The 72,089-nt window shown below is 37.3% G+C and overlaps 1 protein-coding gene across 1 annotated transcript; it reads left to right on the top strand.

Moving 5' to 3' along the window:
* The first annotated feature begins 21,405 nt into the window (after positions 1-21,405).
* On the top strand, positions 21,406-59,307 carry LOC113106586 (ubiquitin carboxyl-terminal hydrolase 36-like). The gene is made up of 12 exons (XM_026268669.1): positions 21,406-21,520; positions 46,384-46,707; positions 46,793-47,104; positions 47,190-47,258; positions 48,402-48,488; positions 48,601-48,645; positions 55,440-55,526; positions 55,639-55,683; positions 57,626-57,706; positions 57,984-58,012; positions 58,257-58,325; positions 58,487-59,307. Exons 1-12 carry the CDS (start codon positions 21,460-21,462, stop codon positions 58,586-58,588), a joined length of 1,311 nt encoding a protein of 436 aa, XP_026124454.1. The 5' UTR covers positions 21,406-21,459; the 3' UTR covers positions 58,589-59,307.
* The last annotated feature ends 12,782 nt before the right edge of the window (positions 59,308-72,089 follow it).

Genomic DNA, 72,089 nt, shown 5'->3' with positions numbered 1-72,089 from the left:
GCAGGAAGTCTGTGTAAGTTTTACCTTTTTATTAAACTGCTGTTATAAATTGCACAGCATTTGTTGTTTCTTAAACTTTTGCACTGTCCAAATACCCACACTTGCCTTCTTTGCACTCGACCAATCGATTATTTATTTGACGTATTTCCTATGTTTAGGCCAAGTGTTCGAGTGAGCATGGTGACCACAAGTGTGTGTCAGACTTTTCATCACCTGATGACAGTGGTTCCCAATCCTGATCGTGGAGAACCCCAACACTGCACGGTTTTGGTGTCTCTCTTATCTAACACACACACTTTTGAGGTCTTGGAGTCTTCACTGATGAGCTGATGAGTTGAATCAGGTGTGTTTGATCAGGGTGACATCTCAAATGTGCAGTGTTGGGCTTCTCCAGGACCAGGATTGGGAGCCACTGCCTTATAGGACACACTTAAGTGTTTACAGAGATTTTTAGTTTTTTTTTTTTTTTGGATTATTATTCAACTTGCATTTTAAAATAAACTCTAATTCTCTTTTCATTAGTCCCTATTACAGAGGACAATTTAACTTTTGGGGCTTCTAATTAAGTGAAAAAAAGCAGTTGCAAATGATGTACAAAATAAATATACTTTTCTGTACACCAAGAAAACATGCAACACTTTGTTTTACTACGAAATTATTCTCAGTATCTAATTATTATTATTATTATTATTATTAATATTTCACATACATTGGAAAGGTTTCTGTGAGCAGATCAATTACACTACTGATAACATTCCTTTAAGCATGTAATATTTTTTTTTTATATAATTCATATGAATATAGCTTGCTATTATTGACTAGCTTTTAATAATAGATGCATTTAACATATAATTATACAGCATCTTTACAGAGGCTGCTTTTATGGTCTAAAAGAAAGTAGCATGTAATAATATTTCCTTCCTTTCTGTCTTTCAGGATTGTTTGCAGATAATGCTGTTCTTCTCGATCATGCACAAGGACTCACCTATTTAACTCCTTATCTCCCCAACACACACAGAAATGCTCCGTTGATCAGTGTTTAGACTTTGCAGTGCAATTTTGTTTTAGTTCTAAGCTTATAATGAATACATTGTGACCTTCCAGCAACCCATATATTGTATACAGAACCAGTGATCAAAACAATGGTTGAAAATAGTATTTTCATATTGATAAAGCATTGTGTTCTCTTTTTCAAGCTTCATACGGTAAACTTTACTTCTGGTGCTTTTGTCATAAAAAAAACAAACATCAGTTCTCTTCAGGAGTTTTCGTAAAGGACGTATTCATGCACAGCCATCCTCTAGTTCCAGTCATGAAGTGAATGATGTTATTGTCAATTTTATTTCTGCATTTTTATGTAGCAGGTGTTTGTTTTCCTGAACGTTATCTTTCTTCCATTGTTCGGACAATCATTGTTTATTTGATGCTGTGCTGATGGAGTTTTATAGATGATATTGCACACTTGACATGCATGTCTTCATGGTTTTTATTTTCTAAGTTTGAAACAGTGTGTTGTATCACAGTTTGGTCAATTAAATTCTCCAGTGTTCCTTGAAAGAATATCTGTATTTAATTTTTTTTTTCTTTTTTTTTAATAAAAGTATTTGCAAAGTATTTTTATTCTTCATAGTGGCAAAAACAAGCTTATTGTAGGAGGGTGCAGTGCAGTTATATGGGCACTTTGTCTTTGAATCAGTTTTTTGAACTCTGTTTTTATTGCTAGAGTTCAATTGGTAAAGAATGGCAAATCACAGAAAAACAAAAGTGAATAATTTTTATAACTTTAAAACAAAACATAACATACTATGTAAATGTTAGAAGCTAATCATTTGATTAGAAAATGTACCTGTCTTTGAAAAAAAAAAAGATTTAATGAGAGGAATCGGTTCGTTAGAACTGCAAATGCTGACCATGTGCTCATCAATATTGCCCAATTTTTGTCAAGCTGAAAACAATAATTAGAGCATTTGCATTATTATCGGAGGAAGGTGTAGACGTTAATAAAACACAATCTAATAGGTAGCAAATGTTATTGATTGTTAACCAATCTATCCCTTCAGCCAAAAAACGAAAGACATCGGTCATAAATGGATAAGGAAGCGTGACGCCGCTGCTCAGCTTTGATATCATTGGCTGTCAATGTCCCTTGTCACCGCAGGGTTGTCTGTGGTTGGACTATCCTTTAACCCATATTAAACAGCGCATCGTGTTACAAAAGTACGTTTTGCTACTATTATCACATTAGTAATATATTAAGTCAACAATTAAGGGTTGCTATGTTGAGAAAAATAACCTCTTTAGCGAGATCCTAATCCTAACCCTAAGCATAACTTCAACAAACTACACAAAACAGCCCCTAGTTTCGCCTTTCCATATATAGAACGAGGGAGGCTTGTGGGTAATGTAGTTTAAATAGTTTTATTGACGAAATGAAATAAATAATATATTTAATGGGAAACTGGATATATAAATAGTTTCATTGTGTAAACCTCTATGATATAATTGAAAGACAGAGTGAAATTTGGTATTTTAGAGTGAGCAATATTTAAAATGGCTTTATGAAACATTTCCATTTATTTCTGAAAACTGTGCCCGACATTATTTTATCAGCATAGCATAAGTAATAATCCTTCCGGTTTTCTCTTTGATTCGTTAATTGGACTCTGATTTACAGCCATTTCAAATGTACAGTTTTTGGCGCTTCCGGGGGGTGCTACTGGGCCCCTGGGGGTAGAAGGGCAGTAAAACCTACATATATGTATTCTCCACATCATGGACAACAAACTGAGCTGAGTCACATTTATATCTGACAGTTTTCACAGACCAACCTTTTTTTATTCTTAGGTCATGAGCAGTAAAGCTTTTGACAGGACATTGTGAGGCCATCTGATGAAACATGGCAAAATTAGAAAGAAATAATTTAATAATAAAAATTCTAGATTATTTATTTTATTTCTGAAGTTAACACTTATAAATATAATGGATAAACCTGCAACAACTTGCCATTATCTATTCCCCACTGTTAAGCAGTAATCAAGGACAATGTATACACATTGAGATACTTCACTATTACACAAGGACAAATTAATTTATATATATATATATATATTACTAAAAACTAATTAGCAACAATCAGTGTAAAAATATCCTCCTCACCCCCGTATCTTGCTCCTCATGTGCTGGACATCAGTAATGTGCATGCTCTTGGTTTTAATGCAGTACAAGATCCACGTTGATCATTCCAGCTACATTCTCAGTTATCCCTCAAGTGTTTGTAACTATAAAGCAAATGGCTTTTCAAAATAATTCATCTAGTAAATCCCTTTATATATATATATATATATATATATATATAGAGAGAGAGAGAGAGAGAGAGAGAGAGAGAGAGAGAGAGAGAGATATTTGTGATTAAATATATACAATAATAACTTTCTGGTGTATTGTTTCTTCCAGATGTCATTGTTTAAGTCCTGTGAGAGATCAACACACACATACCAGAGGACTTGTGTTTGTTTGAGAATAAGATGGCCGTCTTCATTCCTCATCCTGAGCAAATCATTTCCTTGGTCTTCCTTCTCTTCTGAAAAACAAGATAATCTCTATTTACTCTGTGCGCAATTAATATTGCTCATTAAACATATAATAAAGTTAATTTAAAATAAGATTCAGACCAGAGCATTTGATGAGTAAATGTTGATTCAAAAATATTTTAAACAAATGTACCTGGGAAGAGCTGATCATGGCAAGATTCGCTGAGACTCAGTAATAGCTCTTTTAGTTTTTAGGAAGGTTTGTGAGGGTTGGCTCACCAAAAACTTCTGAAAAAGAAGAACAGCATTATCTGCACACAATCCTGTAAGACAGAAAGAAAGAAAAATATTACTACATTACATGCATCTTATACATTACTGTGTGTATGTGTGTGGGTGTAATCATACAGCCTCTGTAAAGATGCTGTATAATTAAATGTTAAATTCATCCATTAATAAAAGCAAGTCATTGATAACAAGCTATATTCATATTAATTATTTTAAAAATTATTACAAGCTAACAGGAGTGTTATCAGTAGTGCGCAAGTCTTAATAAAGCGCAGTGCCCTTAATGCACGCTAAACCCACACTATCTCCAATACTGCTCCGGAGCTCTATACCAGGCTTAATGTATCCCATCATTAATCATTTTTTGGAATAAATTGTGAAACTTTTTGTTGAAATCTCACAAAGGGTCACGGAAACCTCACAATGTATGTGAAATAATAATAATAATAATAATAATAATAATAATAATAATAATAATAATAATAATAATAATAATAATTAGATATTGAAAATAATTTTTTCACTTAATTTATTTTAAAATGCAAAGTTGAATAATAATCAAAATAAAATAAAAACTAAAAATCTCTGTAAACACTTAAGTGTGTCCTATAAGGCAGTGGCTTCCAATCCTGGTCATGGAGAAGCCCAACACTGCACATTTGAGATGTTTCCCTGTTTAAACACACCTGATTCAACTCATCAGCTCATCAGTGAAGACTCCAAGACCTCAAAAGTGTGTTTGTCAGATAAGAGAGACACCAAAACCGTGCAGTGCTGGGGTTCTCCACGATCAGGATTGGGAACCACTGTCATCAGGTGATGAAAAGTCCGACACACACTTGTGGTCACCATGCTCACTCGAACACTTGGCCTAAACATAGGAAATACGTCAAATAAATAATCGATTGGTCAAGTGCAAAGAAGGCAAGTGTGGGTATTTGGACAGTGCAAAAGTTTAAGAAACAACAAATGCTGTGCAATTTATAACAGCAGTTTGATAAAAAGGTAAAACTTACACAGACTTACTGCTGCAAATGTCTGCCTCCGCAGCTTTCTGTCTTCTCCATTTCTGAAGGAATACCTCTCCACAAACACCACAGGGATGACTGCTTCCTTTACATATTTTCAGCTAAAAAAATACATGACAATAAAAATGAGAAAGGGGGAGGGGGGTAGAATAAAATAGAAATATGAACAGAATTTTAATAATGTTTTGTGAGCAAAATATTTAAAATATAAACTGATATGAATTAACTGCAGGAAGGGAAAAATGTGTCCTTTTATTTATTTACTTTTTTTGGATTTACATAAAAAAGGTATCAAAAGCATGGTACAGTAAATGTGTGACATCTGTCATATAAAAGCACATCAAAAACGACCATTACAGTTGTACAACCGTAGTTATTTTGATGATTATTGTATTGTTGTATTGATTATTAATATACCATAGTAAAACTACAGTTACTGTGGTAAAAACATGGTATATGTCCCGTTCCTGGGTTTTAACTTCAAATTTGATTTGTTTACTATTGTACTTGTCGTGGTTAGCATGATTTTTCTACAAATTTACATCTTTGAACCTGAAATGAATAAATTGAAAGTCTATGGCACTTCACGTGACCGAAAGAGTTTAATCACACTATAGCAGGTGTGTTCATTTAGTTAAACGCAATGAAACTCAAAGACAGCCTCGGATGACTGATATAATACAGTGAGTTAACAATACAGCGCTAATCTGATTAATAAAGAAGACAGAATACATTTCATAACAGGCATTAAAAGAGCGTAATTATATCTACTCACCGAGCCTGTGGCACATGGAAACTGATGGCAAGTATCGCGATGTGTGCTGAATGAGACTTCTTGAATGTGATTTCATAGTGATGAAATATGAATAAGCGATAAGCGAGAATGGGTTGTAAGAAAACGGTTAAACTGCTTACTTGCACGTGCCTTGGAGCGTTGTTAAACTCACCTTTTTATGCCGCTTTCCCTGCAGTTGAGCGTTGCTTTGGTCAAACTCACCGCTGAATGCTGTTTTACCTGCAGTTGAGTGTTGTTAAATTCACCACTGATGAACGTGCTAAGCCTTTGCACAGAGACCACTTTGATATCAGATTGCGAGAATATTTAAACCTCAAAAACAAGTTGGAGGGCCAGATAAAAACGATCTCTGTCATATATAATTTTTTTGTAGCCTATTATTTATTTTTATTTATTCAGTGTCGTTGGGATGTGCTGAACCAAGACGTCAAATTTAAACGCTGCTGAGTTCTATAGAAGTCTATCGGACTAACCTGCACGTTGAAAAATAACGCCAAAGGTATACCCAGTGCGTCAAAAAAGTGACGCCAGATCCCTTGACCATGTGACAGACATTTGACTAGTAGTGAGTGAGACTGTGTTGGGATGCTTTTATAATCTCTGAGGGAAGGAAATCCAGTGAGATTAAAGTTATTTTAATTTGGTTGACCAGATCACCCAGATCCTTTAAAGAAACATGTTGAAAACCATAAAAGCATACCCAGATAGCAATTACATTTGGCCCTGATCCGTTTTAAGCCCCTTGCCTCCGTTTCAAGCCCCTTGCCTCCGTTTCTATCTTAGAGACGTTTTCTGATTGTGAACCAGATCCGTGCCAGATAGAGGTTTCAGCTTAAACATTCTAACTGCCATCAGTTCAGTATTTATATCATTTTACAGATCTGGCCCAGATCACTTTTCCCATAGGTAACCGAAAGACATTAGCTGTGTCTGATACTGATTTGGTTCAGATCTGCAATATGAATCTGAGCCGATTCTGTTTTCACATAGGCTACACTGGTGTGGCCCGAATCTGTGATCTATATCTGAGCCGACTGCATTTAAAAAAGGGCTAAAAACTGCTCTGGCCCATATCTGCAAAACGGATTTGAGCCAACACTGTTTTGACCATAGACTGTCAGAGACTACCTGAGGTGGACCACATCTGAAATACTTTTCTCAAACTGTGTGAAGAACTCCGTGGAATAAACATTTTCAAGCTGTCTGCGTATTATTATTATTATTTTTATTATTTTTTTTATCTAGAGCATGAGATAAATGCATTGTCTTTAAGCTGAGCAATATTATCAGTGTTTAAAAACTATACAGCCACATTTTGTGATGCTATAAGGTCCGTTACAGCACTGGTCCGTTTGAGCTCCATTTTAAGTCCGTTTTACGACAGCGCCAAAAGTGCCAAGTGAACGTTGGGTCTCGCTTGACTGTCGTCTTGCAGATACAGTCCACATCCGTACTACGGACTTCATTCAGAAGCGCCAAAAAATATCATCAAACCAAGCTGTCAACAGAGATTTATCTGACCAGCTAGGCTACCACACGTAAGTTTTTATGTGTCTTTGTGTTTATTATGTACATCTATTTTTATGCGTTTATTCTAATTTACTGTCTATTACTTAAACGTGCAAGTGAAATGCTGTTTGCTTGGTAGATAGCAGTTACAGGCTGTTATTTGTGCACCAGTCTGTGTTATGTTAAAGCCGCATCTGCTATAGCGCTATGAGTGTAGCACAGAATAGACCAATTATAGGATAACCGAATCAACTTTTTAACATCATAGCATATATTTGCGATAATGTGCTGAATTTTAAAAGTTAGTCTTAGCGATGTCCAGACGAGTAAAAAACTTTTTGCGCATTTTAATATGCTCGCCTAGTGCGCACCTAGCCTAAGTGTCGGTTACGTTCAATAAAAAAAAAACACACATGGCTTGTTTCTCAAGTCCAAATTTCAGTTTTGAACTGGTTTGAAATGGATTGAATCATTATTTAAAATAATCTTGGAGATTTCTGAATTGCCTAAATCATAAATGCAGCCGGTTGAAGCCTGCAGCAATGTTTTTCTTTTGTTATGGCAGTATATACTCTGTATATATTTTTTTGAGAATGTTGCACTCCTGTTGCTGTGATTCTGCACGAAACTTCATGCCAATAAATAAGAAATATTGCTGACTTGTGCGTTTCCAGCGCTCTCTTTACGTTTGTCCGTTATTCGATGTTGAAAAAGGAAACGTCTTTTTTTTTAGACATGGAAAATCGATTCTGAACACTTTTTTTTCACAAAAGTGACAGCCCTAGTAGTAGGGAGATGAGTGAAGTAGCCTACTTTTACTCGCTAAGAAGTACGAGGATAAATGACATACAAAAGAGGATGACAATCGATCCTTCCCGCACAGATTTCCATTGATTCAATTCTTTCAGTTTTGACGTCTTCGTAAAACATCATACACCAACAATAAATGCCTTCTGTTTATTCTTCTTATTCTTTTTATTACAAGGCCTAATTGGGGCTATGTCTTAACCTCAATGGTTAGATATAGTTCATTTGTCCTATTCAGTTTTACATGACCAGTTGTTTTTATTATTAGGCTATTATTTTATTACAGTTCCATCCACTAATGCACAAATCGTTATAGAATTAGGCCGAGAAGGATGGACATATCTTAATTTTGAACAAATGCAATATCCAGCACTGATCCAAATGTCTCATTCATCCTAATCAGTAATGCTGTTTTCCAGGTGCTGAAGCTCAGCTGAAATATGGAGGCATGCTATAAGGTGGTTTCGGCGGACAGGAGAGGAGGGCGCAAGGAGAGACTGGCACCTCAGCAGCAGCAACAGCCAGAGCTGCCACAGCACCTATAGTGAATTTGTTTAAGTGCATGTTTTTTTTCTTCCACGTTGTGTTTATAGCCTGTGTGTTTTTTTTTTTTTTTATCCATTAATTAGGTGTATGTTGTTTGACTATGTTTTGTGTTAATTGTTGACTTTGTTCATGACTTTGTTGTTCGTTTTTTTTTATAATTAAAATATGAATTCGTGGTCATTAATTCTGTGTTTGTTAACTTTGTTCATGTTGTTTTAGTATGACAAAAATGCCGAAAATAAGGCAAAAGGTCAATCCAGTGGTGATTTAAGCGGATTCGTAACACATCCGGCACAGTTCCGGTAGGCGGAATCGTTTCACGCACCCGTTACGTATCTGTAACGGGATGATCAGGCGGTGCTGGAACGGCGCTGGCACATATCCGCAACAACCCCTAAAAACAGACCAGAAACGGCTTCGGCCCGATGTGCGTTTGGACTCAGTAACGAGTCCGTGAGCCGGATGCGTGCCAGACCCGGCTCTATCGTTTTGCGGTTGCGGCCCTGTTCCGTTACAGCGTCCAGTGGCTATCTGGGTACTGTAGTAGCCAATGAATTGAAAGTCAGATCTGGGAACTGTAAAGTGAATGAAGAATGGGTGGCTATCACTTTGTAAAAAAAAAAAAGTTCAGCCGAGGGTTCCCCATGAAATCGGCAACTCGGATTAATTATTGAATTAATCATGGTAAATGAAATCTTAGGCCTAAGAAGATGTGTGGTCAGACCCAGAGGAAGACTCAGCAGCATTTAAGATAGATGACATAACATTCACTAAACTGAGAAGCAGTAAGTGAGTTTATAAAACGGGAGTAGTAGCAGCCAATAGGTGTAGTTAACACAGCAGAGCTTTCAGCAAGGACATTAAAAACAATTGGCTTGTGATCAGAGAAGGATGCATTTTCTATATTAACATTATCAATACATGTCCCATATGACAATATAAGGTCGAGAGTATGACCAAGGACATGTGTTGCTTGATTTATGTGTTAATATATATGTGGTCAGCAGAGAAACTCAATTTTGTGGCCAGAAATAGCACACTTACACTGATCATCTATTTATTTTAAATAACTAATTATACTTATTTTCGCCAGCAACCAGAAACCAACAGTTGCAACTTGCAAGCACGATGTCAGACACTGTAAAATTCTCTGGTCCCCTCCCTGCTAACCGTGGTGATGAGATGCACAGTAGATTGTCATCACTCAATAAGAATAACATAGGTTTCATAGACAATTGGACGAGCTTTTGGGGCAGACCTGACCTGTTGAAAAGAGATGGTCTTCATCCCTCCTGGGGTGGCGCCACTCTTCTCTCTAGAAATATGGCAAATAGTCTTAGTGTTTATACTTGACTAACTGGGGCCCAGGTCAGGAAGCAGACAGACTGGCTAAACCGACCGTCTGCTAGCTGCCTCCCGTCACAGAGGTCAGTTAATTCTCAGCACATAGAGACTCTTTCACCTAGATATCACACTATAGAGACTGTGTCTGTTCCCCAAACTAGAAAATACAAAAAACGTCCAAACCAAGTTAAGATTAACAATTCAATTGAGGTTCAACAAATAAAAAACAGAATCAATATGGATAAACAAATGATAAAGTTTGGCTTATTGAATATCAGGGGCCTGTACCATGATGGTAGCTGAACAAATTCAGAGTTACAGGATTAGTTTTGAGTTGACAAAACCAAACCTCTACAGTCTGGCTTTGTTGGTACCATGATGCTGATCATCAACTTTCTTTGTCAACTCAGGCTTTGATCCTGAGTTTGTGGAGTGCGTGCACCTGAATATGTGACATCACTGGTGAACAGCCAATCATGGCCTTGCAATACAAAGCAAGTTTGATTTACTTCTCATGAGAGACCCAGCGAGATTCAAAACTAAATGTTAAAGGTTTTGCTAAAGGTTAACAGATTGATGAATATGACAAATTTAAACATCATATGAAATATGGAGGCCAAATAAAATAAATTATCTTGCTTTATCAATGCAGTCACAAGTGAAACTCGTTAACTTAGTTTGCACATTTGAAAATATATAGTGATAGAGACTCGAACATGTAAGTTTACGAGCATAAATCGTAAAAAAGACTCAGTAATTATCATTTTTGTTGTTGTTGTTGTTGGGTTTTTTTAGCATTAGTGACCTTTAATTTGGAGCAAGATAAACTGGAGTGACTGTGTCAGACATGTGTCACTTCTCTCACATCTGATTGGTCCAGCTTCAGTTTGAGATCTCTAACCCAGTACATAACCTGCCCCAGAGCAGGTTAGCTGTGGAGTGTAAATTACTATGGCAATAAATGCAGCTAAAACCCAAGCCACTTGCATGGTACATAAAACCCTGGATTGGTGCAAACTAAACTGAAACTTACCTGGCTAGCCAAATAATCCCATTTCATGGTACAGGCCCCAGATCCCTTTCTACAAAAACACTTTTTGTAAATAATATGATCACTGATCATAATATAGATGTACTCTGAGAGAAACCTGGCTAAAACCTGATGATTACATTATTTTAAATGAATCCACCCCCCAATATTACTGTTATAAACATGAGCCACGTCTAAAAGGCAAAGATGGAGGTGTTGCTTAAATTTATAACAACGTTTTCAGGATTTCTCAGAGAGCAGGCTTCAAGTATAACTCGTTTGAAGTAATGGTGCTTCATTTAACATTATCCAGAGAAACAAATTTTAATGATAAATCCCCTGTTATGTTTGTACTGGCTACTGTATACAGGCCAGCAGGGCACGATACAGACTTTATTAAAGAGTTTGGTGATTTTACATCCGAGTTAGTTCTGGCTGCAGATAAAGTTTTAATAGTTGGTGATTTTAATATCCATGTTGATAATGAAAAAGATGCATTGGGATTAGGGCTGGGATAAACGATTATTTTTTAAATGAATAATCTAGCGATTATTTTTTCGATGCATCAATTAATCTAACGCTTGATTATTTCAGACCAATTCGATTTCGATTATCTCCCCATTAATTGACTACTAACAATTTATACCTGTTGATTTACATATATGAATGTAAAAAAAAAACATGAATTCCTTAACATTGCAATATATGTTTATTGCTCTTAAAATTACAAAATAAAAGACTGACTAAGAATGCATTACTTAGCACTTGTATAGAGATAGCATTCAATAAAACCTTGAAGCCTTGAAAACACATAGCTTACTGAAACAAACATACTGAACACATAGGGCCTAGCGTACTGAAAAAAAAGTTATTTCAGATGAAAATAACAATAACTTGATGTCTAGCATTCAATAAAAAAGGTCACCCAAAATACTTGTTTAGAGCAATTGAAAGAATACAGTAACCAATGTAAACTTGAGTGCTTTAAGCTAATACAGACAGTGCTTTTCCAAAAAAAAATAAATAAAAAAATAACAGTGGGAGCCAGCAGCCTGTCTTGGAGAAAAAAAAAAAAATCTCTGAATGCTCCATGTGAAACTTTGGCATTCCGCCCTTTTTCTATTGTGTCTAATGATTTTGGTTAATATGAACGAGGGAGAGAGAGAGCAAGAAGCGCTCGTGTTGTTTGAAGACTGTGAGTGCGCGAGCGCGCGTGAAACTTTGGTGTTTCGCCCTTTTTCTATCGTGTTTAATGATTTTGATTAATATGCACAAGGGGGAGAGAGAGAGCAAGAAGCGCTCGTGTTGTTTGAAGACTGTGAGTGCGTGCGCACAACTGGGGCTCTCTCTCGTACGTGCCCTGTCAGGCGCAGCAGTCATTCTATTCTACATCACTCATCGATCAAATAAGGCTTTGACAGCTGCCAAAAAAAGATCAATGCAGAAAAACCCCTGGATTGGTTTTATAATGTTGGACAGAATGTTGATCCGGCCATCGCGTATATTCAGCGCACATAAGGTAAACGTTTTGCAAACGTTTTTTCGAGAAATAAAAACTGGTCGACGAACGTATTTTTTTGCGCCGACGTCATCGATGACCTCGACGCGTTGTCCCAGCCCTAATTGGGATCAGCATTTATAGACATTCTGAACTCTATTGATGTTAGACAACATGTTTCAGGACCTACTCATTGTCAAAATCATACTCTAGATTTAATACTGTCACATGGAATTGATGTTGATAGTGTTGAAATTATTCAGAAAAGTGATGATATCTCAGATCATTATTTAGTTCTGTGCAAACTTCATATAGCCAAAATTGTAAATTCTACTTCTTGTTACAAGTACGGAAGAAACATCACTTCTACCACAAAAGACTGCTTTTTAAGTTATCTTCCTGATGTATCCAAATTCCTTAGCATATCCAAAACCTCAGAACAACTTGATGATGTAACAGAAAACTATGGACTCTCTCTTTTTTAGCAGTTTAAATAAAGTTGCTCGTTTACGCTTAAGGAAGGTTAAGGAAAAATTTTGACACCATGGTATAATGAGCATACTCGCACCCTAAATAGAGCAGCCTGAAAAATGGAGCGTAGCTGGAGGAAAACAAAACAAGAGGTATTTCGTATTGCTTGGCAGGAAAATAACCTATCCTACAGAAAAGCATTAAAAACTGCTAGATCCGATTACTTTTCTTCTCTTTTAGAAGAAAACAAACATAACCCCAGGTTTTTATTCAATACAGTGGCTAAATTAACGAAAAATAAAGCCTCAACAAGTGTTGACATTTCCCAACACCACAGCAATAATGACTTTATTAACTACTTTACTTCTAAAATCGATACTATTAGAGATAAAATTGCAACCATTCAGCCGCCAGCTAGAGTATCACATCAGATATAGACCCCATGAGGAACAGTTCCACTCATTCTCTACTATAGGAGAGGAACAATTGTATAAACTTGTAAATCTAAACCAACAACATGCATGTTAGACCCTATACCATCTAAGCTCCTAAAAGAGGTGCTTCCAGAAGTCATAGAACCTCTTCTGACTATTATTAATTCCTCATTGTCATTAGGGTATGTTTCCCAAAACCTTCAAACTGGCTGTTATTAAGCCTCTCATTAAAAAACCACAACTTGACCCCAAAGAACTAGCTAATTATAGACCAATCTCGAATCTCCCTTTTCTGTCCAAGATAATAGAAAAGGTGGTATCCTCACAATCATATTCCTTCTTAGAGAAAAATGGTATATGTGAGGATGTCCAGTCAGGATTTAGACCGTATCATAGTACTGAAACTGCTCTCCTTAGATTTACAAATGATCTGCTCTTATCATCTGTGTATCTCTCTATTTGTTTTATTGGATCTTAGTGCTGCGTTTGACACAATTGACCACAACATTCTTTTGCATAGACTTGAACACTTTGTTGGCATCAATGGAAGTGCATTAGCATGGTTTAAATCGTACTTATATCGTGGGGTGGGGTTAGCGCAGTGGGGTGGGGTAAGCGCAGTGGATAAGACACACGTCTGTGGTGTGGGAGACCCGGGTTTGAATCCACTGTGAGACATCAATGTGTCCCTGAGCAAGACACTTAACCCCTAGTTGCTCCAGAGGCGTGCGACCTCTGACATTTATAGCAATTGTAAGTCGCTTTGGATAAAAGCATCAGCTAAATGAATAAATGTAAATGTAAACTTATATGACCGCCATCAGTTCGTAGCAGTGAATGAATATGTACCATATCGATCACAAGTGCAGTATGGAGTACCTCAAGGCTCAGTACCAGGGCCACTACTCTCCACGCTTAATATGTTAACCTTGGGAGATATCATCAGGAAACATGGTGTTAGCTTTCACTGTTATGCTGATGATATTCAGCTCTGTATTTCTTCGTGGCCCGGTGAAACACACCAATTTGAAAAACTAATGGAATGCATAGTCGATATAAAAAACTGGATTACGAGTAATTTCTTACTGCTAAATTCTGAAAAAAAAACAGAGGTGTTAATTATAGGACCTAAAAACTCCGCTTGTAATAACCTAGAACACTGTCTAAGACTTGAACCATCATCAGCTATGAACCTAGGTGTGCTATTTGATCGCAATCTTTCCTTAGAAAGCCACTTTTCCAGCATTTGTAAAACTGCATTTTTCCATCTCAAAGATATATCTAAATTACGGCCTATGCTCTCAATGTCAAATGCAGAAATGTTAATCCATGCATTTATGACCTCAAGGTTAGATTATTGTAATGCTTTATTGGGTGGTTGTTCTGCACGCTTAGTAAGCAAACTACAGCTAGTCCAAAATGCAGCAGCAAGAGTTCTTACTAAACGCAGGAAGTATGACCATATTAGCCAGGTCCTGTCAATGCTGCACTGGCTCCCTATCAAACATCGTATAGGTTTTAAAATATTGCTTATTATTTATACAGCCCTGAATGGTTTAGCACCTCACCTCAGCTCCTTTTGCATTATAATCCTCTACATCCGCTACGTTCTCAAAACTCAGGCAATTTGATAATACCTACAATATCAAATTCGACTGCGGGCGGCAGATCCCTTTCCTATTTGGCGCCTAAACTCTGGAATAACCTACCTAACACTGTTAATTGTAAATCCCGTGGCAAAACATAGAAACAAAATAGAGACATCATTAGCATAGCTGCTGATCCAACGAAGTAAAATTAGTTTAACCCAAGCTAATGAATAAAAATGCACCTTTGATCAGTTGCAACTACACTAACAATTTAAAAGATACATTATTCGTGTGCTTGGCGAAAGAGATGTGTTTTTAATCTAGATTTAAACAGAGAGAGTGTGTCTGAACCCCGAACATTATCAGGAAGGCTATTCCAGAGTTTGGGAGCCAAATGTAAGAAAGCTCTACCTCCTTTAGTGGACTTTGCTATCCTAGGAACTACCAAAAGTCCAGCGTTTTGTGACCTTAGAGTGAGTGATGGGTTGAAGCGTGGTAGAAGGCTAGTTAGGTATGCAGGAGCTAAACCATTTAGGGCCTCATAGGTAAGTAATGATAATTTGTAACTGATACGGAACTTAATAGGTAGCCAGTGCAAAGACTGTAAAATTGGGGTAATATGATCATATTTTCTTGACCTCGTAAGGACTCTAGCTGCTGCATTTTGGACTACCTGTAGCTTGTTTATTGACGAAGCAGGACAACCACCTAGAAGTGCATTACAATAGTCCAGTCTAGAGGTCATAAATGCATGAACTAGCTTTTCTGCATCAGAAACAGATAACGTTTCGTAGCTTGGCAATGTTTCTAAGATGGAAGAATGCAGTTTTTGTAACATTGGAAATATGATTTTCAAAAGACAAATTACAGTCTAATATAACACCCAGATTTCTGACGGTAGAGGAAGTAACAGTACATCCGTCTAGTTGCAGATTGTAATCTACAAGATTCTCTGTAGTGTTTTTCGGTCCAATAATTAATATCTCTGTCTTATCCAAATTTAATTTAATTATTTGTAATCCAATCTTTTACATTTTTAACACACTCTGTTAACTTAGATAATTGGGAAGTTTCATCTGGTCTTGTTGAGATATATAGCTGAGTATCATCAGCTAATTACGTATTTTCTAATAATATTACCAAGGGGCAACATGTATATTGAAAATAGAAGGGGACCTAGGACGAATCCTTGATCCACTCCATATTTTACTGGTGATAAATGAGATGACACCCCATTTAAGTAAACAAAATGGTAGTGATCGGACAAGTAGGATCTAAACCATCATAGAGCTTGCCCTTTAATACCTGTATAGTTTTGTAATCGATCTATGAGTATATCATGATCTACGGTGTCGAAACGCAGCACTAAGATCAAGTAAGACTAGAAATGAGATGCAGCCTTGATCTGACGCAAAGAGCAGGTCATTTGTAATTTTAACAAGTGCAGTTTCTGTGCTATGGTGGGGCCTAAAACCTGACTGAAATTCTTCATACAGATCATTTTTTATGCAGGAAGGTGCTCAATTGAGCAGACACAATTTTTTCTAAAATTTTAGACATAAATGGAAGATTTGAAATAGGCCTATAATTTGCCAGTACACTAGGATCTAGTTTTGGGTTACTTAATAAGAGGCTTGATAACCGACAGCGTGAATGGTTTAGGGACCTAAAGATAACGACGAGTTAATGATATTGAGAAGCGGTTCTTCGGCTACATGTAACAGCTCTTTCAGTAATTTAGTGGGTACAGGATCTAATAAACATGTTGTTGGTTTAGATACAGTGATACGTTTATTTAGCTCTTCCTGTCCTATATATGTAAAGCACTGCAGTTTATCTTTGGGTGCGATGGATGAGACTGAAGTGTTAGATGCTGTAGAATCTACATTCGCTATTGTATTTCTAATGTTATCTATTTTATCAGTGTCATTACAAGTCATTACTATTTAACGTTGGTGGAATATTTGAATCAGGTTGCGTCTGGTCATTTGTTAACTTATATAAATATATATTGTAAGCTAAATAAAAACCTTGGATTGTTTTGGTTATTTTCAAAGAGTTTGTGTATATGCTCTGCCCTAGTAGTTTTTAGAGCCTGTCTATAGCTGGACATACTCTTTTTCCATGCAATTCTAAAAACTTCTAAGTTAGTTTTTCTCCATTTGCGTTCAGGACTACGAGTTACTTTCTTGAGAGAGTGAGTATTACTGTTATACCATGGTACAGTACGTTTTTCTCTAACCTTTTTCAATTTGATGGGGGCAACAGCTTCTAATGTATTAGAGAAAATAGTGCCCATGTTGTCAGTAATTTCGTCTAATTCGTGTGTATTTTTGGGTACAAATAGCAGTTGAGATAGATCAGGCAGGTTATTTGCGAATCTTTCTTTGGTGGCTGGAACAATAGTTCTGCCCAGAAGGTATTGCTGAGACATATAGTTAATATCAGTTATACGCAGCATGCACGATACAAGGAAATGGTCTGTAATATCGTCACTTTGAGGTACAATATCTATAGCAGTAAGATCGATTCCATGCGATATAATTAAATCTAGTGTATGATTAAAACGATGAGTGGGCCCGGTGACATTTTGCTTGACTCCAAAAGAGTTTATTAGGTCAGTAAACGCAAGTCCTAATGCATCATTTGCATTATCAACGTGAATATTAAAATCTCCCATGATTAGCGCCTTATCAACTGTAACTAGAAGGTCTGAGAGGAAATCTGCAAATTCTTTTAGGAATTCTGTATACGGCCCTGGTGGTCTATACACCGTAGCCAGAGCAAGAGATACATTAGATTTCTTTTGCATGTCTGACAGTATAACAATTAGCATCAATTTAGATCAAAATAATAATTTGGTTTTAGCCAGGTTTCAGTCAAGCAGAGTACATCAAAACTATTATATGTGATAATTTTATTTACAATAAATGTTTTTGGTGTGAGTGATCTAATATTTATGAGCCCAAACTTAAAACATTTTTTTTGTTCATTTACTTTACATTTTTCTGTTTTAATTGTGATATGATTTTTTTCTAGATTCTACATTATATTTATATTTTGACCTCACTATCCGGGGAACAGACACAGTCTTAATAGTTTTTACAGTGCAAGTACTTTTATCATTTAAGCGGGTGGAACAAAACTCATCATAATGGTTATTTGAGAATTGACTTACTAGTCACATGGAGCGAAGTGTCCTGGAGATGTTGTCAGAGAGAAGCTCCGCTCCGATTTTGCTGGGGTGTAATCCATCAGCGCGAAACAGCCTAGGACGCTCCCAGAAAAGATTCCAGTTATTAACAAATAGCAGTTTCTGTTCTTTACACCATGACAACAACCATTCATTTAAAGCAAAAAGTCTACTGAACCTTTCGTGTCCTCGTCGATACGTGGGCAGTGGTCCTGACATGACGATCGTCGCCGCGGGCGTCGTGCTGCGAACCGTCTCGATCAGGCTCCTGAAGTCCCTCTTCAGCGTCTCCGTCTGCCGCAGCGTGGTGCCGTTAACCCCGGCGTGAAGCACGACCGCTCTGGGGCTCTCGCCGTCCTTCAGGATCGCGGGTATCTGCGCAGAAACATCGAGAACACGAGCACCAGGCAAACAATGAGTGTGCACTTTACCTTCGGCTAACGTAGCACTTACGTGTCGGACGATGGAGTCTCCGATGATCACAGCATCGCGTCCTGTCTCGCGGAGGGGAGTGAAGCGGTTCCGGATAGAGATCTCGAAGGCAGGAGGGGGAGAAGTCGTCGCCCGGGACCCGGCTCGCGTCCTCCGCTGTGGATGCACCCAGGGTCCGTGGTGTCCCGGCGCCATTAAAGCAAGTAACAGTGAGTACAGCAGTGGTAATGTGTGTGAATAGAGTATTAGCAATGTAAGCGCAGTTAGCAGCAACCACGTTTGCTGATGCTAACGGGCTAAAAGCTAATAGCGGACCCGGGAGATCAAAATAAAACTAGTGATAGCGAGGCGCTCTGATTGTTTTTGTTGTAGAATACAATAGAGGATATATTCACACGTTATATAAACGGAAACGATGATGTATAAAATAGATTTTTAAGTTAAAAATAGTAAATGAAAAGAATATAGTGACGGAGCTCAAACGCAGTACAGCCACCAACTTTTCTCAGAGGAGAACTGGCCCCCTAACTGATCCTGGTTTCTCCCAAGGTTTTTGTTCTCCATTCTGTCTCCGATGGAGTTTCGGTTCCTTGCCGCTGTCGCCTCTGGCTTGCTTAGTTGGGGTCACTTCATCTACAGCGATATCGTTGACTTTTTAAATAGTTGACACTATTTAAACTGAACAGAGATGACATCACTGAATTCAATGATGAACTGCCTTTAACTGTCATTTTGCATTATTGACACACTGTTTTCCTAATGAATGTTGTTCAGTTGCTTTGACGCAATGTATTTTGTTTAAAGCGCTATATAAATAAAGGTGACTTTACTTGACTTGACATGGTTGTATATGAGTGCTTTGTGAGAATTTTGCAACGTAAGTTACACATATCCCGGAGGCTGTCTTCCAGATTTTTGTGTTCATGCATTTAAAAATAGTTGTTGAATATGGTGAATCTGAACTTAAAAACCTTCCTATATAAAATGCAAAAGCAAAAGCAAAAGCACTGATGTCAGTTTATGTGTGTTTGTGAGTGATTTCACTGGTTTTATTCACATTCTGTTGTTCTTCTAGAATCAGTCTCTAAATATACAACAGATTCCCTGTTGAGATGTTAGAACAGCTGATCATAACTTTGACTTCATGCCATGTCTCTTGTACATCAACACTAATCCACCAATTCAGAATTCTTTCATCATGTAAATGAGATATCAAGTCTCCAAACTATCCAAAACAATCATGTCACTTATGATTTTATGTATCTGTCGTAGTAGTTGTTTTTATATCTTTGATTTCAAAGACAGTGATATACAGTAGATGTTCTGTTGTTGTTTTCATCTGAATCTAAATGTGTCTCTCTATATATTCTCTCCGTCAGTGATCGTGATTGTTGCTGCTTCCGCGTTAGCTGTTCTGGTTACTGCTGTTATTCTTTGGTTCGCAAAAAAAGACCTGGTGAGTATTTAGAGTTTACAGGCATTACATCAGACAAGAGTTTAAAAATATATGACTTTATGTATTTAGACAGGCACAGTTTCAGTTTCATTACGGAAATTTGCTAAGATGTGATGTTAAATATATGGTGTGATCAAATTTTTGGCTTGAGTGAACAATAATTTACAAACTAACAAAGAAATAATATGTGGCGAGTGGGGCAGGGCCGAGAGGCGTGGGAACGAGGAGTGAGGCCAGGTGTAGTGATTGAAGATGAGCTGCACCTGCGCCCCGCCGCCGGTATCGAGTCCCACGTAGGAAATGGAAGGATATAAAACTGGAGCGACTATAGTGAAGGACGAGAGAGGACCAGGCCTGGACAATATTTTATGTTTTGCTTTTTATTTTGTGCGCACCAGTCGTCCGCGAGGGGCTGGTGCGCTGTTTTGTGTTTATTTTGAATATTAAAGTGATTTTTGATTGTGTGCCGGTTCCCGTCTCCTTCTTCTCGATGAATATGGAGATTTGAATATCATTACATAATAATAATTAAAAAGAAAACACTTCCCTGTTTTTCTGTTGATGCCCACAATGGAAATCCAACTTCTCTTAACAGTTTGTACAAACACAACATGGTGTTATATAGCTCCAAAAGCAGTAATTTGGCTCGTAATCATAGAGGAACCACTTTTAGTGCTATTTAGCACCTATTTTTACAGGTGCTATATAGAACTTTATCAAATGGTGCTATGTAGAACCATAAGAGGTGACATATAGCACTTTATTGATTCAACAAAAATTATGCCCAACAGTAGTTATTTGGCTTTTTATCATAAGGGAAATTATTTTGGTACTATATGGCATATATTATTAAAAATAAGACGCTTAATTAGCATATTTGTCAAAATGTGTTATACAGGACCATTAAAGGTGTCATATATGACTACCATAGATGAGCCAATAAGCTTCTAAATGACACTTTTACTTAAAGGTGCTATACAACTTCTCAAAACAAAATGCTACACAGAAGATTCATCCTTCGGAGGCAGCCAAACATCCACCCTCTGTTTATCCACACCGACGTTCCCCGGGATAATACAGTAAAAAAATAAAGAAAGAAAAACTTAATTTAACTGAAGTATTTGCATCAATACTGTGTTCCCCCGTGTGTGGGGTAAAAGGCCCCTCATTACCACCTCATACATTTATAAGATTTTAAAATAAAATAAGCAACTTGAATTATTTATTTTCACATAAAATGTGTTGCTCCATTAATGTCTAGTACAAATTTGCATTGTATAATCTGCAATTATACATTTTTGTTTTGTGGTTTTTAGCCCGAATGTACCCTATATTATATATACTTACATACTATATTTTAGAAACATCTTCATCAGTGTAGTGTGAGTGAAATATAGGTGAATGGTCAGTTGGTGATCAGAGGAAGTTACCACCCACAGGATGAGATGATGATGTTAAAAGAAGAGCTTTAATTATAGAGTGAAGAGAAAGACTGTCAGAAACAGAAAATGGCTGATAAGCGTCACATGTGTCTGCTGGGACGGATCATTCTCTGTGCACTTCTCACAGGTAGAGACATCTGTTTATGATCTATAAGATAAAATATGTACAGTATTGTTCAAAATAATAGCAGTACAATGTGACTAACCAGAATAATCAAGGTTTTTAGTATATTTTTTATTGCTACGTGGCAAACAAGTTACCAGTAGGTTCAGTAGATTGTCAGAAAACAAACAAGACCCAGCATTCATGATATGCACGCTCTTAAGGCTGTGCAATTGTGCAATTAGTTGAAAGGGGTGTGTTCAAAAAAATAGCAGTGTCTACCTTTGACTGTACAAACTCAAAACTATTTTGTACAAACATTTTTTTTTTCTGGGATTTAGCAATCCTGTGAATCACTAAACTAATATTTAGTTGTATGACCACAGTTTTTTAAAACTGCTTGACATCTGTGTGGCATGGAGTCAACCAACTTGTGGCACCTCTCAGCTGTTATTCCACTCCATGATTCTTTAACAACATTCCACAATTCATTCACATTTCTTGGTTTTGCTTCAGAAACAGCATTTTTGATATCACCCCACAAGTTCTCAATTGGATTAAGGTCTGGAGATTGGGCTGGCCACTCCATAACATTAATTTTGTTGGTTTGGAACCAAGACTTTGCCCGTTTACTAGTGTGTTTTGGGTCATTGTCTTGTTGAAACAACCATTTCAAGGGCATGTCCTCTTCAGCATAGGGCAACATGACCTCTTCAAGTATTTTAACATCTGCAAACTGATCCATGATCCCTGGTATGCGATAAATAGGCCCAACACCATAGTAGGAGAAACATGCCCATATCATGATGCTTGCACCTCCATGCTTCACTGTCTTCACTGTGTACTGTGGCTTGAATTCAGAGTTTGGGGGTCGTCTCACAAACTGCCTGTGGCCCTTGGACTCAAAAAGAACAATTTTACTCTCATCAGTCCACAAAATGTTCCTCCATTTCTCTTTAGGCCAGTTGATGTGTTCTTTGGCAAATTGTAACCTCTTCTGCACATGCCTTTTTTTTAACAGAGGGACTTTGCGGGGGATTCTTGAAAATAGATTAGCTTTACACAGACGTCTTCTAACTGTCACAGTACTTACAGGTAACTCCAGACTGTCTTTGATCATCCTGGAGGTGATCATTGGCTGAGCCTTTGCCATTCTGGTTATTCTTCTATCCATTTTGATGGTTGTCTTCCGTTTTCTTCCACGTCTCTCTGGTTTTGCTCTCCATTTTAAGGCATTGGAGATCATTTTAGCTGAACAGCCTATCATTTTTTGCACCTCTTTATAGGTTTTCCCCTCTCTAATCAACTTTTTAATCAAAGTACGCTGTTCTTCTGAACAATGTCTTGAACGACCCATTTTCCTCAGCTTTCAAATGCATGTTCAACAAGTGTTGGCTTCATCCTTAAATAGGGGCCACCTGATTCACACCTGTTTCTTCACAAAATTGATGACCTCAGTGATTGAATGCCACACTGCTATTTTTTTGAACACACCCCTTTCAACTAATTCAACTAATTGCCCAATTGCACAGCCTTAAGAGCGTGCATATCATGAATGCTGGGTCTCATTTGTTTTCTGAGAATCTACTGAACCTACTGGTAACTTGTTTGCCACGTAGCAATAAAAAAATATACGAAAAACCTTGATTATTCTGGTTAGTCACATTGTACTGCTATTATTTTGAACAATACTGTATGTGTGATGTGGATAACCATCTGTCCAAACATTTTTTTTTCATTGAGCTGTTATTCACTATTCTACACTATTCTAATCTATTCTTAAAAAAAAAAACCTAACTACCTTTCTAATCTTTTTGTATTCTATTTTTATTTTTATACAATTATATTAAATAAATCTAAACACTAGCTTGCTCTTTTCCCTTTGTATTCTATCAGTGTTTTGTTTATTTATTATATTATTTAAAAGCCTAAATGAATAACTGTAAATGTAAAGTGTTATCTCAGGGTCATGTGGAGTGAATACTGTTTTATTATCTAATGTATGTTTAGAATTGTGCATACACTGCTGACACGCTCTTACAAAGCTCTGATTATGTTAAAAGTATTATACAGTGAACTCTGCTGTATTCCAGAAATCAGGTTATGTGACATGTCTGGGTTAGATTATGAACATGTAAACAGATAATTCAATGTTTGGATCCTAAACTGAAATATCTTTCAGAGTATGTATTTTCAGAGTATGTAGCGATAGCAACCCATTCTCTGCACATTACTGGCTCTGGAGAAGGTTTTGTTCTGGGATGAGTTTACTTTAGATGCATTCAGCACATGTGTCTCCTGTTCATGAGGGCCCAGGTCATGTGATCGATGTCGCACATTATATAGCTTTATATATATTTTATATACAATATATTTTAATTATAAAGTGCAGTAACATAAAGCAACGATTATTTGATTTTACTCTAATTTATTTCATTCTCATATCAAACAGTATGAATCATTATACATTACAATTATTACATTTTCTGTAATTTCCAGAATAAAAAAAAATAAAAACATCTTACATCTCACCCTATAATAAATGTGGACGCTAAATGGAAAAACAAACAAACAAACAAACAATATTTGTGAAATTAAGTGACATTCAGCCAAGTATGGTGACCCATACTCAGAATTCGTGCTCTGCATTTAACCCATCGAAAATGCATACACACAGAGCAGTTAACACACACACACCCGGAGCAGTGTGCAGCCATTTATGCTGCAGCACCCGGAGAGCAGTTGGGGGGGTCGGTGCCTTGCTCTATGTCGTGGTATTGCCTGCCTGAGATTCGAACCCACAACCTTAGTTTTAGGAGTCAAACTCTCTAACCAATAAGCCACGACTTTTCAATATTTACTGTCATTTTTACCATTATGGGCCAGTTTTGCAGGGGCCTGTACCATGAAGCTAGATTAACTGGCTGGCCAGGTACATTTCAGTTTAGTTTGCACCAATCCTGGGTTTTAAATACCACACAAGTGGCTTGGTTCTAGCTGTATTCATTGCCATAACAACTTTCACTCCACAGCTAACTTGCTCCAGGGTTAAGTTCTGGGTCAGAAATCTCAAACTAAAGTTGGACCAAACAGATGTGATAGAAGTGACATGTCTGACACAAAGTCACTCCAGTTTATCTTGCTCCAAATTAAAGGTCACTAAGACTAAAAAAAAGGAAGTCTGGCTTTATTGATAATTACTGAGTCATTTAATGATTTATATAAAATATAAAACCCTGGACAAATCATTCACTCTTGTTCAACGCGAATGCTGTATATGAGCAGTAATTTATTCTTAAAGTGAATAAATTGTAATGAAAAATAAATCAAATTAAATAGCTAAAGTAAATCGTAAGTGGAAGTGCATTTGTCGATTCTGTCAAAAGCATACAGTACATCAGCAATTACACATGTTTAGGGGAATATGGCATTATTAATATACCATGTACGTTAGTATGTGCTAGAAATGGGTAAACCACTATCAGTGAGTCTGTCCATGGGGTGGGGGCACTTCCGCACAAGGCAGTGTCCCACATTGTCCCTCAGAAACATACCCATTGTCCTCCCTTGGGCTTATTAGCAGGTGGTCACCCTAGCGCTCAGTCAGATGGTAATCATGCAGATACTTTCACATTCAACATAAAACATACACACACACACATATATGAAAACTGTTGAAAAATAAAACAAATAAAGAAAAAGGTGATCGCTAAATTCCACCTCTATCAGCTGACATGTGCGTCAGATCGCGCATCACGAGCTGTCACGAAAGATCACTTTTAATCTTCCGCTTTTAATCACAAACTAAGCAACATCATCAATTGACATTTCTAACAATAATGAACAAACTTGGTAATGTAACTAGGAAGTGAACATTATCCTTTGTATTATAATAGAAATACACTTATTAGCATGATAAATGTCAGATACAAATGCATTTCACTTCACTTTCAATATCACTTTCAGTTTCACTTTCATCTATGACGCAATTTAAAATGCGTTCGATTTATAGAGCTTGGGAAACTACGTCAATGCGCATTGCATTCTGGATACTCGTGGTCATTTTTAAGGACACGCTTATCAGTAAAAGTGAAAGTGAAAGTGACATGACATACAGATCAAGTGTAAGATTACATATAAAGAAAAACTCAACAAGGAAGCAAAGACGCGGTATTTAGAAAAAAAAACAAGACAATCAAAACTCAATCTGCACGAACACAAAGAGTGGTCGGATGATCTTAAAGAGCTGCCACTCGTAACCAATGTCTTTTCTTGTTTGTAGTGTCAGAGCGTACACCTCTGATCAGTTTAAAAATGATACATCTCTCGAGTCTCACCTGCAATTTACAAATGGATGGGTGCAGAACCTACACATTTTCTACGTCAATGAGCGAGTTACACGGCCCCTTTACTTTTTAATATGCGTTATTGTAAACTGTACAAATTAACCTCAGTGTGTTATGATGCACAAATAAAGAGATACAGAATTGATCAATTTTGCCGTTTATTACTGTAACAGGTGGTATGCAATATGCATAACACTGATAACGCAGGAGATGTGGTTCATGCATAAGTAACATTTAATGTAACTTTAAGTCTGTCAAATCGATTAATCACATCCAAAAAAAGTTGTTTATATAACGTACATTTCTATATATATATATATATATATATATATATATATATATATATATATATATATATATATAAAAATGCACATACATACGTGTGTATATATCAGACCAAAGGGAAAATCCTTCTTTTCCTTCTTACTGCTGCTAACCAAGCTATGTGACGCCACTTTGTTAACTCGGAGACCTGAGATCAAGGTACGGTTTTCCAGCGGGAAAGCTGAAAAATCGCACTCCATTCAAATTATTTTTCCATGCCGGTCATGAGTACGAGTATGGCAGTTAATTACACAACAAGGTTTTACCATTGTAACTTATTTTTTAGCTGAAGAGAGATGTATAAACTCACCCGTAATCATTTACACACAGGAAAACATTAACAACCGTCGAATAAACAATCCAGCCAGCCTCATTTGTAACCTGCTGCTAAGTCAAAATGTCTGCTCCTAACTGAGCTATGCATGCTACGTGTCATTAGGGGGCGTGGTTAGAGCTTTCTCACAGCGGGTGATTTACTAACTATCGCTCAAATTAAAGAACACAGACACAACATATCATTTGCATATCGACCAACACAGTATACCAGTGCAGCGCAAATTAGCGTAGTCACAAATACAGAATGAAGAAATAAAGAAACTGCAGTAGATTGAAAAGAACCAAACGCCTACAAATATTGAGAGTGATGAGTTGCCGTCATAGCACAGAGCCCCTCCCCTTGATATCACAGTCTCCGCCATGTTGGCAGGACACTGGCGGCGAAATATACATGTGTTGTTAACTCTGTAGTAGAGGAGGTTTTTGCAATTCCGCACAGTTTTACCATGCCTGGAAGTTACTGCTGCGTTAAAAACTGCTCCAGTACCTCACACGATACATATGGAAAACATAGGAACAATGGAATAATTTTTTTAGGTTACACCAAGTGCAAAACAGAGATATTTGGAGAAGCTCTCAGGCATCCAAAATATTGACCCATACCAGCTCCCTGCAGCGGAATGGCACAGAGACCTGGACCATACCTCCACGCACATATATACAAATAAACTTGAATATGGACGTTGTGAATTATCTTGTTTTTGGTGTAAGTTACTATACAATTCAGGAGTTTAAAAGCCACAAGTCTTTGGAAAGATATGAGGCTTTCTGCTGTGTCTGGGTCCATCTACAAGCCTCCAGGTGGTGAAAACAGTGTTGTACTGGCCGAAGTAAATTTATTCACATGCGTTTTAGCGTGTTGTAATTACAAATTGCATTTAGCAGACACTGCATTGACCAAAATGACAAAGTAACTTAAATAACTGCCACTGTTTCGTAAAGACTAGATTGTAACGAGATGTTCAATGTACACAATAGTTTCCAACATGTTTTGATGCCGGCTATAGCTGTGTATGTTTAGTTATAATTTGATTTTAGGCCAATGACACATACTGTACCAGGTTTTTGTGCTGGATGCTACAAATTGGACAAACCAGTTCTGGGTTGGCTAGGGTAGTTAAATGTGTGATTGCAAGATGTAAATGTCCTGGTTAGATTAAAGCCATTAACAGCGTGAATGCAAGGTGACTTACATCGTAAACAAAATAATTTACAATGTCCATATGTGTGCATGGAGGTAAATGGTCCAGTTCTCTGTGCCGCCGCAGGGAGCTCGTATGGGTCGATATTTTGGATGCCTGAGAGCTTCTCCAAATACAGTTTTGCGCTTGGTGTGAGCTTGTTCCTGTAAGGGCCCTCTTCCTTTCACCTTATCTTTTTGCATTGCTTTACTTTCTTCATTTCTTTCTCGTATTCGTAAATCCGTCTCTGTTCCGCTGACATAATAAATGCGCAAAAAATAAAGAGCTCTGAAATGTTTAGTCGCGCCTCTGTGAAGTTCTAAAGGCGTTGCCCCTGGAAACCAATAGCGTGTCCAACCATCATGGCCGACCTCTCCCAAATCGACATGTGACTCCTCACTCTCAATTAGGGATTTAAGAAGTTTTGATAGAGCTTAGATTGTGTGACTCCTAGTTTAGAGTTCACTTTTTATGTCCTGATGCAAATTAAAAAGAACATGTTCAGACTCTCTATATCATACGTTCAGATAATGTGTTCTTCTCTCATTTCAATTAAATTAAAGCGTGTGGAAAATTCCTCTCCCTTCTTCCACTCGCTCCCTGTTCTCTGCGACAGTAATTGCAAAAGCGCAAAACAGGTTAAGCCATGCTTTCTTTGGGCGTTAAATAATGGAGCAAATGTCAGTAATTTGACAAGCGCAAAAGTTAGTAAAACGCGTTGTGTGATTAATTTGAATAGGCTCCTTCCAAAAAAATTGCATGTGAGAGGTAGGCTAAACTGCTATATTTCCACCACTAATTGTTCACGCATGTCTTTAGCAAATCCTGACATAACTGTCAGTTTGTGCTCAGGGCCAAAGGGTGGGCTGACAGAGATCCTGAGTGGGCTTCTCCTTTTTTCGGGTCTGGGTAAAAATCAAGATGTTTATTCTGTAGCTGCGTTATTAACTACAGACTGTTATAACTTTTTATTTACACCAAACAAGACCATAATCATATCTAGAACATTACCTTATTGTTTTGACAAAAATATTAAGACCATATCACTATGGTAACGCTAAAGGAAATACATACATAATAAGATTGAAGCTCAGAGTGAATTCAGCGCGCCTTACATTTATGGGGCGCCATTTGTAAAGCGTCTCTTTTTTGTCACATTTAGCTTCAAACAATGTTTAAAAAACAGACATTAATTTTTTACGGTCACTTTTAAGCACATTTACAACAATATTTGTCAACTTAGAGATATTTTAAATAGTTAAATATAAATATTAAATGTTAAACCTAAAAGTTAAATGTTAAATCTAAATGCTAAATCTTAATGTTAAATCTAAATATAAATCTAATTGTTAAATCTAAATCTAAAAGGTTAAATATAAATGTTAAATACAAATGTTAAATCTAAATCTAAATGTTAAATCTAAATGTTAAATCTAAATCTAAATGTTAAATCTAAATGTTAAACCTAAATATAAATGTTTCGGGTGAAACTAAATATTTAGCTAATATGCAAAATCCATGTCCAAGAGTCAATTTCCTCAGATGAGATGGTTTTTATTTGTTACTTATTTGACACGATGCACACTGACCTCATCAAGCTTTCATTTTGGCACTTCCGGTTATTGGCATTTTGAATTTACATATTAGCTAAATATTTAGTTTCAACCAAAACATTTAGGTTCAACATTTAGATTTACATTTAAAATTTAGATTTAACATTTAGATTTAGATTTAACATTTAGATTTTACATTTAGATTTAGGAATTTTGGAATTGCTTCTGGCTTTGCTACAGTTCGGACGTTCTAGCTAACTGCTATGTGCTTTGCTTCTTATTTCTGTACTTTTCTCTGATTTTTCCAAGATTTTTACATCAGCAGATCAGCACAGTGCTCAAACAACATATTTTTGGCATAAACGCTAAAACTAAAAACTCTTTGGGACTGGAATAATGCTACAAAATGAAGACTTTGCCCCCACTGCCAGCAGCTTACATTCCAGAGACGGGAAAACAACTGCCTAGGTTCAAACAGAAGAGAGAGAAAATGCCTCCTGTTGGATCTACTTGTTGCATGAACTGCTACAAACTTCTACAAAGGATCGTGATTCTTGAAACAAAGTTACTTGCTGGACTTCAAAAACAGATGGAACACTTAGCAGACCACCATCATGGACCCTCTCAGCATACAGCCTTTAAGTCCCATGAATCTTCTGAATCTTAACAGTTTATACCAAGTGTAGAGGAACTTGCTGGAACTGATCGCCACACTAATCGATGGCACAAACAGGGAACGAGACCCGAAGGAACATGAGACATCAGATTGTCACGGTTTTCTCGTATTGCTGCTATAGCTTCCTCTACCCCAGATTCGACTATGACAAGGCTTGTGAATACTGGCATTTTACCACCCCCTATACATCTGGAAAACAGATTTGAAGCATTAATAAATGTGGGTGAGGAATCCCTAAATGTGATTAAACATCTGTTTGATCAGCCAGCAGCTAACAGCGCTACTAACAGGCGCTCGAGGTCAAGCCCAGGACTCTGACAGTGGGTGATTCTATTAATAATTATGCTGTCTTCCTCAAGCAACGGTCTCTGATGTGAACAAGGAACTTCAGAACAATCTGATGAAGCATAAGACTGCAAATCGAATCGTCATCCATGTGGGAAAGAATGATATTCGGAAAGAGCAGTCAGAACTCCATAAGAAGGACTTCAGTGAACTCTTTGAAACACTTGGAAGACTCAAAGTTCAGTTGTTCATCAGTGGACCATTCCTAGCAAGGGGAACAAATATGTTTTCACAGTTGCTTGGGCTGAACACATGGCTACTGTAATATAAAAGGAGTGAAATTCATTGACAACTTCAATCTTTTCTGGGGCCATAGAATAAACCGGATGGCCTCCACCCAAACAAACTTGGTGCTAGAGTGTTTAAGGACAATATCTACTTTTCCCTCTGTCATCCTTCAGCAGAGTGTGTCAATCCATTCAGCACACACACACACCAGGTCCGAGTCATCATGTGGTTGACATATCCCACAAGGACACTGATAACACCATGCAGCCAAAACAAGCACTGCTGATAGACACTATCCCTGCTGAGCCCTGCCCACAGAGCTCCTCACAGACTGACTGTGATGTATCAAAACATCTACAAGATTCAGCACCCAGGGATGACTTTCAGGAAAACAGCCAGGGAAGCCAAGACAACATATCACAGCAACCGGAAACACCAGAGACACAGACCATCTCACCAGACACATTATCCCTCTCTCCAGCATCTCCACTTCTTTGCTTTTCACAGAAAATGGAGGAATTGGTTTATGCCGGGACTAAACTCTCTCACTCATTTGCTGCAAGCCCACAGATATCAACAAAAAATAGCTGGCCCCCCAACCACCAAAGCCTGTGGGCCCTGCTCCTGTGAGAGCTCTCCAACTGCTGCCACAACGCCTGAAGGTGAACCAAAAAAACTGATAGCAGCTCTCAGTGATATGTGTCGGGTCCCCGCTATAACAGCAACATTTACAAAAGCCTACAGAACAAGTGGGAACCCAGTGTGCCTGTAGCTTTCTCTATTTCAGTTTTATCACGTGATAGAAAGTCTAAGGCCATCTCAAGCCGAAGGGCAGACTCATCTAATCTGTGGCATATTATGCATCAAACTACGATGGATGTAAAGACACAAAGCACAGCCACCAAGTTAGCATCTTTAAACATTCGCTCACTAAAAAATAAATAATTTCTAATCAACTTTATAACTACAAACAATCTGAATTTTATGTCTCTAAACGAAATATGGCTTGAAGACAGCTGCAATGCAACAGTCCTTAATGAAGCAGCCCCTCCTAACTTCACTTACATGAGTGTCTGCGGGAATGTTAGGAGAGGTGGAGGTGTAGCTGCTCTATTTAAATATGTTTATCAATGCAAGCATTTGGCCAGTACTTGTCTTTTGAATATCTAGGGATTGTGATGAAATGTGCTCCACGCATTCTGTTTATTATTATTTACAGACCTCCAAAATACTCTTCAGCCTTTATTGAAGAGGTCACAGAAATGCTATAAATGATTTCCTCAGAGTTTGACTGTTTTGCGATTTGCTATTGCTATTGCATAATTTTGCTATATTCACATAGACAATGCAGAAAAAAACTACAAAAGAAATGATAACGTTGATGACTAAAGTCAGACAGAAAATCATACGGTGTTGGTGACATCTGACAGTGTTGACAAATTTGGCATTTCTTTCACAAAACTAATAGAGTTGATGAAGCAGCCGCTTTGTTTTCTCTGTTAATGCTGACAAAACCTGCTTCAGGAGAAAAAAATAATCTAAATATTTCTAATATTATTATCAAAAACTGGAAGATGGTGTTGACATATCATGGTTGTGACACAGGAAATATTAACATTAAGATTCAATTCAATTCAAGTTTATTTGTATAGTGCTCTTTACAATACGAATCGTTACAAAGCAAGTTTACAGAAAATTATGTTTCTACAATATATATTTAGTAGTAGCTTATGGTGGTGACTGTCAGTTTGTGCACTTTTGACAGGATTTTTTGAAAAAATTAATACAAGAAGTAGTCAGCTAGACGATGAACATTATTAATATTATTAATTAATAATGGCTATATGATGCAGTCACACTTGTAGCAATAATTGTTAGTTATATTTGTTGATTCAGGGTTAGCATCATCTGAGGTCCTCTGAGGGTCAGCATCATCTCTTCTCAGGTGATCTGGATCCAGACTGGAGCTTGTGTAAATCATCCCGTGGCAAAACATTGAAACAAAATAGAGACATCATTAGCATAGCTGCTGATCCAACAAACTAAATTTAGTTTAACCCAACCTAAATAATAAAAATGCACATTTGATCAGATGCAACTACACTCACAATTTAAAAGATACATTACTCGAATGTTTGGCGAAAGAGAAGCGTTTTTAAGTGTGTCTAAACCCCAAACATTATCAGGAAGGCTATTCCAGAGTTTGGGAGCCAAATGTGAAAAAACTCTACCTCCTTTAGTGGACTTTGCTATCCAAGGAACTACCAAAAGTCCAGCGTTTTGTGACCTTAGGGTGCGTGATGGGTTGTAGCCTGGTAGAAGGCTAGTTAGGTACGCAGGAGCTAAACCATTTAGGGCCTTATAGGTAAGTAATGATAATTTGTAACTGATACGGAACTTAATAGGTAGCCAGTGCAGAGACTGTAAAATTGGGGTAATATGATCATATTTTCTTGACCTGGTAAGGACTCTAGCTGCTGCATTTTGGACTACCTGTAGCTTGTTTATTGACGAAGCAGGACAACCACCTAGAAGTGCATTACAATAGTCTAGAGGTCATAAATGCATGAATTGGCTTTTCTGCATCAGAAACAGATAACATGTTTTGTAGCTTGGCAATGTTTATTAGATGGAAGAATGGAGTTTTTGTAACATTGGAAATATGATTTTCAAAAGACAAATTGCTGTCTAATATGACACCCAGATTTCTGACTGTAGAGGAAGTAACAGTACATCCGTCTAGTTGCAAATTGTAATCTACAAGATTCTGTGTAGTGTTTTTTGGTCCAATAATTAATATCTCTGTCTTATCCGAATTTAATTGGAGAAAATTATTTGTCATCCAATCTTTTACATTTTTAACACACTCTGTTAGCTTAGATAATTGGGAAGTTTCATCTGGTCTCGTTGAGATATATAGCTGAGTATCATCAGCATAACAGTGGAAGCTAATTCCGTATTTTCTAATAATATTACCAAGGGGCAACATGTATATTGAAAATAGAAGAGGACCTAGGACGGATCCTTGTGGCACTCCATATTTTACTGATGATAAATGAGATGACTCCCCATTTAAGTAAACAAAATGGTAGCGATCAGACAGGTAGGATCTAAACCATCTTAGAGCCTGCCCTTGAATACCTGTATAGTTTTGTAATCGATCTATGAGTATGTCATGATCTATGGTGTCGAACGCAGCACTAAGATCAAGTAAGACTAGAAATGAGATGCAGCCTTGATCTGACGCAAGGAGCAGGTCATTTGTAATTTTAAAAAGTGCAGTTTCTGTGCTATGGTGGGGCCTGAAACCTGACTGAAATTTTTCATACAGATCATTTTTATGCAGGAAGGTGCTCAATTGAGCAGACACAAGTTTTTCTAAAATTTTTGACATAAATGGAAGATTTGAAATAGGCCTATAATTTGCCAGTACACTAGCATCTACTTTTGGTTTCTTAATAAGAGGCTTAATAACCGCCAGCTTGAATGGTTTTGGGACGTGACCTAAAGATAACGATGAGTTAATGATATTGAGAAGCGGTTCTTCGGCTACAGGTAACAACTCTTTCAGTCGTTTAGTGGGTACAGGATCTAATAAACATGTTGTTGGTTTAGATACAGTGATAAGTTTATTTAGCTCTTCCTGTCCTATGGTTGTAAAGCACTGCAGTTTCTCTTTGGGTGCGATGGATGAAACTGAAGTGTTAAACGCTGTAGAATTTACATTTGCTATTGTATTTGTAATGTTTTCTATTTTATCAGTGAAGAAATTCATAAAGTCATTACTATTTAACGTCGGTGGAATATTTGAATCAGGTGGCATCTGGTAATTTGTTAATTTACCCACTGTGCTAAATAAAAACCTTGGAGTTTTTGGTTATTTTCTATGAGTTTCCATGCAATTCTAAAAACTTCTAAGTTAGTTTTTCTACATTTGCGTTCAAGACTACGAGTTTCTTTCTTGAGAGAGTGAGTATTACTTTTATACCATGGTACAGTACGTTTTTCTCTAACCTTTTTCAATTTGATGGGGGCAACAGTTTCTAATGTATTAGAGAAAATAGTACCCATGTTGTCAGTCATTTCGTGTAATTCATGTGTATTTTTGGGTACAAATAGCAGTTGAGATAGATCAGGCAGGTTATTTGCGAATCTGTCTTTGGTGACTGGAACAATAGTTCTGCCCAGACAGTAATGCTGAGACATATAGTTAATATCAGTTATACGCAGCATGCACGATACAAGGAAATGGTCTGTAATATCATCAAATTGAGGTACGATATATATAGCAGTAAGATCGATTCCATGCGATATAATTCAATCTAGTGTATGATTAAAACGATAAGTGGGCCCGGTGGCATTTAGCTTGACTCCAAAAGAGTTTATTAGGTCAGTAAAAGCAAGTCCTAATGTATCATTTGTATTATCAATGTGAATATTAAAATCTCCCATGATTAGGGCTTTATCAACTGTAACCAGAAGGTCTGAGATGAAATCTGCAAATTCCTTTAGGAATTCTGTATATGGCCCTGGTGGTCTATACAAAGTAGCCGGAGCAAGAGATACATTAGATTTCTTTTGCATTGTTTTGCAGGATTAAAAGGGTTACTCGAGAATGAGTCAGTCTGTTGTTCGTTATCTGGCTCGGCTCGGTGTTCATCTCTCTCTTCACAGCAGTTCAGTCAGTGTACTGTTTGTGTAAATGAATTACTCCGGGATATTGGTTTGTTTGAACTCAGAGGGAGTGTCAGCTACATTAAAAAAAGTTAACAGCTTAAGTTATTTGTGGATTAATGCGTATTGAAGATGCGAACCGCTTAAAACTATTCAGTTTGATCTGGTGAACTGGTTCAAAAAGATCCGGTTACATCGAATGATTCGTTCGGGAACCGGATATCACAAACTGCTTTGTTTTGAACTCTCTCACAACAGACCCGGAAGAAGACAATGATCAATAAATGCATAGTTTTTGCTATTTTTGGAACAAAATGTATTTGCTATGCTTCAACAAATTCTAACTGACCCTCTGATGTCACATGGACTACTTTGATAATGTTTTTCTTACCTTTCTGGACATGGACAGTATACCGTACACACAGCTTCAATGGGGGGACTGAGAGCTCTCGGACTAAATCTAAAATATCTTAAAAAGTGTCCCAAAGATAAACGGATGTCTTACGGGTTTGGAACAACATGAGGGTGAGTTATGAATAATATAATTATGATTTTTCGATTAACTAACCCCTTTAAAATATTCTAAAACTATAAACTATTCAGAGCCTGACACTGGCTACGTTTACATGCACACTTTTTGGTTTAATCGGACTGAATTCAATATGATTGATGAATCTGAAGCCGCATTTCCACTGCACACGACATTTGGACCCAACTGTCGCACTGATTTTTGGACGATTTCCCTCCTTCCGACAATCCTAGCTGTGTCCCGATTATCTTGATGGTTCTACAAATTATTTTATCAGATTTTGCCTTGGTGTGGGGTGTGTTAAGAGTGTCTGAACCTGATCGGAAGAACGTTGTAGCCGACCCTATCGCGAATCGTAAATATTATACATGTTTAATATTTACGATCAGACATCCTGATGTGTTGGGGGGAACCCCAAGTACAAACAAAGCGCACGCTCTCGAGATTATCACCTGAAACGAAACAATATCCAATCAGAAAGCGAGATGATGGAAGACAGAAGCAGGCATGACACAGCAGAAAGTGAAATTGATGTGTACAGCAGAGATTGAGGATCAGCTTGTTGATTTGTGGCAACAGCATGAATGTTTATACAACGTATCAGTAATAAAATAATTCCAAACACTATCATTAAAATTTCTTCCTAAAATGTCTTCGCCTAACGAGATTTTACAAGAATTCCTGTGTTCACAGTCGAGACTCTGGTTGAAAATCTGTTTGTGTGGTGTGTTCCATGATATGACAAAGACAGCATAGGAGCAAAATGGTTAAATATAGGAGCAAAACAGTTAAATCTAGGATTTTTTTTATCCACGTTTGTGGTCTATCACATTTTGAGAATTTTACACATTTTGAAAATCCACCTAGCCTTATCTCCAAATGACTACAGCCCTATTGACTCCCTCTGCCAATGTATTGATGAAATTAATAGTTGGATGTGCCAGAACTTTCATCAGTTAAACAAAACAAGGAAAAAACAGAAGTCATTGCATTTGGAAACAAAGATGAAGTGCTCAAGGTGAATGCACACCTTGACTCTTGGGGTCAAACAAGTAAAAATAAAGCCAGGAATCTTGGTGTGATTCTGGAGACAGACCTTAGTTTCAGTAGTCATGTCAAAGCAGTAACTAAATCAGCATACTATCATTTAAAAAACATTGCAAGAATTAGATGTTTTGTTTCAAGTCAAGACTTGGAGAAACTAGTTCACCAGCAGGGTGGACTATTGTGATGGGCTCCTCACTGGCCTTCCCAAAAAGACCATCAGACAGCTGCAGCTCATCCAGAACGCTGCTGCCAGGATTCTGACTAGAACCAGAAAAACTGAGCATATCACACCAGTCCTCAGGTCCTTACACTGGCTTCTAGTTACATTTAGGATTGTTTCTAAAGTACTTTTATATATAAGTAAATAAATGACCTAGGACCAAATTATATTTCAGATATGCTCACTGAATATGAGCCTAACAGAGCACTCAGATCACTAGGATCGAGTCAGTTAGAAATACCAAGGGTTCACACAAAACAAGGGGAGTCCTCCTTTAGTTACTATGTCGCTCGCAGTTGGAATCAGCTTCCAGAAGAGATCAGATGGGCTAAAACACTAGTCACATTTAAATCTAGACTTAAAATTAATCTGTTTAGCTGTGCATTTATTGAATGAGCACTGTGCAATGCACGAACTGATTGCACTATATTTTCACTGTTTTTATTTTCATTTTATGTGAAATCATCTTCTAACTGTTTTAAATTCATTTTAAATAAGTCACATTTTTTATAATTTTAAAAGTTTTAAAATTGCTTGTTTTATTCTTGTTACTTTGTGTACGAAATGTGCTATATAAATAAACTTGCCTTGCCTTTCCTTGGTGTGTACCCAGCATTAGCCGCCTTTCCACTCTATCCGACAAACGACAAGCGTCAGACCGGAAGTCATCCATTTCAAATGGAAAGTACTGCGGGAGCTGTGTGGAGTTCCGATCATATGCGTATGCAGAAATTTACAATCCGATTTGAGCGTTGGATGTGTTCAAATATTTGAACTTCTGTGACTAGACCATATTCGACTGCCCGACCGGAAGTGATGTATTCTAACCAAAACTATCACTGCATGGTCAAAATTACCTATATGTGGTTTACAACATTATTCTTTAAACACTATTTCTGTGAAATTGTGCTTTAGAATAGTTATGGCAGAAATAATTATTTCATAATTCTAAGATCTTATAATTCTAAAATTTTATTTAAATTGATTAGCCCCATAAACCCCTGCCCTAATAGTGAACGTGAAAAGTGAAAGTGACATATACATGACATTGAGTTTCTGACTGTTATATTGCGCATAATAACCACTCTCCTACATGGTTTCTTTATTTGTTTTTAAAAGCAGAATTATTATATAAACCTTTATGGATAAATAAACATATTAACCGCTGTGTTGTGCTGCTTCTATTTATCACGAAGAAAAAAAAGCCCCTCCCCGTGCCTGTGGATGAGTATACAAAACATGGCGGTCCTGCTCCACTTCACAGTTGCCGAGTGAAATTAGAGTTTTATAATGACAGGACATGCTTTTATTATTATTATTATTTTTTTTTTTTTTTATTGAATATGCATTAGATAACAAGGACATATAAAGATCAGCAGAACAAATAGAACATCTACTGGAATTGAATTATATCAAGTATATGTAAAGCTTCACATATATAAAACAAATATATTATTATGCAACTAATATTATGCATCAGTGGTAATACCACAAATATTGTCATAATATTTTAGGAATCTGTCACTTTTCTTGTTCTTAATTAACCTTAGAGACTTCAGACATGTATCAATTTCAATTAAAAAATTAGGAAAAGTAGGTGGCGATTTAGATAATTGTTTGCTTGTGAATAAAAAACTTCCCAAACAAATAAATAAATAAATAAATAACAATATAATAAATTTAAGTGCTAGCTTTATCTTCTTTATAGTAACATATTATATCCTATAATTGAAAGGATTTGGAAGAATCAAGGTGCCAATATGAAGATATAACCTATTCCAGAAGTTATGTTTTTTTTTTTTTTTTTTTTTTTTTTTTTTCACATTGGGAAAATAAGTGAATCAGTATTTCATCTCATTCCCACAAAATGAACAAGAATTGTCAACATCCATATATTTTGCAACAGTATCATTCACTGGGTATAATATAAGATCTTGAAATTAACTTCCTTTGCCTTTGGCAACATTATATATTTTTACTCTGAAAAATATGTTGAATATGCTCATTATTACATTTCTTACTAAGTCTATTTATACCATCTAAGATCAAATCAGGTTATTTGGTGACACTCTTATTAAAGGTTAGATGACATTTAACAAGTTGACTTAGACCAGAAGGAATTGCTTTAAGCACTGCATTGTATTCTTTAAAGCTGCGGTAGGGAACTTTTGACGTTCTAGCAGTTAATAAACAGAACTGCTTGCGTCTTGCGGAAGAACATCGTAGCCGGAACTACTTCTCTCTGTTTATGTCTATGAAGAATCACAAAGGTACCGGGTTACTCCGCCGCGGTATCACCGAAGCAATCTAAAATAGTCCGAATATAAACACTTATTATAGGTGCACCCTAGTGATTCAGGACAAGCCAAAAACACGGTTTGGAAAATGGATTCATGGAACACAAACAAAGTTCCTGACCGCAGCTCTGATTGGTTGTTTTTTACCAGGAGCGATGGATTTCTGCAAATGGCAATAGGACCACTGGGAGAAGCCAGAGGAGCTTGATTTTTTTCACAGATTATCTGTCTCATATTCTACTGTCAGGACATAATGACAGGTTTAATAAATATGTAAAAAATATTTTTTTTTACAAAAGTTCCCTACAGCACCTTTAAATGGTAAAGGGAAATTATGAACAGACATAAATTATTCATAAGACAAAAATTTAGAGAATTCCAATTATATATCTGTTAAACCAAGAAGAGAGAATAACAGATTTATTCCTAATTCTTATATAAGAGTTGTTCCATATAAAGGTTTTATGAGGTGAAAAATTGTGGGTGTAGCATAACTTCCAAGCAAGAAGGGCCTGCTGATGAAATTTATAAAGTGCAACTGGCTCTGTCTGTCTGGCAAGTAATTACATTTAAATATAAAGGGAAGGCCACCAATTTTGGTAAATATATAATTTGTGATAAAAAAAACATATAGAATTAGGATTTTAAGCACTTTTTGATCCAATTTATCCGAAAGGTATTCACTGTATCACTAAAATCTTACACGTCAAGTCCACCTTTTTATTAGACAATTTGAAAGAACTGAGTTTTTTTTTTTTTTTTTGGCTTGTGAGGTTTGTTTTTCCATATGAAATCTAGACAAATTTTGTTAATACTTTTAGCAGTAGAGTCATTAACAAAAAGAGCAAGCAAAGGATATACAAAACGAGATAACCCTTCTGCTTTGGAAAGAAGAACCCTCCCATAAAGGGAAAGGTCTCTTTGGAGCCAAAGATTAAAGATGTTTTTGTTTTTTTGACCAGTCCAGAAAAATTTTTTGTTAAATAAATACCAAGATACCTTACGTTGTGTTTTACAGAGTGAAGTGAAGTGACATTCAGCCAAGTATGGTGACCCATACTCAGAATTTGTGCTCTGCATTTAACCCATCCGAAATGCACACACACAGAGCAGTGAACACACACACACACACACACACTGTGAACACACACCCGGAGCAGTGGGCAGCCATTTATGCTGCGGCGCCCGGGAGCAGTTGGGGGTTCGATGCCTTGCTCAAGGGCACCTAAGTCGTGGTATTGAAGGTGGAGAGAGAACTGTACATGCACTCCCCCCACCCACAATTCCGTCCGGCCCGAGACTACAACCCACAACCCTTCGATTGGGATTCCAACCCTCTAACCATTAGGCCACGACTTCCCCATCGATTGAAGCATCATCACTTTTCTAGAACGTCATTATCTCACACTTGGACATATTCCGTTTCAATCAGAAGCACAAGAAAATTGCTCAATTACATTTATAGTCTTTGTCAGTTGACTCTTATCTTTCAAAAAAAGAGTCGTGTCATCAGCCAACTGGGAGATTTTAATTTCTCTATCAAAGATGGATATACCTTCCAAGCTTTTTCATGGATAATACTTAATGATAAAAGTTATGTAACTAAAATAAACATAAAAGGGGAGATTGGACAGCCCTGTCTGACACCGCGGTTAATGAAAAATCTCTTAGAAGTGTTAAAGTTGATTAAGACAGAGCTGCTAATATTTTTATAAAACATTTCAATAATATTAACAAAAAAGTCACCAAAACCAAATAACTTGAGAGTCTGCAAAATAAATTCATGCTCAAGGGTGTCAAAAGCTTTATAAAAATCTAAGAAAATAATTACAGCTTTAGAGTGTATCAAATCTGTATAGTCCAAAAGATCTAAAATAAGTCTTATATTGTTACAAATATGCCTATCTTTTAAAAAACCTGATTGTGTCTCTGCGATCAACTGATTAAGTTTTACCTTTTGTCTAATAGCAAAAACCAAGGCTAAACAATAGTCAGGAGTGTAATTGGAAGCCAATTATCTATTAAAAGAGTGTCTTTGTCCGGTTTGGGAACAAGGGATGTAATGCCTTGTTTCATTGATGCCGTCATTTCTTTTAAATCAATACATTCTTTGTACATAAAAAGCAATGGATGTTTGATTAACTCCCAAAAATCAATATAAAACTCAACAGTTAATCCATCACTCCCTGGAGATGTTTCTCTCTTCATTGAGTGAAGTGCTATCTGAATTTCTTCTATAGTCAAATCAGAGTCACATAAGGCTTTAAAGTCAGGATCAATAACTGGAACATGAGCTGGCACTTTCTTTATAAAATTATCGCAATTGTGTTTATCAAACACAGATGTGTAAATGTTTTTATAAAAGGCTGTGACAAAATTAGATATCAAATTAGGATCTATACAGTTGACACCATTAATATTAAGAACAGTCAATTTCATTTGCAGTTCCTCTTCTCTAAAGCGAACATTTTTTTACTAGAATTCATCTCTCCTTCATTTAGCACTGGACCTACAGTAACAAAGGCACCTTTAGTAATATCTAGATATGCTTGATTAATTTGTAGATGTAATTGCCTTAATTCTAACTCCTCTTTGTGATGATTGGGTTTAGGAGAAACACAAGGAGAGGGTAGGATCCAAATGCAAGTATGGTTTATTGTAACAAAAAGGTTAAATACAAAATAAACTGTCTTGAGAGACAAACACAACAAAACAAAACAAAAGAGGGAACCGGATAGGAAACTCTGAGGAACGAAAAGCTAAGGGGAAGACTCGGGAGACGAGAACATAAGCACATAGGGTAAGGACTCCATACAGATGACAGAGAAAGGCAGCTATACATAGGGAGACTAATGACAAAGGATTGTCAGCACCTGTGCGATTTAATTGGAGTGCAATTACTGCAAAGACAGAACCAGACTAGAGGAATTTAAGTGCCTATGGTGAAGTGCCTAAGGAGAAGTGAGCTCACTAGGGAACACCCAGGAAAACAGAGACTGACAGCGTGACATTACCCCCTCCCCTACGGAGCAGCTCCCAGATGCTCCACCTGAAACCCCGGAAAACCCAACAGAAAAAGAGGTAGGAGGGAGGTGAAGCTGCGGCGGACTAGGGGGGGGGGGCGGAGGGTCAGAAAACAGGGACAGGAGAACCAGATAGAATGGACAGACAGGGACAAACAACCAGGTGGAATGGAGAGACAAAAAGACAGGACAACCAGGTAAAATGGAAAAAAACAGAGACGGAACAAACAGATGGAATGGAAAGGCAGAGGCAGGAAACTGTAACACATAACAAGGAGTCCAGGAGGGTGGTGGACCGGCGGAGGATGAAGGGGAGGGACGGAGGGCCAGGTCCAAAGAAGGAGATAAATAGAAAAACAAATGAAAACAAAAACACAAAAACATGGGTACATGGAGGACATTAAGTGATGCCCACCCGGGCGGAACAGAGGGCCATCACACCCATGTGGTCAAGGCAGAAGCCCCCCCAGGGCGGAGCGGAAGACCACCACGTCCTCGCGGTCGAGGCCGGAGTTGCCCAGGGCGAGGCGGAAGACCACCACGTCCTTGTGGTCGGCCCAATAGGAGGACGAAGATCACTGGTGACTTGACTCAGTCCTCGAAAATCACCGGTGACTAGCCTTGTCTCTGGAAAGTCCATGGTACTTAGTTCTGACCCTGGAAGGTCATCAGTGACTAGCCCTGACTCTGGAGGATTCACGGAAACCTGACTCAACTCTGGAGGGTTCACGGGAACCTGACTCAACCCTGGAAAGTCAACAGGAACTAGCCCTGATTCAGGAGGGTCAACGGTAACTAGCCCTGATTCTGGAAGGTCGACGGTGACTAACCCTGACTCTGGAGGGTCCACGAACGCCTGACTCCACCCTGGAGGGTCGATAGAAATTTGACTTGATTCAGGAGGAACAACTGGAACATAACTAGACTCTGGATGGTCAGCCAGAACTAGCCCTGACTCTGGAGGGTCAACGGTAACTAACCCTGACTTTGGAAGGTCGACGGTGACTAACTCGGACTCTGGAGGGTCCATGAACACCTGACTCGACTCCGAAGGGTCAACCGGAAACTGACTCAACTCAGAAAAGTCCACGGGCACCTGACTCGACTCGGGAAGGTCAATAGGAATCTGACTTGATTTTGGACTGCCTGTGGAGACGTGAGAAGCTTCTGCTGCGGGCACCGCCTCTGGAACGGCCTCGGGCACCGCCTCGGTCACCGCAGCGGGAACGGCCTCGGGCACCGCCTCGACCTCCGGAACAGCATTGAGCATCTCCTCGGGAATGGCCTCGGCCTCCGGAACAGCATTGGGGACCGCCTCGGCCTCCGGAACAGCTTCGGGCACCGCCTCTGCTTCGGGAACAGCACCGGGCACCGCCTCGACTTCCGGAACAGCATCGGGAACCGCCTCGGGAACATCCTCCTGGACGACAACGGCCCGCTCGGGAGCATCCTCCGGGCTTTGAGGAACGGCAGACGCCTGTCTCCTCCTCCTCCGTCCTCCATGATGGCGAGTTGGTGGCTCCTTGACTGGCGACTCAGGCGTTGAGTCGGCCATCTTGTGCTGTGGCGCAGGGCTGGCGGCCATCTTGTGCTGTGGCTCTAAGCTGGCGACCATCTTGTGCTGTTGTACTAGGCTGGCGGCCATCTTGTGCTGTGGCGCTGGATTGGCGGCCATCTTGTACTGTAGCTCTGAGCTGGCGGCCATCTTGGGTTGTGGCGCTGGACTGGTGGCCATCCTGTACTATGGCGCCGAGCTGGCAGCCATCCTGTGCTGTGGCGCTGGGCTGGCGGCCATGCCACGCAGCGGCGCTGGGTTGGCGACCATTTTGTACCGCTGCACAGGACTGGCGGCCATCTGGTACCACGGCGCTGGCTCGGCCGATCTGCGTCTTCCTTCTCCTCTCGGGACATCCTGGGGAAATGGCAGCCCCCAACCGAATCCTGGGTCGACGGGAGCCCACAATGGAGATCGCTGCCGGACCTCCTCTCGACCGCTTGCTCCGGAGCGACCTCCCCTGGTCCCCCGGAACACCACTAGGAGAGAGCCCTCAAAGCCATTTCTCTCTCGTTTGCTGGCTGGGGAGGAAATGGTAGTAAACATACTGCTGGATCCTATGTGTGATGGAGTCCTTCTGTGATGATTGGGTTTAGGAGAAACACAAGGAGAGGGTAGGATCCAAATGCAAGTATGGTTTATTGTAACAAAAAGGTCTTGAGAGACAAACAAAACAAAACAAAAGAGGGAACCGGATGAAACGGATAGGAAACTCGGAGGAACGAGAAGGTAAGGGGAAGATTCGGGAGATGAGAACATAAGCACATAGGGTAAGGACTCCATACAGATGACAGAGAAAGACAGCTATACATAGGGAGACTAATGACAAAGGATTGTCAGCACCTGTACAATTTAATTGGAGTGCAATTACTGTGAAGACAGAACCAGACTAGAGGAATTAAAGTGCCTATGGTGAAGTGCCTAAGGAGAAGTGAATTCACTAGGGAACACCCAGGAAAACAGAGACTGACAGCGTGACACTCTTCCTGGGATAAATTAAACATCGATAAAGAATTATTTATTATTCTATTTGTTCGGTTAATTTTTTTTTTTTTTTTTTTTATAGATATTTGTCTAGCTCTGTATTTAAAAAAATCCCAATTGGCTCTGTACTCATTAATTTTATCAGAGAACATAGAGTTAATTATATTTTTTTTTTATATTGTCATTGAAGCTATTATCATTTAAAAGATAACCAATAACCACGTAACGTCCAACTTTCATCATTACAGCCTAATTTTAAAATGATTTGCCTGTGATCAGAAAGTGGAGCGAATGAATGAGATACACTTTTAACAAATTGCAGGGCTGATGATGAAACTAAAAATAAATCAATTCTAGATTTTATAGACATTTTACCATTTGACAAACTAAAGTCCTGTATGTCAGGATGAAAAAAACGCCAAGGATCTGTGAGGGAGAGAGAGGAACATATTGATAAAATATTATTAGAATTATGATTAATATCGAGACCATCATTGCTTCTAGGAGGAAATCTGTCCAGTGTGTTATCTAAACATTCATTAAAGTCACCGCCTAAAATTAGAAAGGAACCCGGGTATTTACTCAGCAATTCTGTCAATTTACAATTAATTTGAGAAAATAACATTTTGTTAGCAGAGAGGGAGTTACAGCCATATAAATTGCAAATAATAAAAGTTTAATTATCTTGTTTTAATGTTAATAATAATCCATCTACCTTCATTTGAAGTTATTACCTCCAGAATTTGCCCCTTAAATTTGTGCAAAAGAATTGAAACCCCAGCTGAGTGATTAGTACCATGGCTACAAAAGATTACATTTCCCCATTGATTCTTCCAGAATTTAACATCTGACTCACACGAGTGTGTTTCCTGAAGAAAAATTTAATCAGTTTCACAGTTTTTACAAAAAAAGAAATAAAAAAAAATAGCTTTCCTCATTACCACATCACGCATACCTCTAACATTTAAGGAAATAACAGAGAATGAACTAAACTTGAAATCCGTGACAAGTAGAAAAAACAAGAAAACAAACTACTGAAGAAACTGTACGGAAACTTTACTTTAAAGGAAGGAATGATAAATCCCCACGATACTTCAGAGGAGATATGTGACGAGGGTCCTTCAGAGACAGCTGCCCCTCAGATTCCCTGATGATTTTACATTTTAATCAAGATCTGACGCTGCTGACAGAGAGGACACTACTTTAAAACCTTATGAAACACACACGTGTGCTGGAAAAACAACCGCACTTTAATATGAAATATTATTAAGTGTTGCTTTTGATAAAATTTCATTAAAAAAAAAATTATTTTATCGCATATGAACGATTGCACCCTTCTCTGTTAACACACTGGACATATATTTTTTATATAAAAATTATGAAATTATGTTTAGTGTATCCTGACAGTGTATCCTGTAAAATAACTTATGCCCATTTCGGGTGTGTATTCACAGTGTGTGTGTGTGTGTGTGTGTGTGTGCACTTTGCATGAGTTAAATACAGACCGCAAATGCTGAGTATTGGTCAGTTTCACTTATTTATTTATTTATTTTTTATAATTATCTGTAGGTATCAGTGGATCAGAAGTGACTCGTGTGTTCTTCAGTTCTGGTGAAGATGTCCGTCTGTCCTGTAATAATGCTCTTTCTGGCTGCACATCAACTACATGGAACTATAACAGACCATCAGGGTCAGAGACAGCAGTTGAACTGATTGCTTTAGGAATAAAGAAGAATAACACAGAGAGACACGAGAGACTGAGTCTGGGCTCTGACTGCTCTCTGAACATCAAGGAAGTCACAAAAGAAGATCGTGGAGAATACACCTGCAGACAATATGTGAATGGACAACAACATGGAGCTGATGCACAAGTTTATCTGCATGTTCTTCATGGTCAGTGTCTCTGTTAATATTATGATTATATGTTGAATTAAACAGTAATATTGTCATGTAATCTCTGTATGATTTTCTGTTTCAGTGTCTTCATCATCCTCACAGTCTGAGATCAGATCAGGCCACTCTCTGACTCTCTCCTGTCAGTTATATAATGATGATCGAGTCTCTTGTGATACTTTAGTCCGTTCTGAGGGTCTTGATCTGATCTGGGTGAATCAGGCTGGTGTGAATCTGCAGACAGACTCCAGATTTCAGATCTCATTCTCCTCTGAACAGTGTAACATCTCTCTGACTACAACACTCCTGAATGAAGATCACAACAGAGAGTGGAGATGTCAGCTTAAACACAGAGATCAACTGAAGACCTCAGCCACATATACTGTCAAGTATCCAAGTAAATGATTTATATTAACAATTAATCATCAGTCATTTAAATATGATGGTAGTCTATGACGTATCTGAACATTCATCTTTTCCAGCTCCAAGCGAAACAAATCCACCGTCTCCAGTCACCAGCTCTAAATCAGCTTCAGCTCCTACACAAGCAGGTCCAGAATCAGCTGTTAAGATCAATGTTTACTGTGACCTGAAGACCTCACTCAGATACACTGACATGTGTTCAGATAACAACACTACATTTCTTTAACCCCGCAAACTGACACAAGATCACTTCAGTATATTATGATTAAATCCTGATCTGATCATCACAAACTATGTAAATCGTTAGGTCTAAGACTCCTAAATAGATATTTTACCACTTTTTTGGTAATAATTGTACTTTAAAATCTGTTAGCAGGCTCCTCCCCTTGTCATATTATAAAAAAACATTTATGAATTATAACAATTTAGGTTTGAATAGCACACTTTCATGTCTATGTTCAGAAAGTGACGTCACATTCAGCCAAGTATGGTGACCCATACTCAGAATTTGTGCTCTGCATTTAACCCATCCGAAGTGCACACACACAACAGTGAACACACACACACACACACACTGTGAACACACACCCGGAGCAGTGGGCAGCCATTTATGCTGCGGCGCCCGGGGAGCAGTTGGGGGTTCGATGCCTTACTCAAGGGCACCTAAGTCGTGGTATTGAAGGTGGAGAGAGAGCTGTTCATGCACTCCCCCCCACCCACAATTCCTGCCGGCCAGAGACTCGAACTCATAACCCTTCGATTGGGAATCCGACTCTCTAACCATTAGGCCACGACTTCCCAAAGGGGGGTTAAGAGGAGGGCATTTAAGAGGTTAATCAGTTTCAGAAGAGTCTATATGTCATTGATTCAGATCAAACTGAAGGTTTATTGTCTGCAGCTCACTGTGTTTCACTCTCATATAAATGAGGTATTAATAACTTCATGTGTTTATATTGTAATCAGGGCTGTTTCTGATCAAAAGAGGTTCATCTGCAAAGTCTTACTTCCATTATCACTGAACAGAATTCAGGAGACAAGATCATCAGTGATGCCTTCAGAGATACACTGTGTCTTGTCTACAGTTTAGTTAATTTAAATAGATAGCAGAACATGCCTTTGGTAAACTGCAGATTTCTGACTGTTTCTCCTTGTCCTTAACTGTCTATGTGAGCTATAGTCTTACTTTCAGTTTTTAGTAGTGTATTTATAATAATAATAATAATAATAATGCTAATAATAATAATAATGTTCTGATCATTCTTCTTCTGCAGCTTCAGCTGATTCAACACTGATTCCAGTCAGCAGCTCAAACTCTGAGAAGAAATCAAGTCAAACTACAGCAGCTTCTACAGAACAAGGTACATGATCACTGACACACATCAGCAGTCAATGAACAATGAAGTCAAACAGAGTTAAGATGTATTTGATCAAATATGATGCATCAGAACTGAAATCCTCCTCCTTATACAGAGAAACAGACTCCTCAAACCCCCGAGACAACAGCTACACAGAGAGGTATTTCTGTATGTCTTACTCATCTCAGTGGTTTAATGTGACTCTTACAGTAGAATTGGTATTCACATAACTGATTTACTGTAGACTTTAAGAGAAGCTTATCACTGCTCTTGTTTAATTTGTAGACCTCAGAGACTTGTTTTCTCTTTCACAAAAAGCAAGTCAATGTGAAAGCTAGGTCACTTTCTTCACAAAGATGAATGGAACTTTGGTTCTTTTAGTTTCAGGACGTAACTATTAATAATCTTTCTATCAGGGGTTAAAGCAAAAAATTAAATAAAAAATCCTGAGCCTGAACATTTAATATGGATTACATAATCAGAGAGTAGCCTATTTATTTTAGACACGTCAAGATTTCTGTAATATATTGGCTATATTTATTTTTAAACCCACCGACTAAAAAATTAAGACACTACCTGACCCAAAATATCACCCAAAGTTTCTACAGCTTTTTTCTTAGCTATTTCTGAATCTGGAAAAATGACTGGGGCTAACTTGTTTCTGCAGTCGGTAGAGCGATATAAATCTGTGTGATGTATGGCACGATGAATGCCTGTCACTTCTGCTGCCCAAACTTTGTCAACCTTTGGGTCATTTGGTTTATTGAAAAATGATTGCACTGGTTTTCATGTTTCTTGATGTGCTTTTTTTTCTCTGGTACTCACATGCACCATGCCGCTTCACGTAGTATTCTCCACCATGTCCCACAGAAAAACATTTCATATATAAAATGCAAAAAGCTCTCTCTGCTTCGCCATCTACAGGTCTTAACCAAGATTATGTTGCATTCGCTATTAAAAGTGATTCTTCTCTTTTTCGTGACCACACTGGCCACGGGTGCTTAATCTGACCAAAAGTTTGAGTTTGAGATTGTTAACAACGTTGAGGAGAGGAGGCGTTCGTGCACCAGTCAACAGTTTGATTGACGTACGACTCAGCCTCTCGACTAACACTTTTATTGCTCTCCTCCAAACTATTGAACATAAGTTAACAGTACGCCTGTAGACGTATCCTTGTATTTATTAGACAGGGTCTTATTAAAAAGTGAGGTGGGACAAAGGGTAAAATTGCTGTACAGTACAACATTAAACGGGACTGGTGGTTACTCTATTCGCGCCAGTTATTCACCCAATGAAGTGTAGGCCTATGCATTTCAAAATTGTGTCTAGTACTATATAAAATACAAAGGTTTAATTGGCATCTTTATTACAAACTTCCTTGACCGACCGTGACCCGAATATCATAAAAAATATTTTTGGATGACTCGTAACTGCTTTTTTTTGTGGATCATCTCATTCTGTTTGTGACACTCTACACTGCAAAACCTTTATCCTTTCATTTTTAATCTCACTGGGTCTCTCGGGAGAAGTAAATCAAACATGCTTTGTGTTGCAATGCTCGTTATTGGCTGATCGCCAGTGATGTCATACATTCATGTGCATACACTCCACAAATTCAGGATCAAAGCCTGAGTTGACAAAGAAAGTTGATGAACAGTATCATGGTACCAACAAATCCGGGTTGGAGAAGTTTGGTTTTGTCAACTCAAAATTAATCCTGTAAACTCTGAATTTGTTCAGCTACTACTATTATGGTACATGCCCCTAGACAAATTAGCGCAAGAGCACAATTCCAAACTGCGCAGATGGGTGTGGAGATTTCTGCAGTGATTTACTAACAATCGCTCAAATTAAACAACACAGACACAACATCTAATTTACATATCGACCAACACAATATACCAAGTGCAGCGCAAATTAGCATAGTCACAAATAAAGAATGAAGAAAATAAAGAAACCACAGTAGATTGAAAAAGAACCAAATGCCTACAAATATAGGGATTCATGAAGTTTTGATAGAGCTGGTATTGTGTGACTCCTAGTTTAGAGTTCACTTTTTATTTCCTGATGCAAATTAAAAAGAACATGTTCAGGCTTACTATATCATATGTTCAGATAATGTGTTCTTCTGTCATTTCAAATAAATTAAAGCTTGTGGAAAATTCCTCTCCCTTCTTCCATGCGCTCTCTGTTCTATGCGACAGTAATTGCAGAAGCGCAAAACCTGTTAGCCAGCACCCCACATTATGGGACTCACAGCGAAAAGTGCTCTACCTAACTACTAATTGTAACAGTTTCCTACTTCAGTGTGTTACAAACATAATTTTGGTGTCTTTGGAAAGAAGATCCTTTGGGCTTTACTTTTTATCAACCAGATTTGATAATGCTCAAAAATATTAAAAGTTATAGACACTAAAGTGCCTTGAATTTTTTTTTTTTTTTTTTTTGGTTTTATCACACTTAAATATATATTTTTTTATTTTATATAATAATACATTAAATGAGTCCTGGAGCAATCTAGAAAAGTAATGGGTTGAGAGTCACATGTCTCATGAGTTTTTATTTCAAATCTGAATAAGACATCATGAAAAATGAGACTCCTGCAAATATTTTTATGAGACTATGTCTATACCCCCCGCCCCCCAAATATAAAAAATACCAATAGTATTGAAGGTTTCTACAAACTATTTAGTCATTAAACATACCACTGCATTGTTTTTTTTTTTTTGTTTTTTTTTTTCATTATAAACCACTAGACAGAACATTTGACATCCTATAAGTGATTTATTTGAGCACTAGAAAAATACAATAAGAATATTTGAGTAAGAAAAATAAGAATAACAATATTTTTTTTTTAAAAGATTTAACTTTGTTTGCCAGTTACAGAAAATCCAGAGATTGCTAGAAATGCAGTATTTACAATGAATTACGATGCAAATAAGTGCTGATGTGCTGATGGCCACTTATACAGATGGTAATAACACAAATGTGCGAAAGTAAATAATCCACTATCTCTATTCATAAAGACGTGTTCACTTTGATAGCCGTGATCATACAGTAATAGCGAACTGATTTGGGCTGATTTGCACTCAAACAGATGGTAATCATGCAGATACATTCACATTCAACATAAAATACACTCTCACATATATAAAAACTGTTAAAAAATAACAGAAACAAAGAAAAAGGTGATCGCTGTAAGTTCCGCCTCCATCAGCTGACAGGTGCGTCAGAGCACGTCACGAGCCCTCAGGAGGGTGCGCCAAAATTCAAATAAACTATCTTTCGCCTAATTTTCATTCATTCTTTTTTCCGGTGGGTCGTCTCATTCTGTTTGTGACACTGTACGCTGCAAACCCATGCCGTTTATTTTACTACCAAGATGCAGTTTCCGACCGTGAGTTATTCCATAACGGACACAAACAGTTCTGTCGCTGAAGAACTGAAACGTAAACAAATGATTTATGATCCATATTACAATGTTATTGATTCGTTGGACTAAACGTGCTTCATGAGATGTCTTTCAGTGGACCCTTACCTTTCTAACTAAACCGGGATTTACAGCTGTGGATGTGTTTATGACTTGTTATTACGACGGATCTGGTATGTACAGCGTTTCTAATGTTCATGTTTTTATGTGTACTGCTTACACAAATGTAGCAAATACAGTCTTTATTAGCTTTCCATTGAAAAACAGCAATCTTTCGTCGATGCTTGAGGCTTAAATCTTTATAATGATACATTGTTTGTCAAGATTAAATTTGTCCCGTTTAATTAAATATATTCGTAAACACTGACATGTGCGAGTTTAGGGGTTTTCAGGACGCCCACGTCGGGGTGCTGGCTGACGGGTTTAGACTTGCTTTCTTTGGGCGTTAAATAATGGAGCAAATGTCAGTAATTTGATGAGCGCAAACGTTAGTAAAATGCATTGGATGACTCATTTAAATCTTACACAATATTACACAGAGTGTCGTTTTTTTCCAAATATTAGCATGATTACAAATGTGATGATTTTATTCAGCGTACAGTTTAATAAACAAGAACTTAATATCAAGTGACTTACATTTTAGACACCAAATCGTCTGTTTCGCTGTATTTCGCCAACGGAAATGGTTCCAAAATCCACAGAATTGTTTTGCGTCTCTGAGCAACAATTCCTGAGTGAATCAGCCGCTTGAATGAATCGCTTGAATCTCAATGATTTGCTAATTAACAGTGATTCTCTGCCACCTACTGGCAGGTTTCATTTCAGGATTAAAGTGTCTTCATTTTTTTATAATTCCACAGTATTTAACGTTTTAGATTTTCAACATTAAAAACATTTTTATGCATCTGTAACTGCTCTTGACTGATACATTTTTTAATAAAGTTTAATCTATTCTATAGTTATACATTAGATTACAATTTATGTACCTGAAAATCTCTTGTTTAAACCTACATGAAAAACTTGAAAAGCACCATTTATTTCATTTATATGTTTGTTCTGTTGAATTCATTTGTGTTAATACTCGTAATTTGATTATTTGTAACTATTTTATTACTTACTGTTTATTTGTCTAACAATATTTAAAATATGAGTTAATCTAGTAGCTTTTGCTGTCATTAACCTAATTATTGAGGTTAAATGTAACAAAGACAATGAAAACAATATTATGCTTATTTTATAGGCCCATTTTCTTGTCTTTTATTTTTATTACTTTTTTGATGTGGGACCAGTGAAAATTTTGGTGGGGCAAGTAAAAATTTGAATCACTGGCCCAGGGCCGTAGCTGGGGTTTGCGGGGACCCGGTGAAGGTTGTACCGGTGGGTCCTGTTTGAAATTTGAAATTTTTATGTTCGTTCATTTTTTATTTATTTGTGCTATTTAAACAATGTTTAATTTTTTTCAAGTTTGGTCAAGTAGGTGTCCATGAACAGAAACCGAATAATTAAATGTAAAATAGAACTGGATAGTCTTCAATGTAAAATGAAATATACAATCAAACCAAAATTTATTCAGACACCTTCAACATTTCTCACATTATTACATTTTTTTATTTTTATTTTTTATTTATAATTATCTGTAGGTAATAGTGGAACAGAAGTGACTCGAGTGTTCTTCAGTTCTGGTGAAGATGTCTGTCTGTCCTGTAATAATGCTCTTCCTGGCTGCACATCAACTACATGGCTCTATGGCAGACAGTCAGGAGCAGTTGAACTGATTGCTGGAGGAATAAAGAAGAATAACACAGAGAGACACGAGAGACTGAGTCTGGGCTCTGACTGCTCTCTGAACATCAAGAAAGTCACAAAAGAAGATCGTGGACATTACACCTGCAGACAATATGTGAATACAACACATCATGTAGATGATGCACATCTTTATCTGCATGTTCTTCATGGTCAGTGTTTCTGTGAATATTATGATTATATGTTGAATTAAACAGTAATATTGTCATGTAATCTCTGTCTGATTTTCTGTTTCAGTGTCTTCATCATCCTCACAGTCTGAGATCAGATCAGGCCGCTCTCTGACTCTCTTCTGTCAGTTATATAATGATGATCGAGTCTCTTGTGATGGTTTAGTCCGTATTGAGCGTCTTCATCTGATCTGGGTGAATCAGTCTGGTGTGAATCTGCAGACAGACTCCAGATTTCAGATCTCATTCTCCTCTGAACAGTGTCTCATCTCTCTGACTACAACACTCCTGAATGAAGATCACAACAGAGAGTGGAGATGTCAGCTTAAACACAGAGATCAACTGAAGACCTCAGCCACATATACTGTCAAGTATCCAAGTAAATGATTTATATGAACAATTAATCATCAGTCATTTAAATATGATGGTAGTCTATGACGTATCTGAACATTCATGTTGTCCAGCTCCAAGCGAAACAAAGCCACCGTCTCCAGTCACCAGCTCTAAATCAGCTTCAGCTCCTACACAAGCAGGTCCAGAATCAGCTGTTAAGATCAATGTTTACTGTGACCTGAAGACCTCACTCAGATACACTGACATGTGTTCAGATAACAACACTACATTTCTTTAACCCCGCAAACTGACACACGCTCACTTCAGTATATTATGATTAAATCCTGATCTGATCATGACAAACTATATATCGTTGGACTCCTAAATAGATATTTTACCACTTTTTTGGTAATAATTGTACTTTAAAATCTGTTAGCAGGCTCCTCCCCTTGTCATATTACAAAAAAAAAAATCATGAATTATAACAATTTATTTTTAAATAGCACATTTTCAAGTCTATGTTCAGAAAGGGGGGTTAAGGGGGGGAGGGGGAGTTAAGAGGTTAATCAGTTTCAGAAGAGTCTATATGTCATTGATTCAGATCAAACTGAAGGTTTATTGTCTGCAGCTCACTGTGTTTCACTCTCATATAAATGAGGTATTAATAACTTCATGTGTTTATATTGTAATCAGGGCTGTTTCTGATCAAAAGAGGTTCATCTGCAAAGTCTTACTTCCATTATCACTGAACAGAATTCAGGAGACAAGATCATCAGTGAAGCCTTCAGAGATACACTGTGTCTTGTCTACACTTTAGTTACTTTAAATAGAAAGCAGAACATGCCTTTGGTAAACTGCAGATTTCTGACTGTTTCTCCTTGTCCTTAAAGCTGCAGTAGGTAACTTTTGTAAAAATATATTTTTTTACATATTTGTTAAACCTGTCATTATGTCCTGACAGTAGAATATGAGACCGGTAATCTGTGAAGAAAAAATCAAGCTCCTCTGGCTCCTCCCAGTGGTCCTATTGTCATTTGCAGTTAGAATGCAAGACGCAAGCAGTTCTGTTTATTAACCGCTAGAGCGTCAAAAGTTACCAACTGCAGCTTTAACTGCCATGTGAGCTATAGTCTTACTTTCAGTTTTTAGTAGTGTATTTAGAATAATAATAATAATGATAATAATAATAATAATGTTCTGATCATTCCTCTTCTGCAGCTTCAGCTGATTCAACACTGATTCCAGTCAGCAGCTCAAACTCTGAGAAGAAATCAAGTCAAACTACAGCAGCTTCTACAGAACAAGGTACATGATCACTGACACACATCAGCAGTCGATGAACAATGAAGTCAAACAGAGCTAAGATGTATTTGATCAAATATGACGCATCAGAACTGAAATCCTCCTCCTTATACAGAGACACAGACTCCTCAAACCCCCGAGACAACAGCTACACAGAGAGGTATTTCTGTCTTACTCATCTCAGTGGTTTAATGTGACTCTTACAGTAGAATTGGTATTCACATAACTGATTTACTGTAGACTTTAAGAGAAGCTTATCACTGGTCTTGTTTAATTTGTAGACCTCAAGCACTTGTTTTCTCTTTCACAAAAAGCAAGTCAACATGAAAGCTAGTTCACTTTCTTCACAAAGATGAATGGGAACTTGGTTCTTTTAGTTTCAGGACGTAACTATTAAAATCACAGCGAGCACTTATTAACTTTCTTTGTTATTAGAGCTGTAGTCAAGTCCAGCTTTGTCGAGTCCAAGTCAAGTCCAAGTCCAGGACTAGTCGAGACCGAGTCAAGACCGAGTCCAAAGAGGTTCGAGTCCAAGTCAAGTCCAAGTCCGAGTCCAAATGAGAGAAAAAAGGGTCCTCTTCAAGACCACATACTTAACTACTGAAAATGTTTGTGATGCGAGAGAAAGCATATCTCCTATTCTAAGAAAATAATTTTACATTATTATTTGTAATGATCAAAAAGCATGTGCAAAGTAAAAACTCTGTAGGACAGGGGTCTCCAAACTACATCCTGGAGGGCCAATGTCCTGAAAAGTTTAGCTACAACTGGCCTTAACACACCTGGAAGATTAGTGTGTCTAGTAAGAGCTTGATTAGGTTCAAGTGTGTATAATTAGGGTTAAAGTTAACAGGGGCGTTACACAAGATCCTGGGCCCTATGCATAGGCAGTCCTGATGGGAGCCGATGCCCCCCACCCATGAAAATATCCAGGTAAAATAAAATATATTTCAGATTCCTACTTTTCAAGGGCCCTCTCTTCCTTTGGGGCCCTGGTAATCAGTACTGGTTTTACCCCCAGTCCGATCCTGGGAGCTAAACTATAAAGGACACTGGCCCTCTAGAACAGAGTTCGGAGCTGTAAGGACAAATTATTTTTTATGTACTTTATTTTCATTTTATTTACTTAATAATGCTGCATTTGCTGACCTTATGTTTTTGGTCAAAATTTAAAATGACTGATGCCCAGACACACGCACACGCACAGAGACACAGTGCACAGACACATGCAAAGCTCGGGATATGACAAATGCGCGCAACAAGGAAGTGATACGTTTGGCTCTACTGGGCATGCGCACATAAATACAGCGACATTTTTGTCATACTGTACTTAGTGCTTGCATAGACTACTCTGCGCTGTCGGAAACAATCGACTACTCCAGCATGCATTAACCATAATTCACACAAAGTGTTTGCAAGTACGACGTGAATTTTAGAATTACAATATTGCGTGGAGCTGTTACTATATGGCCTTATCTATGTTGCATGTAAAAATAAAATATGTAATGTAATAATGATTAGGGTTGTGCCTGAAGCCGAATTCCTTATGCGGAATGGCAAGGATACAGCACCTCAACAGAGAGTTACACTGATATGGAGCTGCTGTAAACTAACAGTTGAAATACAACTAATTCAATATTGCGAAGGGAATGTCTGTAAGGTTTATTTTGTGTTCATGCATTAAAATATAGTTGTTGAATATGGTGAATCTGAACTAAAAATCCTTCCTCTATAAAATCAGCTAAAGCACTAATGTCAGTTTCTGTGTTTGTGATTGATTTCAGTGGTTTTATTCACATTCTGTTGTTCTTCTAGAAACAGTCTCTAAATACACAACAGATTCTCTGTGGAGATGTTAGAACAGCTGATCATGACTTTGACTTCATGTCATGTCTCTTGTACATCAACACCAATCCACCAATCCAGAAATCTTTCATCATGTCACTGAGATATCAAGTCTCCAAACTATCCAAAACCATCATGTTACTTATGATTTTATGTATCTGTCGTAGTAGTTGTTTTTATATCTGTGATGTACAGTAAATGTTCTGCTGTTGTGTTCATCTGAATCTGAATGTGTCTCTCTATATATTCTCCGTCAGTGATCAGGATTGTTGCTTCTTCTGCGTTAGCTGTTCTGGTTACTGCTGTTATTCTTTGGTTGGTTCGCAAAAAAAGAGCTGGTGAGTATTTAGAGTTTACAGGCATTACATCAGACAAGAGTTTAAAAATATCAGACTTTGTATTTAGAGAGGCACATCAGATTTCCGTGATGAAACTGAAACTGCTAGGATGTGATGTTAAATATGTGTGTGATCAAATGTTTGGCTTGAGTGAACAGTAATATACAAACTAACATGAAATGTATTATCTGCATTATAATTCATCTAGACTTTTATAATTCATCGATTGCATTATTTTTGTTGGTGAGCTATCATAAATATTCCTATTATTTTTCAGATAACAGAAAAGGGACTAATGACTCTGTGGTAAGTATCATAATACCAGTGACTTATGGTTGATACATTAGCTAGCTTTTATGTCTATAATCACAGCCCCAGAGCAGAAGGTCTCAGTTATATCTGTACTTTTATTAGTCAGGTTAGATAAATGCATCAGCTGAATTAAATGTTTGTTTAATATTTACTGTTTTTTTTAAATGTCACATAACAATAAATATAATGGACTCAACTAATGCAATCATAACTTCACCATGTTTCCATTAATGTTTAGGAGCAGAAAGATGATGCGACTTACACTGAGATTGACACAAACTGGAAAATCGAAGCCAAAAATAACAAGGTGAGTAAAACACTTCCCTGTTCTTCTGTTGATGCTCACTATCGCCATCCACCTTCTCTTAACAGTTTGACACAAGTTTTATTCTTAGGCTCTAACATCATGCTGTAATATTTGTGTTAACACTTGCATCTTGTTTGACAATATTTGTGATATTCATGCAGGTTCATGATGATGATGATGATGAAGATGATGATGATGATGATGAAGGGATTTATTCTTTTATCACACAAGCAACTGTTGAACCTCAGGATGATTGCAGTTAAATGGCATTTGTGAACAAGAACCATCAGAAATAAGTTAAACAGTCATTAATTATACAAAGGCATTCTAATATCAATCGTATAGGAATATTAACCTTATATTATCGACTCCTAAGGGTTTCATTCATCCCCATTGTAAATACTGTCTCACATTTTAACATACATTCCCAAGTGGTGATCTGATTGTAATGTTTTGGTCAGATTGTGATGTTTATTTTAAAGTAGCTGTCTGCTTGCTGAATTAATGCTAGTGCTTAATAATACTGGATTGTGCATTAACCTCTAGAAATAAAATAAAAACCATGTTCTCTCTTAGATCATTCTCATTAAATCATCTATTATATTGAGTGATTACTGCAGACTAGTTATCGAATTATGAAAACAAGTTCAAGTTATGTAATTATTTAAATGTGTATTAACAAGAAGTGAATGATAATGTGGTGTTGAACACTTGAGCAGCTGTTTTCAGTAACACTTGTGATATCAGATTTTATTTGTCAGTAATAAATTTAAGACATAAAGCAGTCTGTCAAATATACATTTACAGTGAATTATTCTTGTACAGATTTTTTAGACATCATACAGAAACCTCTTGATTGTATGTGTTCAAACCTTTAGGATACAGAGGAGTTTGTGCAAAACTATTTCTGTTAGTGAGCAGATTGTGTCTGTGAGAGACTTCATTGTCAATAGTTTTTTATTGGAAATATGTTGCGATTTAAGAAGAAAGAAACAGAATAAATAATGTAAATGGAGTCATTTTATGATTTATTGATTCTATAGTACTTTAATGGTTCCATTGACTATTATTTAAGTACGTCAAGGAAGAAATATTTGAAAATAACTGCATTGCCAAAAGATTGACATAATATGAATAATAATAACATTCCTCTTACAATTCTTGAAGAATATATATACACACACACACACACACACCTATATATCATTGTAGCGTCAAAAATTATCAAAGACTTCTGTTTTCCTGCCCCAAACTATCTTGAGTAACAAAAGGGGTATTTGGCATTCCTGAAGGCACAGAAGTGCTGATATCAATCAAGGCCTGTAGGCCAATATAATCGTGTTTCCACCGCAGGAACTTTACCTTTATTGCCTAGCATCCATCTGGTAAATCTCCGCTCTCTACCCTTATTTGTCTCTCGGACAAATAAGGATTTCTCTGACTCTGCTGCTCTGTGTTTCACGGAAACTTGGCTGAATGACGCCATACCGGACAGCGCGCTCCATCTGCCAGACTTTTCGCTGTTTAGAGCGGATTGCGACGCAAAATCAAGGGAAAAATCACGCAGAGGCGGGACATGGTTTTACATCAATAAACGGTGGTGTACAGATGTAACTGTGTTAAAGAAGATGTGCTTTTCAGATCTAGAAGTGCTGTCTGTCAACTGCAAGCTGTTCTATTCGCCGCGGGAGTTTCACTCGTTCATTCTGGTCAGTGTTTACATCCCTCCTCAAGCGCATGTGAGCTCAGCTTTACAGAAACTTGCTGATCAGATCACAGACACAGAACAACAACACCCGGACTCTGTTTTAATCATTCTCGGGGACTTTAATAAAGCCAATCTCTCCTGTGAACTGCCAAAATACAGACAGCATGTTACTTGTCCCACCACAGACAGTAACATATTGGATCAATGTTACACCACAATAAAGGATGCATATCACTCTGTTCCTTGAGCAGCTTTGGGACGTTCTGATCACTTTTTTGTTTATCTTATACCAACCTACAAGCAGAAACTAAAATCAGCTAAACCTGTAGTAAGGACTGTAAAAAGATGGACTAATGAAGCAGAGCAGGATTTACAATCTTGTTTTGACCTCACTGATTGGACTGTTTTTGAAGCTGCTGCCACCGATCTGGATGAACTCACAGAGACCGTAACATCATATATCAGTTTCTGTGAGGATATGTGTATTCCTACCAGGACTCAACTAATTTACAACAATGACAAACAGTGGTTCACTGCAAAACTCAGACAGCTCCGTCAGGCCAAAGAAGATGCTTACAGGAAAGGGGACAATTTCTTGTACAAACTGGCTAAATAGACACTGGTAAAGGAGATAAAAGTGACGAAGAGGAATTATTCTGAAAAAATAAGGACTCAGTTCACTCCCAACGACTCAGCATCAGTGTGGAAAAGTCTGAAAGAGATCACCAACTACAAGACACCACCCCATGGGCATAGGTTTGGTCTCAGCATTGGTGGGGATATCCACATACACCCCCTCAAGGATTTTTTTGGTTTTAAGATACCAGTGATTTAATGGTGATATCCTTTTTTATTTCAGACTGATGGCAATACATAATATCACAATACAGAAGTTAATCTACTTAATCTCATTATATTGTATCCTGACCCCAATATACCATCCTGTATACTGTCCCTAAAGAGCTAGTATAACTGTATAATCTTAAAAATGCACTCTCAAAAAAAAATAAAAATAAAAAAATAAATAAATAAACCAGTACACTCACTTTTATGTTGACTGCAATATTCTAAGTTAAGGTACAGGCTAATTGACATTCAGTTACTTGCTAACATACAATTCTATCATCCTGGATAACACATACTATCACCAGTTAATATGATTTTCCACAATAGAATCTGCATTTGAAAGCCTGGTCAGTCACTACTGCTAGTTTATTTGTGTGGCTAGCTAGTTATTTTGCCTACTTACACTCTGACTCTGCTTTATGAAAAATCTTTTTATGGCCCCTTTCTTCTTCTTGGGTGGCATCTACAAAGTACAAAAGGGGCAAACCGGAATATTAAAATGTTTTTATTCTGGCCTTTGTATGTGGCAGAGAGACAGCCCTGGTAACTTACCTTCGGCGTCTTCAACATGCACACACGCGTGCACACACACCACCCGCTCGCTGCTAGTGCAAACACAAAAGTAGTCCTGGCCCGCGCGTGTAGCCTGTCAGATACCCCGCCGCCAATCAAATTATGGCGTTTCTTGTACTGTTGTCGTCCTGGCCGTTAGAATCGATCCAAATAGCAGTGCAAAGATCCAAATAGCAGTTCAAATGAGCTTGCTAAATATTGGTGGGGACAAATTTGTAATCTCAAAATATTGATAGGGACTAGTACCTAGCGTCCCCCCCTAAACCTACGCCCATGCACCAAAATAATGAATACAAGTTATGCATTAACACTTTGTGAATTAGCACAAACACTTTTGTGAATTTTTTTTTTTTTTTTTCTCGTTTGAGGTACAACATATCAGCTGCTCTGTTGATTCACATGCGGGTCTTAGGATTTAGCTGGATGTTCATATCACAAATATTGTCTGTAAACATTCGAACACTGTACAACCACAGGGGACAACTTGGTTCAGTGGACTATGGGAGTTTCACAAACATTTCAAATGATGATCTAGATTGTCATATTCCTGAGGTTCTTTAACAAACCCCTGGATCAGGAGAGACATACATCACTGGTAGTTTGAGGGGAAGAGGGATCAGAGTTCCGCGATGGCGAGAGCGAGAGCGTTTAAGAATCATAGATCCAGTGGGAAGAGCCTTAAGAGGACGAAGGGCTATTCAACGGAGGGTCTACAATGTCTCTGTCCCAAATCAATTGTGGTATGTGTTTTGTAAATTTGTAATTACTCTCTAGCTGGTTAATTAAGCAAGATTGCTGCTGTTGTAAAATCAAAATGAAAAAGTGATAATGCACCATAAAAAAGTATAAGCATGAAAAAAAAACATGATATTTAGATTAATTATTGCATTATTTATATTATTATTATTTATGTATATTTCTAACAACAGTTTTTTTGGCAAGAAAAAGACAACAAAGCCAAAAAGTTTAACTTTGATGTGGTTTATAAGAATAAGAATAATGATAATAATAACTAGGAATTCCAGAAGCCTTAGTCTGGATCCAACCCTTAAATGAAGAATCAAATACCTGAGAAGAGAAGATGCAAACCATCAGAAAACATACAGAATTACCAAAATTTGCCATATGTTAAATATATTCAGTTTCCACAATGTATAAATGTATTGTATAAACTTGATTTGCTGTTCTGTACAGAATACATTAGTTACTGATAAGCTGTTACTTCAATAATTACTTAATAGTTATACAGTAAGAAACAGTATTTAAGTGTTACTATTATGGTTGTTGCTGTTGTAAAATCATCATGAAAATGTGAGATACCGATACATTAAAAAAAGTATAAGTATAAATAGGAAGGAGGAAAAACTTTATTGAGAATGTTTTATTTATTTATTTTTCACAAAAGCTTTTTGGCAAGAAAAAGACAAAAAAGTTTCATTTTGATCCAATGTGGTTTATAATAATATAAATAATTCTTATTTCAGGCATATTGACACAAACCACAAGTTAAATCCATGGGGATTTGTGTTTCACGGTGGAGTTGATGGCTATAACCTACCTGAGATGTTGCACGGACAACAGAGCATCAGCTGCCTCGCAACTTTTCCAAAATGCAGTGGATCTGTTTGGACTCCCCCAACATGTCAGGGGTGATGCAGGTAGTGAGAATATTGATGTTGCAAGGTTTATGATTGAGAATCGAGGGGCAAACAGAGTAAGCTTTATGGTTGGTTGTAGTGTTCATAATCAACGCATCGAAAGATTGTGGGCAGAACTTAACAGGGTGGTGTCAGCTTATTTTAAAGATTTTTTCCTTTTCATGGAAAATGTTGGCATTTTAGATAGCAACAACCCAATTCACATTACGGCTCTTCATCATGTTTTCCTCCCAAGAATAAACAGATCTCTTGATGAGTTTATAAGCCAGTGGAACCACCATAGTTTAAGGACAATGGAAAGCCACTCCCCACTGCAACTTTGGACAGCTGGAATGCTCCAACTTCCTGAAAATCAAGGACCACTCAATATTGCGCATCTGCAAAGACCTTATGATCATCGCCGGTGTCATCCTGAGTTAATCACAGTAAATCCCTTGACTGACGATGAAAATCATGGAATAGAACTTTTTTTCGCAGCAGGTAACTTGCTTGAAATAAATACTTGTAATTTTGGTAATGTTTATCACATTGAAGTTATTGTGGTGACAGAAAAAGGCATTAGCATGTACAATTATGATTTAAAAACAAAATACGCTTTTCTTTCATGATGAACCATTGAACATTATCACCATATAAATAGTGTATATTATATGATGCATCCTTGTAAACGTTATAACATAACCCTGTTGTTCAAGGTGAAACCTGTATTTTAAGTTTTTAAATCATTTGATGTAGTTTTGTGTAGTGTAATTTTGTAACTACAGTATATTATATAAAATGAGAATAAATGTTACATTTAAAAAGTCATGGATGCACAAGTCCCACCACTGTAGACACAAAGAAAAATATAAGCCAGTGCACAAAAAGTAAGAACAGAAAAAACATTTATTTAAAAGAAAGCCATACACAGCCTATAAAGAAATAACAATTACAACCGGGGGACATGGCTGTTCAGGTTAGAAGACTGGAACATGTAGCTTGAAATACATCTTAAAATGTAATGAAGAACTTCAATTTCTTTTATTGTTTTTTCATGTGTTGTTACAGTAAATACAGAATGTTGGTATCAATGAATAACATAGTGAAATAACCGCAATAGCCTAAACAATCTAACATAACTCAAGCTCTACATGCCTCGAAAATATTACCTCTCACGCTCTTCCAAATCCTGATGAATTGCGTATTGCAAAATCCATGTCAGATCTGAAAGCAGTGTACACTGCATGAACTGGTATGCGTAGAATATTTTCACAAGTATTGGCCACTGGAAATCGGGAACAGGTAATGAACTCAAGTCTTGGCTTTGGAGAGAAACCCAGTGCTGGAATGCTGTCACATCCAGTGAAGAAAACAAGAACATCCTCCAGAGAGACATTGTTTTCAACTGTAAAACAACAAAAAAGAGTACCACATGTCTATGTTAAATGATACCACTGGAGTAATGCTAAATTGTTATCAATCAATCAATCACCTTTATTTATATAGTGCTTTAAACAAAATACATTGTGTCAAAGCACTGAACAACATTCATTTGGAAAACAGTGTCTCAATAATGCAAAATGATAGTTAAAGGCAGTTCATCATTGAATTCAGTTATGTCATCTCTGTTCAGTTGAAATAGTGTCTGTTTTTATTTGCAATCAAGTCAATGATATCGCTGTAGATGAAGTGACCCCAACTAAGCAAGCCAGAGGCGACAGCAGCAAGGAACCGAAACTCCATCGGTGACAGAATGGAGAAAAAAACCTTGGGAGAAACCAGGCTCAGTTGGGGGGCCAGTTCTCCTCTGACCAGACGAAACCAGTAGTTCAATTCCAGGCTGCAGCAAAGTCAGATTGTGCAGAAGAATCATCTGTTTCCTGTGGTCTTGTCCTGGTGCTCCTCTGAGACAAGGTCTTTACGGGGATCTGTATCTGGGGCTCTAGTTGTCCTGGTCTCCGCTGTCTTTCAGGGCAGTAGAGGTCCTTTCTAGGTGCTGATCCACCATCTGGTCTGGATACGTACTGGATCCGGGTGACTGCAGTGACACAGACTGATCTGGACACAGACTGGATCTGGTGGCCACGGTGACCTCGGAACAAGAGATAAACAGACAAATATTAGCGTAGATGCCATTCTTCTAATGATGTAGAAAGTACGATGTTATGTGAAGTGTTTCCGGTTCCGGTTTACCTAATTAATGCAGCCTAAAAATCCTTTAACGGATTTGGATATTAAAAGCATATTAGTATGTTATGTGTATGCCAGGTTAAAGAGATGGGTCTTTAATCTAGATTTAAACTGCAAGAGTGTGTCTGCCTCCCGAACAATGTTAGGTAGGTTATTCCAGAGTTTAGGCGCCAAACAGGAAAAGGATCTGCCGCCCGCAGTTGATTTATATATTCTAGGTATTATCAAATTGCCTGAGTTTTGAGAACGTAGCGGACGTAGAGGAGTTTAATGTAAAAGGAGCTCATTCAAATACTGAAGTGCTAAACCATTTAGGGCTTTATAATTAATAAGCAATCTTTTAAAATCTATATGATGTTTAATAGGGAGCCAGTGCAGTGTGGACAGGACCGGGCTAATATGGTCATACTTCCTGGTTCTAGTAAGAACTCTTGCTGCTGCATTTTGGACTAGCTGTAGTTTGTTTACCAAGCGTGCAGAACAACCACCCAATAAAGCATTACAATAGTCTAACCTTGAAGTCATAAATGCATGGATTAACATTTCTGCATTTGACATTGAGAGCATAGGCCGTAATTTAGATATATTTTTGAGATGGAAAAATGCAGTTTTACAAATGCTAGAAACGTGGCTTTCTAAGGAAAGATTGCGATCAAGTAGCACACCTAGGTTCCTAGGTTATAAGAGTAGTTAGATTTATAAGGGTTGCTCATAATGTCACATGCAGCACTAACAACAGTCTGGTGAGTATAAAGAGCCATTTAGCAGAATAAAAGATAGAAGTTGGTGAAGACTGTAGCAAATAATCTTTCTTCAAGCTTCTGTGTATTAGGCAAGGTTAAAAAAGAAATGATTGATTGAGTCAGTGTGGAAGAACTTGACTGATCTGCATAAAGCTAACTCCAAATCCCAGCTGAACATCTCTGGTGTGACTTTAAATGTGGACCTTAATGGAACATCTGAGGGTGAACATCAGTAAGCTTAACATCCACCTTCTTCTCGGGTAAAAAATTGGATCTGCCCATTGCTCTGGATGTTCCATCCCACACATTTCTTCTTATGATATTGAACTGTACAATGCTGTCATTATTTACTCTCGAACCAATCTGCTCCATTATTCTCTCTAAAGTCATCCTTGAATCACTGAAACAATAATAAACAATAAAACAGTACAAAAATGACAATGGTAACTCGCCCATAATGTAACATACACAAATTATATATTTTTATATTATATATTTTATACACTTTTACACCAAGATTTAAACAATTTATTAAATGAAAACAATATTATAAATATTGCTGAAACAATAACCACAGAAAAGATTTGATATGAGATAGAGATAAAAAAACAACATTGTGCACACATAAATATATTTCTGAACCATTTAGGTGGTAGCCTGTTTATTTCTACGAGTCTAGAAAATTAAGCTATTGCTATGATACATTAGAATTAAACATTTCTACAGAACATCTTCTACTGACCTCTCATTTGTGCTGGACTCTAAGGACCTTGAAATGGCTTCCTGGAGATCAGCGTCATCAGAGAGGTATTCTTCCTCAAATAGGTCAAGGTATGTACTAAAAAATGTTATATATATATCAATATTTTATAATGAACAGTGTTTAGGTACATATATGATGTTAACAGAAATAGCTGCATTACTACAGGACAAATAACATCCTAGATGTAATAATAACATTGTCTACTGCTGAGTGACTAGTCTAACACAAAATTGTTAGAATACTAATTGTTACTGTAAACAAGGCCTACTGACGTTAAACCCTGACCATGACAATCTTGTATAAAAAGAACATGTACCTGTAGGTTGTGCTGGGTGCAGTGGTTTGGGTGGGACTATGGGATGCCTCAGAGGTGTTGCTAGCAGAGAAGCATGGTGTGTGTCCAGTGCCACTGATAGTGGGACCAATCGAAAAGATGTTGGTGTAGCCACTAGAGATGGCAGATGTTCCACTAGACAAGGTAGGAGTCTCATCAATAGTAATGGCAGCAGTAATAGAAGACATGGTGAGGTTGTTAGCTGAGATGGGTGGTGAATTGTTGCAAATATCTTTAGTGTCAAAACACCAAATAACTTCATCTCCACCAGAGATGGAAGGGGTATTACTGGGGAGACACTGGACTTCAACAGTGGAGATGGCTGAAACAACTTCTTTGGAAATGTCAGGCACACTACGAATGACTGTAAAAACAAGGAAAAATAGTTGGTTAATTTTTTTAAATGTCACTTATATGAGAGTGTAAGCAACAGAACACATTTATATCTTCAACATTACATTATTTAGTAGATTTAAAATAAAAATGAAAAAGTATTTACCACATTTGTTAGGGTTTGCTGTTTCTTTGAAATCAGTTTGTGTTGCTACTGTCTTCATCAGAACATCAGATGTATTTTGTTTCTCTGTTTCTGCTGGATCTTCATCCCGTGGTAACTAGGATTTAAACAAGCTCCAGTCTGGAATCCAGAACACCTGAGAAGAGATGATGCTGACCCTCAGAGGACCCCAGATGATGCTGACCCTGAATCAACAAACAGAACTAACAAACATTGCTAAATGTGTGACTGAATCATATAATAACTTAATTAATAATATTGATAGTTCATCGTCTAGCTGACTACGTCTTGTATTATTATTATTATTTTTATTTTTTCTAAAATCATGTCAAATGTGCACAAACTACTAGCTACTAATAAATATTGTAGAAACATAATTTTTTGTAAAGTTGCTTTTTAACTATTTGTTTTGTAAAAAGCGCTATACAAATAAAAATAAACTTGAGAACATGACTGTCAGTTGAAGCAAATAAATACATTTATAATAATAATTTTAGTAAATGTATGCTTACAATACACTATGCTAACAACAAAGCAAACATTTGTTTTAATTGTCACAACATACTATTGCCAAAGTAAAATACAGTTTTGCCATTGTCCCCTGTTATATACAGTACTGTGCAAAAGTCAAATATCTGTCCCCTGTTATATACAGTACTGTGCAAAAGTCAAATATCTGTCCCCTGTTATATACAGTACTGTGCAAAAGTCAAATATCTGTCCCCTGTTATATACAGCACTGTGCAGAAGTCAAATATAGTACTTTCACCCCCCCCCCCCCATTGAGAAAAAATAAAAAAAATAAAAAAATAAAAATAATAATAATATTTAATCTTAATGTTTTGCTTTTGTGAGGTCTATAGGGAAAATTATTTTATATAGGAAGTATTGTTTACGTTTCTTTTGACATTAATTGTAATAATCCATTGTGATTTATGTCTCTGGGTGTTATATTAGACAGCAACTTGTCTTTTGAAAATCATTTTCCATGTAACAAAAACAGCATTCTTCCATCTTAGAAACATTGCCAAGCTACGTAACATGTTATCTGTTTCTGATGCAGAAAAGCTAGTTCATGCATTCATGACCTCTAGACCAGTGGTTTTCAGCGGTGGTATTGCAGGTGGGCCGCCAATTATTTTCTGTTCATTTCCAGTCCATTCTAGGGCTGTGCGATTAAAAGAAAACGTCCTAAAATCACGATTTGAGCGTGCGCATATGCCTAACTCCAGGTTCACACACTGTCTGTGATGTGGCTTTTTTTCTGAGCCAATGTTGACGGATCAGAGCGTTCTCACTGCGGTAAAAGCCTAGAAATAAAAACGTGGGAAAATAATTCATGTCTAACACATGAGCATAGAGTGAATTTGTTAGTGAACAGGATGCAGTTTAAGTGAGAGGAGACACGTTTTAAGTGTGCACACTCTCTCCTCGCAAAGCAGCGTGCATGTATCTGAGCAAGCACGACCGGTTTTGTGACAGAGCAAAGGAAATCTGCTGCGAACAGAGAGATTCGCACTCGTGCATTATTTTAATGTGCTTTCGCGTTATATTTATGCGCTCTCACTGCTGACCGCATACACATACTGTATGCACACTGCAAACACCTGAGGCACCGCTACAATTAATGAGCTCGATGAACAATGCATGGCAAAAAAGAAAAAAAAGTCCCTGTATACAGGATTTTTTTTTTATTTTTTATTTTTTTTGCCACAAGTCTATACATTTTTTTACATCTTCACTATAGTGATAATTTTGACTTATGTCTGTTCTAGAGATGTTACAACTTTTTGATAAAGCTCTGATTGGTTTTCTTTTGGAAATATGTTTCAAATTAATCCTGAATGCATTTATGACTGTAAAAGCACAATTGCAAAGTTGATCAAAAAAAATCGCGATAGTTTTTTTCCATATCGCACAGCCCTAGTTTATTCAATAAATATAGTTTAAAATCTAGCTTCTGAGTACTAAGTTATTAACCCAACAATAGCGGGGTCAGTAAATTTTTTTGAAGTGGGCCGCGCAAACATATGTGTTTGGTTGTGTGGGCCGCGAGTTGAAAAAGGTTGGGAACCACTGCTCTAGACTATTGTAATGCACTTCTAGGTGGTTGTCCTGCTTCTTCAATAAACAAGCTACAGGTAGTCCAAAATGCTTTGAGTTCTTACCAGGTCAAGAAAATATGATCGTATTACCCCAATTTTACAGTCTCTGCACTGGCTACCTATTAAGTTCCGTATCAGTTACAAGTTATCATTACTTACCTATATGGCCCTAAATGGTTTAGCTACTGCGTACCTAACTAGGCTTCTACCACGCTACAACCCATCACGCACCCTAAGGTCACAAAACGCTGGACTTTTGGTAGTTCCTAGGATAGCAAAGTCCACTAAAGGAGGTAGAGCTTTCTCACATTTGTCTCCCAAACTCTGGAATAGCCTTCCTGATAATGTTCGGGGTTCAGACACACTCTCTCTGTTTAAATCTAGATTAAAAACGCATCTCGTTCGCCAAGCATTTGAATAATGTATCTCTTAAATTGTGAGTGTAGTTGCATCTGATCAAATGTGCATTTTTATTCTTTAGCTTGGGTTAAAATAATTAATTTTACTTCATTGGATCAGCAGCTATGCTAATGATGTCTCTATTTTGTTTCTATGTTTGATTTACATCCCGTGGTAACTAGGATTTACACAAGCTCCAGTCTGGATCCAGAACACCTGAGAAGAGATGATGCTGACCCTCAGAGGACCTCAGATGATGCTAACCCTGAATCAACAAACAGAACTAACAATTATTGCTAAATGTGTGACTGAATCATATAATAATTATTAATTATTAATAATATTAATAATGTCCATCATCTGTCTGACTACGTCTTGTATTAATTTTTCTACAAATCCTGTCACACATGCACAAACTGACAGTCACCACTTATAAGCTACTACTAAATGTTGTAGAAACATAATTTTCTGTAATGTTGCTTTGTAAGGATTTGAATTGTAAAAAGCACTTTAGAAATAAACTTGAATTTAATTGAATTGAATTGAATTATGTATGCACAAGGAGTCTAACAACATCCGGTGCACCACAAAGAGATGTGATCTCACATCACCAAGTCCATGTGTGATTGGAGAAAAAGAAGAAACCAGAAGACTAAATCCAGAAGAACTGTGGCAACATCTCAAATATGCTTGAAGAAAGATCTAACAAAAATGCTGTAAATTCTGGATGCTTGCAAAAATAATGAAAAAAATTAATTTAACAATTAACTACTATTAACTAAATCATATTAAAGTTTGTGTTTCCACAGCTTTTGTCCTTGGTACACTTGAAAGTAGTTTTGCAGGTGAGTTTCTTCAAGCATCTTCGAAGTGTTGTCACAGTTCTTCTGGATTTAGTCTGTCTCAGTTCATTCATGTAATCACAGATGCACTTGATGATGGTGAGTTCAGATCTCTGTGTGGTGCAGACCAACTGTTGTGCTTGTGCAAAAAAAGTCTAATTTGATTATTACACTTCATGTCAAAAGAAATGTTTTGAAATATGAATTGATATTTACTATCACACCACAGCAAAATATATTAATAACTGGCTTATAGCAATTTTTGGAGGCTGAAAATACTAGGGTGCCTAAGAATTTTGACAATACTGTAATTTAAAATAAATAAATAAATATTCTGCACTACTTACAGATTCTTTCTCTTCACTTGAAATGACCTTGTCTGGCCTGACATAAATGGACTTCTGATGAAAAAGTTTTTTCAGAAGGTCTCCACCTAAAGTCTGTTTGCAAGTCAGGGATGGCTCCACTAATTTGTTATGGTACGACATCAAGATTTGTAATCTGAACAAATAAAAAGCACACTGTATATGAAACTTATTTTGTAGCTATAAAAACCACACAGTACATGGAAAGGTATGGTTTCAATACACCATTTGTCTACACATTCACATTTTTATACTGTCAGTTTATCAGTTGGTCAGTTAATATAAATTTAAAAGAATTAGATATTTACAACCATAATGTATTGGCAAAATCCAATATTTTTTTATTTATTTTGTTACATATCACAACAAGGGATATTTATCAAAGCACATTATATTACTAGTATTACTGCAAAAATATAAACTAATTTAATAAATGTGAATAAACACAACTAACGTTTACCTGCATCCCTCGACAACTGGCTGGAAGGCTGATGTTATAGTCTGCATAACTTTGTCACAGCCAAATTCTAAGGCAGATTTTATATGACAATTTTCAAAAAGCCAAGCTTTCTTGGCACACCTTGGCACATGTGTAGATGTATGGTCTGGCAGGAGAATAACTTCTTTGGTGAAAGACTGAGCCACTGGACGTAAACTGCCTAGTGCCTGAAACCTTAACATTGAAGAAAATCAACATATTAAATTCAATTAAATATGTATGTACTCAATATTAAGTTATATT

This window comes from Carassius auratus, chromosome 7, assembly GCF_003368295.1.
Source record: "Carassius auratus strain Wakin chromosome 7, ASM336829v1, whole genome shotgun sequence".
Classification (NCBI taxonomy): domain Eukaryota; kingdom Metazoa; phylum Chordata; class Actinopteri; order Cypriniformes; family Cyprinidae; genus Carassius; species Carassius auratus.
The sequence above is the reverse complement of the archived record's forward strand: the minus strand, read 5'-3'. Positions and strand labels throughout refer to the sequence as shown.

Excerpts from the sequence above, each read along its gene's own strand:
- LOC113106586 (XM_026268669.1), top strand. The coding sequence starts at position 21,460 with ATGGCTGATAAGCGTCACATGTGTCTGCTGGGACGGATCATTCTCTGT. Across the intron at positions 47,105-47,189 it reads ATATACTGTCAAGTATCCAA|CTCCAAGCGAAACAAATCCA; the intron begins GTAAATGATTTA and ends CATCTTTTCCAG. Across the intron at positions 55,527-55,638 it reads AGCAGCTTCTACAGAACAAG|AGACACAGACTCCTCAAACC; the intron begins GTACATGATCAC and ends CTCCTTATACAG.